This window comes from Nannobrachium achirus (assembly GCF_963921795.1).
Source record: "Nannobrachium achirus genome assembly, chromosome: 2".
NCBI lineage: Eukaryota > Metazoa > Chordata > Actinopteri > Myctophiformes > Myctophidae > Nannobrachium > Nannobrachium achirus.
This window is the reverse complement of record NC_137811.1, coordinates 35,430,880-35,501,390: the sequence shown is the minus strand read 5'-3', so window position 1 is coordinate 35,501,390 and position 70,511 is coordinate 35,430,880. Positions and strand designations below refer to the sequence as shown.

The 70,511-nt window shown below is 41.9% G+C and overlaps 7 protein-coding genes across 13 annotated transcripts in view; 6 read left to right on the top strand and 1 right to left on the bottom strand.

Moving 5' to 3' along the window:
* Positions 1-3,174, top strand: part of LOC308280557 (uncharacterized protein) — a 14,182-nt gene extending 11,008 nt beyond the window's left edge. For both annotated transcript variants that reach the window (XM_080720886.1, XM_080720885.1), the window contains one exon: positions 2,312-3,174. In XM_080720886.1, the coding sequence (XP_080577012.1) occupies positions 2,312-2,416 (105 nt within the window). In that variant the 3' untranslated portion in view covers positions 2,417-3,174. The remainder of the gene's footprint in view (positions 1-2,311) is intronic.
* tektl1 (tektin like 1) lies at positions 2,388-11,158 on the top strand. 2 transcript variants are annotated; one of them, XM_080720902.1, is made up of 9 exons: positions 2,388-2,464; positions 3,515-3,799; positions 4,474-4,758; positions 5,503-5,607; positions 6,284-6,437; positions 7,742-7,908; positions 8,413-8,508; positions 8,809-8,922; positions 10,697-11,158. In XM_080720902.1, the coding sequence occupies exons 1-9, from the start codon at positions 2,456-2,458 to the stop codon at positions 10,892-10,894; spliced, it is 1,413 nt and encodes a 470-aa protein (XP_080577028.1). In that variant the 5' UTR covers positions 2,388-2,455; the 3' UTR covers positions 10,895-11,158. The 2 variants fall into 2 exon arrangements, with proteins under 2 accessions (XP_080577028.1, XP_080577027.1); XM_080720901.1 differs by having other exon boundaries at positions 2,405-2,464; positions 3,480-3,799.
* A 1,002-nt stretch (positions 11,159-12,160) lies between these two features.
* LOC308297966 (sperm acrosome membrane-associated protein 4-like) lies at positions 12,161-14,913 on the top strand (the record flags this gene model as incomplete). The annotated part of the gene is made up of 3 exons (XM_080741530.1): positions 12,161-12,212; positions 12,452-12,571; positions 14,705-14,913. 3 exons carry the CDS (start codon positions 12,161-12,163, stop codon positions 14,911-14,913), a joined length of 381 nt encoding a protein of 126 aa, XP_080597656.1.
* Positions 14,914-22,074: 7,161 nt separating this feature from the next.
* fli1rs (Fli-1 proto-oncogene, ETS transcription factor-related sequence) lies at positions 22,075-40,422 on the bottom strand. Of its 2 annotated transcripts, XM_080751751.1 has the most exons (10): positions 40,262-40,422; positions 31,149-31,354; positions 30,400-30,566; positions 28,289-28,492; positions 25,970-26,047; positions 25,216-25,284; positions 24,663-24,725; positions 24,525-24,572; positions 24,150-24,236; positions 22,075-23,658 (listed from the first exon to the last, which is right to left on the bottom strand). In XM_080751751.1, the coding sequence occupies exons 1-10, from the start codon at positions 40,277-40,279 to the stop codon at positions 23,135-23,137; spliced, it is 1,464 nt and encodes a 487-aa protein (XP_080607877.1). In that variant the 5' UTR covers positions 40,280-40,422; the 3' UTR covers positions 22,075-23,134. The 2 variants fall into 2 exon arrangements, with proteins under 2 accessions (XP_080607877.1, XP_080607878.1); XM_080751752.1 differs by lacking the exon at positions 24,150-24,236.
* Positions 40,423-42,835: 2,413 nt separating this feature from the next.
* On the top strand, positions 42,836-46,626 carry etsrp (ETS1-related protein; the record flags this gene model as incomplete). The annotated part of the gene is made up of 8 exons (XM_080741519.1): positions 42,836-42,903; positions 43,308-43,389; positions 44,470-44,559; positions 44,678-44,752; positions 45,226-45,381; positions 45,535-45,801; positions 46,118-46,236; positions 46,342-46,626. Exons 1-8 carry the CDS (start codon positions 42,838-42,840, stop codon positions 46,624-46,626), a joined length of 1,140 nt encoding a protein of 379 aa, XP_080597645.1. The 5' UTR covers positions 42,836-42,837.
* Positions 46,627-52,813: 6,187 nt separating this feature from the next.
* Positions 52,814-59,600, top strand: pycard (PYD and CARD domain containing). 4 transcript variants are annotated; one of them, XM_080738850.1, is made up of 5 exons: positions 52,814-53,155; positions 53,535-53,567; positions 58,207-58,245; positions 58,334-58,372; positions 58,951-59,600. In XM_080738850.1, the coding sequence occupies exons 1-5, from the start codon at positions 52,894-52,896 to the stop codon at positions 59,211-59,213; spliced, it is 636 nt and encodes a 211-aa protein (XP_080594976.1). In that variant the 5' UTR covers positions 52,814-52,893; the 3' UTR covers positions 59,214-59,600. The 4 variants fall into 4 exon arrangements, with proteins under 4 accessions (XP_080594976.1, XP_080594974.1, XP_080594975.1 ...); XM_080738848.1 differs by having other exon boundaries at positions 53,532-53,567; XM_080738849.1 differs by having other exon boundaries at positions 53,529-53,567; positions 58,337-58,372.
* A 4,091-nt stretch (positions 59,601-63,691) lies between these two features.
* On the top strand, positions 63,692-66,795 carry dnajc28 (DnaJ (Hsp40) homolog, subfamily C, member 28). The gene is made up of 2 exons (XM_080749453.1): positions 63,692-63,783; positions 65,370-66,795. The coding sequence occupies exons 1-2, from the start codon at positions 63,696-63,698 to the stop codon at positions 66,551-66,553; spliced, it is 1,272 nt and encodes a 423-aa protein (XP_080605579.1). The 5' UTR covers positions 63,692-63,695; the 3' UTR covers positions 66,554-66,795.
* Positions 66,796-70,511: the final 3,716 nt, after the last annotated feature.

The window sequence follows — 70,511 nt, the reverse complement described above, 5'->3', positions numbered from 1 at the left end:
AGATAAACCTTAAACCCTCCTCTGAGGTGAATTCAGGTTTAACGTGTCTGCTGTCTCCGTGACTGCTGTTGTGGAGTATGAAGGCAAGCCCGGGATTATGCTTTGTCACACAGCCGTGTTGCGCGGCAAGCAACGGGTCGGCTATGTTCACTGTGTGACCCCGGTCGTATACCGGTAAGTACAATGAAGCATAGGGCATTAACTCAGTCGGTGCCATATTTAAAGTGGGATGACCTCTTATATTGCCGGTTCGCCAACAAAGGGTTAAAAAAATAGTGTGCACGCTGGTGCACACATTCGTGCACAGATCATGCACTATGCATGTGCATGCTTTTCACAGCTTTCAAACAAAAAAATCCGCTTGGAAATCCGTTCAGGCATTCAGGAGAAAGGAGCCCTTATGTTTTCTTCAAATGTAAACAAACATGGCTGCCATGTTTGAAAGATGGGGTTGGTATGGGGGTTAAACATGCAATTTCGCGATCGCGATCATGCCTAGTACACTGTTGGAGGTCCAAATTCTTTTTTTTCAAAAAAAAATTTTTAAAAAAAAATTTTTTTTTTTTAATTATTTAAAAAAAAAAGACGTTCAGAAGACGTCTGGCAGGGAGGTCCATAGTGAAAAAGACGTTTTAAAGACGTTTTTATCATAGAAACTTCTTTTTTGGCAGGGTATGAGTTAATCAGGCTATAAATAAGGAAAATAAAATACTGTGCAGCCTGCTCCTATATATTCTCAGTTTGTCTGGTTCAATGTGGGTTATTGTAACATCTTGCCTCTATTTATGTAAGACATGCAATGTATTACATTTCTGATGTGAAAACATAGCTGTTAAGGGTCGCCCCCCACCAAAGCGTGCACGCAGAATGGTACTCAACATAGATTCACAATGTTGGCAGGTTTGATATAGATGAATGGTTGGATATACAGTATACTGTATATATTATATGTTGCTATGTTAGCCCATGTTAGCCCATTATAACTAGATGGCACTGGGGACACCAAAACGCTCGCCCTGGGGCAAATCCGGCGGTATTCACCAGGTATTCCTAAACGCAGCCTCAGTAAACTATGCCTAAAACTAAAATTAACCTCATTCCTAAACTTAACCTCAGTAAAACTATGACTAACCCTTGACTAACCCTAACTAACATGGTGTCGTTCCTTTCACTTATGTGCATCTATCTATAGGTTCATATTATAGCCTGTATAGAAAGAGGAAGGAGGGTATTGTTGTCATGGCATCGGGTGCAAACAAATCACCCAGCTCCATATATTGGCACAAAAGGGGGCATGCCCATAATGGACATGACTGATGAGATCGCAATATATGGACATAAAGGGAACAAGAACAAAGACAAATACAGAGATCTCCACATAATGGATGGTGTGAGGGCAGCGTAGCGGCCTGAACCTCTATTAGTCAGGGAATTTTAATAAAACCCTGGGAATAAATTCCTTACCAAACTATTTCTTCACCAATGTGTTCGTAAAGGTGTCTAGTAACATATCTAACAAAGACTGAAATTCAACATCCCTAGCAAAATATTTGACAGCTAGGGTAATTCTGGGTCTCATTCACTTACCGTACTATATACACTGTACTATGAGGGAAAAAATCACTCCCAAAAATATGCTTTAAGTAGCATGTTAGGGGTCTAACTAGGTGTTTTTAATTATTCTGAATCCATTGCAAGCATTTGTTTTGTACGAAAATCATTCATTGGGCCAAAATCAGACGCAAAAAAACGATGGTTTAGTGATGAGTCATCACTTTTCACAAGGTGTATGGGGTCCATTTTTGGCCCAAGGAATGTTTTTCGTGCAAAACAAATGCTTGCAATGGATTCAGATTAAAAACACCTAGTTAGACCCCTCACATCCCACTTAAAGCATATTTTTGGGAGTGATTTTTTCCCTTATAGTACAGTGTATAGTAAGTGAATGAGACCGAGAATTACCCTAGCTGTCAAACATTTTGCTAGGGATGTTGAATTTCAATCTTTGTTAGATATGTTACTAGACACCTTTATGAACACATTGGTGAAGAAATTGTTTGGTAAGGAATTTATTCCCAGATTTGACAGATATTCTGCTATTTTTCCCTGACTATATTAGCAGAAAATAGCCGAGATATACAAGCTCATGGCCATGCTATTTTTACCAAATGTTCATACATTTTTGCTGAATGTTTGCTTAGTGTGACATGCCCAGAATTGGGGCATGCCATTAATGGTTAAGAGTGAATCAAGCTTAAACATTTTTCATACCATGAATGATTAATATTGCCTTTATTTTTCTTCAACACAGCAAATCCTCCTAGACTCTGAGGAGCGTGACCATCTCTTCAAAGAGCTGCAGCACAACCTGCTGAACAAATATGAACCCATGACAGCCGTTAAACACACATTGTGATTGAGGGCATTCAGCATACCGTAGCATGAAGAGGAAACAATGCTCATGGTCTGTATAGAGATGTTAGACTAACTTGCACTTTGGCACCACGTTTGCATGGACATGTTTATTGTGGTGTACGTTTGAGACCAAACTTATTTTTCTTCGTCATTGTTGAGGTACAGTAGGTCTGTGTGGAGATACTGGATATGCCTTTACCTAGTCTGGACCAAAGGAAGTTTTTATTTGAGTACTTGACTATTAAATGAGAACTGACATTTCAGCTGTGTAGAGTGGAATATAAGATTATTTATGGCGGGGCAATAGTTTGAAATAGTTTATTGATTTCTTAAAACTGGAGATGCATCACTTAATTTATGCAAATTTAAATTCAAATGTGTTGATTGTTGGATGGTTGTTGATTCATTTCTGAATCGCATGTTTATTGATGAATTCTGTATCTATTTTTTAAATTCTTTAAAGTGCAGTCATACTGTCTTATTTGTGTTTCTTTCATTTTGATGAGCCTTTTTAACTACAAATCTTGCCATTTTTGTTTACAGTAGCTACTTTTACTTAAATTTCAAGACGGGAATACACCTAAGGACCAGAAATGATTAATTTATCCAAAGTAATGTGGCTCAAATGTTTTATTTGGGGAACTAGCTTTAATTCTTTTCCTTCTTTAAGCGTGTTGCTTTACTGACTGTAACTCTTTAAGTGTGATGTCATATTCATTTTCTTTCTTTTTTTTAATTTAAGGAAATAAAACGCTCCAGTCTTTATATCCGGCTACATTTTATTTCATTGATATCGTAGTGTAGCATGTAGGCAATGTAGGCAACATGATATGTGTTGAGCTCATTGACCTGTGGATTTCCCTCTCACATAACGGAACCTAATCTCCAGCTATTAAATTACAATAAAAGCTGACCTCAGGAATGCCCTCCCCAATCCGCACAATGGCCAATCAACAGCCTAGTTCTAAAGTTTCTAGTTACTTGGGGAACTGTTGCTATGGAGCTGATACAAAAGTGTTAGGGTTTGCGATGGTTTACTTTTTTTTATTTGTAATGCATGCAAGGAGCCAACAAGCAACTGTAAATGGTGTTTGAGCAGGGAGGAGGAATGCAGGTGCAGTCCGTTCCACTCGGCTCCGTGACCATCGGGCCGCGCCCGTGGCACAATGCCACGGTGCGTTCCATCCACCATGCCGAACGCCTGCTGAGGCAAACCCATGCGGGACGAGGGTCAGGAACCAGCCGGCCTCTGAGCTGCACTGTCGGCTTCTCTCATAAGGACAGAGACGTACGGACAACAGAAGATGAGAAGGAAGAGAAGGAAATTGGGAATGATTCCATTTGTAAACATCAGCTGGCAAGGCCTTACACCACTGGGACAATGGTAAGAGAAGCAGAGGGCCGGTTTACAGAGGTATAGCCTGTAACGTTACCACAATGGTCATTCTTGTCTACAGACCTGGGCACTAGTATGCATATTATAATAATAGGTCTGCTTTGTATTTAAAAAAATGAACTAAAGATGCAAAAACAATCAGCAGGCTAATTCACAGTTGCAGCAATAGTGTTGGTCATTCTATTGTTTAGAACCAGCAATTAATGTACCCAGTTCACACTGCCTGAGTTTGTCATCCAGATGAGTTTTGTGGCATGCAACCTGCTACGGAATGAATGCAACTAGGGTCACATGCATCTGCAGCGGGTCCACCGTTTAGCCCGCCAATGATGGTGTCCCATTTTGCAACATTATTATTAGGCCTATTGACCTTCACTTTCAAAATTAAACTTTGTTTTTAGGTCTTCTTGCCATTCATTGACCAGAATAGATTTAGCAAAGGTGAATTTCATGTATTTTTCACGGTACAAAATAGTACTTGAAATACAATCTCTGGTAGCTTACAAGTATGTTGTATTTTATTTTAATACAATAGTATTAAAATCATATGTATGTAGCCTATATTTAATAGTGTGTTATTGCAAAGTCATTACACTATAACAGTCAAATTATTTTTTGTTGTCTCCCTCAAAAACAAGTTTGACACTCTTCCTTCTGTTTAGTTTCCTCATGGCAGCCAAACCACAGGTGTGGTGCCGTTCCCCCCTTCCAGTTTGCGTGAGCAGTGTGCGGAGGCCAGCGTTGCGGTGGCTGGTGAGTACATGCGCAGAGTGCGGGAAGTGGAGGGCCAGCTCCGCAGGCAGGCAGGCAGGGTGACACAGGAGGGAACCAAGCTGGAGAGGGAGAGGCGTCACCTGGAGAAGATGATACGCAGCTTGGGGTGCGACCTCCAAGTCAACACCAAGAGTGTGGAGGGCAGAACCCAAAGACCGGCCACTGTTGAGACGGTGAGTGACTTAGAGGCAGTCTGATCGTTTCATTGTTGTTGTTTTTTAGTGTTTTTAAAGATTTATTTTATTTTATGCCTTTATTTATAGCAGTGGTTCTCAACCTGTAGGTCGGGAGTTCTCAGTCAGTTCTGCGTTCTCCCCAGGTTGGCAGAGGGAGACTGGCACCCAGGATTACAGCTTAGCCTTAGGCAACTGGCACTGGATGAAAAATGGGTTACAAAATCGTGGTTATAAAAATGGAGAGAGAGAGATGGGGAGTGACATTAAAAAAAAATAATAATAATTACCTACGTCATCCCACAAGGGAAATTCAGCTTAACCCAGCTGAACCCAGTGCTGCCCACAAGGAGCGCGAGGGGGGAGGGGAGCAGTGATAGCTGGAGCGGGGAATCGTACCTGCGACCTCTGGGACCTCCGGAGTCCTAGGTATGGACACTAACCACTCAGCCATCACTGCTCTAAATGCAGCAAAGGCCTTCAGGATTGGGACTTGAACTTGCGACACGCAGTCAGACTACTAAGTATGGGGAAACAATTACAATACATATAGTGTATTGCCTAATTATATTGCAATATAATGCATTATTCTCCTCACTGACTGTCCTTTGGATGACTGTGTTCAATAAGACAAACAATGTAATGCTGCAGGAAAGGAAAGGTAGACAGGCAGTTTAATCTTTGACCCAGAGTCATCTATGTCAACAAGTTGTGCATGTGATATGATGATGAATACTGTTGCAGGAGAGAGATGGTGCTGATTACTTGCTGGCGTGCGAGAGACAAGAGCTGTCTGATTTGAAACGGGATCTGGAAGGAACCCTGAGAGACACTGTGACCCAGCTACAGGTGACTAAATATCCTCTGGTCCTCTTTATCAGCTGACCCAATTCTATTTAGTGCACCGCAATCACACCCACAGGCTGCCTGCTATCATTCCTGTCCCTGTCACAGCTGTCAAAGCAACCTATCGAATCCAATTGCGTTTTCGGTTCTGCATAATGAATGAATTGGCGCGGACGCTGTAAACTAAAGACTCAATTACCCAGACATCCTTCTCTTCCCATCTCCCACAGACTAGGGATGGGACGATATGAACGTTTCATGTCATGATTATTGTGACCAAAGAAATTGCTCGATAATAATAATCGATAATCAAAATATCCCCAAACATCATATCACATCCATTATCCTGGGGCGGAACATTTGCCCAAAAATAGTCGATCTACAAGCTCACAACTCGTCGCAAGCTTGTAGATCGGCTATTTTTTGGCAAAGAGATTTGGTAGAGATTGAGGGAAAAAAAGACTGTATCAAGTACTTTATTTACAGGTCCTTTTTTACCAAATATAGTGTGTTTAAGCGGTACCGGATTATATGCAGCTCGGCAAATGAAAGGCGAATTGATCCCAGTGCATGACGGAGCACGATTTCACGATAAATTAAATCTCCACGATATGATTATCGTGAGTGTTTTTAATCGCAATAAATGATAATGGCGATTATCATCCCATCCCTCCCACAGACCCTGGGTCAGTGCAGCAGGCAGCTGTTGGGATGTGCCTGTGAGAGGGCTCGTGTCATACAGCTGCTGCCACACAGTGGGTCTCTGTCTTCAGGAGGACGTGGCAGCGCTCCCTCCCAGGCTAAAACGGACCCGGTCAGCCCCTTCACACCAGGTACTACATATTTCACAACAACCATCACGATTAGGAGGGATGGTGGGGGGCTACACTCTGTTACATTTAAATGAACTGCTCCTTTGCTGTAAGTCAGTGGTTACTCAACCTTTTGAGGCTGTGACCCCCAAAATAATCATATTTTAACCGGGGACCGCCCGCCCTGACGAGCACTAAGAGTTGAGGCATTACATTATCTAATAGTCTCTCAAGAACAGACTAACTGAGCTCCAGTTAAATCAGTCAAAAGGAAAGGAACAAAACAGTAGAGGGTGCTGTTTTCCATTTTCTTTAGATGGCTAGCTATAACACGATTCTATTGATGATGGCTATCTATAACACAATTCTATTGTTCTATCTATTTCTGCCTCTAATATTTGACAATTTGGCCAATGTTTAATTTGTCATTTTAGAGGTATTAAAAAGTTTTAAAAGTGCTTAAATTGTCACTTTAGAAATGTGCAGACACCCTCTATACACTTAACACCTTCTAAGCCTGGCCGCACTCCCTCGGACTTCCTACTGGGTCCCCTCAGCCAATCGTCTATTCCCGTACTTCGCCGTAATTTATGAAATTAATCATAATTTTTTGAAAAATACAGTCGCAGGTCGTGCTCTGTCTCTTTAAGAGACGTTGTGCAATCAGATCACGTCAGAAACGTGATGACGTCATCGGCTGGCTCTGCCACTGGCTCCACGAGCGGCCATTACGTTCCCCTTCACTGTGTGTGCTGCAGCCTGGTTTAGCCCATCCCCTCAAGAGTTTCGACCAGACGACAGGCGAAATCAAGGCTTCGGAATGAGTGGAATACATGGAATTAGATCGATGTGCGTGCGACGAGGACGTAATGTACTTTCGAACGCTGTTTTTTCTCGCGGATTACCCCATCTCGCTCCATGCAAATGAACGGCAGAAATACAGCCAGCAGCAGCTTCTAAGTAAGTGGCCGCCCAAACACGTAGTGTGTGCACGTCCTGCTGGCTTGCACTGAACGACCCGCGCGCGTTGTTTATCATTTGGTGTGTTTGTTTTTTAAAATATGTTTATAAATAAACCGCTGATTGCACGGCAGTACCGGGGTTCAGGGGGTTCTGCCGCGGCATGTTGGTTTGTTTACAGTTGAGTGAGAAAACAATGTTGCACATTAAGTTAATCATCTGGGGACCTCCCAAGAAATGTGGGGACCCCCCATGGGGTCCCCACCCACATGTTGAGAACCACTGCTCTAAGTAACGCTGTGCCCGCAAATCAATTGCTCTACAGTTAAAGGTCCAAAGAATGTCCAATGTATGTATGTCCACAGATTGTCAGAGGATTCTGGAGTTGGCTGCCACGGCTGTGAGTCAGTCCCAGCTTCTGAGGGAGAACATTAGACAGATGATAACCAGCGCCATTATCAGGCAGAAAGCCGCCCACCGCTGTGTTAATGATGGCCTGATAAAGAAAATAGCAGAGACCATCACTCATAAGGTAAATAAGGAAAACGCAACAAAGGATATGGACCAAAGTTAAATTCAATATGGAGTTTAAGGTTTAAGGCCTGTCAGGCATCAGAGCCTACAGTATGTGGTATACGCCTGGACCGCTAGGCCATCGGGCTCCCCTTTGTTGCGACCGTCAGGTCCCAGTTACTATGAAAACCTCCACCGGCTGTCTGGTCAGTCCCTCCGTCTGTCCGCCACATCACGTCACACTTTTGGCCCTACTCTTATCTCCGGCACCGTTGCCCCTATCCATGCCAAACTTTGCACACACACTCCTTGGCTGGCAAACCACAACCCCTGGCCCTGATTTCTCACATGCCCTTCTTCTAGCGCCACCATGAGGTTGCTTTTTGCAGACAACATGGACACTGGTCAATTTGTGTAAACATGCGACCTAACGGTCGCTTATCTCCCGATTAGGGAGTCTTACTGGTGTGTAAGATTGACCACTTGTCTACTTCTATGTCACAGCATAATTTCTATTTTTCAGCAAAACTTAACACTGATGTCCACAGCTACCAGGCAGGCCATGTTTCGCAAACAACGGGAAATCAACTGTATTCGCCACAACCACGGTAGAGCACTGGTCAGTATACATGTTTCTTCCTATCGCCAAAATAAAAGTCTGGGTTTTCGAGGCTAGTATACATGTGACAGAGTCGTTCATTTGAGTGCTCTATGTGAGATTTACAGTATATCGTTGTGCTTGTTTCTTTAACATTCATTAAAAAGTATAGCATAAACATAAATAAAACAGAATGATGTGTCTGATTAACTATTCCCTACAATAACCATGTGGTTACGGTGGACTTCTCTAAAATGTCAAGATGTTTACCTACACCTACTGTATAGACAATGTTTCTATTTTACTGTATGTGTTCCCAAGGGCCCAGAATACAGTGGGGATGTATTGTCCAGGGAGAAGCTGAACAGGCCTCTAGTGCAGGTCTACCATAGACACCCTGGGACACAGTTACCTGAGGCTGCTCATCTCATACAGGTAAAACTGCAGCTCAAGTCGGGCACATCTACAATGATGCTTGCTGAATTGCAGTGGTGTAAAGTAACTAAGTACATTTACTCAAGTAGGCTACTGATTGATTGATTGAAGACTTAGAAGTTTGCATAGGAAAAGGTACAGTTTCATGACGGTACAGTTCACTGGTACAAGGTCTACTAAAAGGAGATCCATGAAAAGACTAAGCTTATTTCCACAGGAAACCATTTAAGTATCTCATATAACATTGAATGACAGACGAATAGAACACAGTACTATGCAGTAGATATGTAAAGAAAAGAAAAATGAGAGAACAAAAAAAAAGAGTCTAAACAAACAGTAAGTATATACAAAGAAGGGGCAGGGGAGGGTAGGGTTGGGCTATGTTAGTTTTTTTTTACCAGTTGCGAACGGCTGCTGCCTGTAAGTGGTTTTTCAGGGCAATTTTAAAGGATGCTAGTGATCCACACTCCTTTATGGCCTTCGGTAAGGCTTTCCACATTTTGGTGGTATAGCAGAAATAAGAGTTTGGGTTGAAAGTGATCTGTGGCGCTGCCTCTGGTGTTGTAATTATGGACATCCTTAATGTTTATAAAGTATTTTGACAGGTACTTGGGTATCATAGTGGTGTAGTGTATCTTGTACACCAGGCCCATTGCAAGTTGCTGTACTCTGTCATCTACTCTGAGCCACCCCACTCTTAACTGGTGAGTAGCGGTGAGGTGAGTCTGATAGGGAAGGTTAAGCAGGACCCTAATTAGTTTATTTTGGGCTGTTTGGAGTTTAGTTTTCAGGGCTTGTGGGGCGTCACGATACCATACGTGGAATCCGTAGTCAAAGAGGGGCTGGATTATTGCACTAGCTATGGTCTTCAGTGTGTTGAAATTGACCATTGGGGCGATCCTCTGTAGGAAACGAGTTCGTTGGTTGATTTTATTTATTACTTTAGAAGTCATCTTTTCACTGGAAAGATTCGCTTCAAGGATACATCCTAAGTAAGAGATTTTGTTTTTTCGTGTTATGACCTTGTCACCCACTTTGATTGTGAAGTTATCGACTTTTTTGAGCTTTTTTGAGTGAATTGATAATTTGTTGTCGTTGCCATGTGCAGATCTTACTTAGTTCAGAGTTAAGTGTCTTTTCAACTGTGCTTGAGTGCTTTGAGGTATCTTTTATTTTACTGGAGTATTTAAAAAATGTTTATCTCAGAGGAAAATCCATTACATCTCAGAGGCAAATATATACTTGTACTCCACTACAATTATTTGAAAACCTTAGTTTTCTAGTTACTTTGTAGATAATGATTATTATTAACCACTTCAGCCCTATATCCTATACATTTCAGCCATTTGAAAACTTGTGAAATGGGACATTCTGCATAATGAGTACTTTCTACTTTTGGTACTTTAAGTACATTTTGATACCAATACTTTACTCAAGTAAATTTAGAATTACAGACTTTAACTTGTAACAGAGTATTTCTACTAGTGTTTTCTACATTGCAGTATGAGTACTTTTACCACCACTGCAGCTCAAGTCAAGTCAAGCACATCTACAAGCTGAGGCGAGAGTGTTTTCTGCTGGTGTTTCAGTCAGTGTATCAAAGGGTGCGTTCGGAAATGCGCACTGGGTGTGTGCTCAGTGTAGTGAATGCGCATTTCCGAACGCACCCTTTGATACACTCTGACTGAAACACCAGCAGAAAACACTCTCCCACAAGCTGAGCATGTCTAAAACATGCTGATCAGCTAACCGTGGGGTTATGTGTGCTTCCTAGGGCAGTGCAGTGCTGAGGCACTGTCTGTTGTCCTCTGAGGATGAGCTGGCCAGACTGCAGGGCACCTGCCATCATCTTCTGGACAACTTGCATGGCAAGACGGTGGCAGCCCAGGTGGACTCTGCCATAGTCCGCATGAGGCGCCAGCGTGTGGATAAACGAGCCATGCCCACTGTCTTCCAGCAGGGGGCATACTGAATCAAACCCCTTGTATTGAACAGTCTCACTATGAGAGAAGTGCACGTGTTAAGTGAAGATGCAAGTTAATGTGAAGTAGTGATGTGTGAAAGGGAAGGTTGGATGTTGATGATGGAATAAAAAGAAAACTTGATTAATTACATATCAGCAATAATCTGCACAGTATTGGGATGTTTTAGATACATTTCTTTAATGTATTGCAAGAAACTTGAGTGGAGCTTGTTTTCCTATACCTACAGTATCAACTTTTCAATCCTCAAAATATTGTACAGTTTACAGTTTACAAGGTAAAAACCTCTGAAATCTTTGGTGGTGTAAGATCTTGGATCGTGTATTTGCAAAACGTTAGCTGAGTCTGTATAAAGTAGTATCTTGACTAACCATGTTATTGAAATTTGCCCAAAATAAAACAGAAACATTAACAAATGAGTGCTTTACTGTATTCACATCTAAGCAAACATACTTTTGTTGGAGTCTCCTGGTAATACTCCCCTCCCTGCTTATGCACTGCAAAATTCTGTGTATTAATTCAACTCTGGGAGTGTACAGATGGACCCATACGGTCCATCCTGTACACTTTCAGAGCTGAATTAGCACTCAGGATTATACAGTGTACCACTTATTCAGTTTCCCAGTCATGAGACTGCTGGTCACTTGACAGCCCTCCTACCAAACTTTACGTCTTTCATTAAGAAATAAGGGATTGATTCAATCAACATTACCTTCTGTGTGTGGAAGACTACTTTGCAGTTTGTGAGGTTCAATTTGCTAACTTAAAATTAGTTTAAATCGAGTTTAATCGATTTAAGAGAGAAAATGGTCCTGTCAAGCCACTTTTAGAGTCAACTCCCATGCTTGCATGAAGGAAAGTTTCTCAATAGGCCACCGTAGACCAAACACGGCTTTGCCCGGCACCATGGTAACTTCAGGCTTGTCACTGGACAGCTTACCAAATTGAATCAGATCTGCTAGGGTGGGGAGACTTTTGGCACTAATTAACATAATATCAAGAGAAAGTAGGAGAGGACTGATCAGATCTCAGTAGCTTGGTTGGGTGGAAGGAGAGACAAAACCCGAAAGCAAACAACCTGGGATAATACTGATAAGGACCACCAGGAAATAGGTTTGAGTGGAAAAGAACATATTCTATATCAAATAGCTCCAAGCTAAGATGAGTGCAGCAACATTGATATAGGCAATAGCAAGAAGAATCTAGTGAGTTGTACAGTTTTGTCTTTGTTTGGAGAGAGACAATAACACAAAGTGATGTCGAAGCTCCTTTGTCCTCTGCTTTTCCTGTGTTTATTCCCAGCTGTGGGTAAGTGAATAATATCCCTCTGTGTGTGTGGCGCACATGCACAAGTGCATGCTTGTACAATACAATTTATTTGTACTTTTTCAGTATCCAAATTTCAGGTTTTTCAAATATTGATGAGAATGTCTCGCCACTCAAAGGCTATTCTTTCAGTGTTTCTGATGGTACATCTATGACCTGTCTTTTTTTATTTTTATTTATTTTTTCTTCTTTTTTCTGATGGTAAACAATCTCTGTTTCAGTCCCTCTGTTCTGTTACACCTGTGTGTTCCCTGCGATCTCGCCTCTGGACTGCATCAGGTATCCTATGAAGTGTCCTCCAGGCCAAGTATGTCTGTCCAGCAGAGCTGTGGGCCAAAGAGGTGAGGCGGCCTCAAGTTACTGTGCACCATTTAACCACAACGGTACAGGCAAACAGTTTGCCTATAATGACATGTCCAAATGTCAGGGTTAAAGTTGTTAAATATATTCAACAAAACGAGAAGATCTAAGAAAGCTAGTCATGGTGAGTGTGCGTATGTGTGCTTGCGCGTACACGTGTGTGAGATCACTATACTTGTTGTGCGTGCCAAATCTGATTTCATTTCTTATATACAGACTTGTCAGTGCTGATGGGTTGCTATAGGAAACAGCTTGGGTATAAGTTTATTTCCTGTCAGCTTCTGATATTCACAAACACTGCAACAGGAAATAAACATGGACCCATTTAGAATGTGTGAAAAGAATATAAGGGTTTATATATGCATTGCTAAGCAACACTTAAAATAACAAAAACTAACACACAGCTTTCAGCCAATCAGACTGGTTGATCAAAAGCAAGTGCTGCAGTATAAAATATAACAGTCTTACAGTACCAATGCATTTTTAAGAAAAGCCCATCCCAGTGGAAACATAATTTCAAACCTTGCCAGTGTGTTTAAACACAATGGAAAGTCATACACATCAAATCCTCTAGTTAGGTTATCCATTGTAACACCAAGAGTGTAGAACACCAAATAGACCTGTTATGTTTACACTCTCAAAACTCTCAAAGTCAAATAACAATGAGGATTTCACTGTGTATACAGGACTTGTTATTCCCTGTACAGGACATTCTGGGTCCTCTGCCCTGTCAAGTGGGAGCTCTGGTAGATTTGAGGGTAGAGGTAAATCTGCATGGCCTGAAGTGGCCTTTGTTAGTTTGAGGAGGATATAAAATTAGAACATCCCTCAGTGTATAACTAACACCAACATGTCCACGTGCAAGCCACTTAAACTTAACCCCCGATTGTTCCAGTTTTTCAAGCAGCTCATTGCATGCTCATGGGGGCACAGTGGTGCAGTCTGTAGTGCTGTCACCTCACAGCTAGAAGGTCCTGGGTTCGATTCCTGCCGGGGGCGCTGTGGGTGCTGGGGGCGTGTTCTCTCCGCATCATCAGTGCCCATACCCTAGGTGGGGTTGGCAAAAGGGCCTTTCTGTGTGGAGTTTGCATGTTCTCCCCGTGTCTCCTAATGTTGGTACCCTCACAAAAAACATGCAGTAATCCTGGTCTCTATACTGCCTCCCCCTGGCCAGCCGGGGCGCCTGATAGAGGGCAAGGAACTATTGGAATAACGTGTTCCTTCCAAGCGTTGTTCAACCAGGGGACACTCCCCCCTGTCCCTGTCAGGTGATAAGAAGCAACTTGGACTCCTCGTGCATAGAAGGTCCGAGGCATGAGGTCAGTCCGTTGTCTCCCCAGGTTGGCAGAGGGAGTGTAGCACCCAGGATTACATTATATAATTGGCACTGGGTGAAAAATGGGTTACAAAATCGTGGGATAAAAATTCTGGGGGAAAAAGCAGCTCATTGACCTAAGAGGCTGCAGGCCAGTGGTAGGAGGCACCCTTTTTCAAGGACTCCCAGTTTGATTTGCTTTTGGCCACGATCATAAGATCGGACTTGATCATAAGTCCGACCTCTCAATATTCCGACCAGGTTAGCATTCACCAGCGTCGGCAGGTTAGCATTTCACCAGGTTAGCATTCACCATCGTTAGTTTTACTGAGGTTAGGGTTAAGTTTAGGTTTAGGTGGGTCGGAAGAATGGGAGGTCAAGATGGGGTTGTTCTGGGGGTCAAATATGCATTTCGCGATCGAGATCATACCTAAATTTTTTAATGGAGAAAAGAAAAACACTTGTATAACTCGTCAAACTCGTCATTGGCAGTCTTTAGGCTATTTGTCTCTGCCCAGCACCAGGCCTTTTAACTTTGGATCATGTGCGTGCTCTCTTTATTTGTTTATTTACAATGGCATCCTGTGCTCTCAGGCCTCAAAATATGCTCTGAACTGTTGTGCACTCCAAATGCAAATCACAAATTACATAAATGTGATTAAAAGAATCAGTGGTATGTGCATGCATGCACACACACACACACACACACACACACACACACACACACACACACACACACACAACTATGGTTGTTGTTGTGTCTTCACCACACACTAAACATGAATAATTGTGTTTCCAGGAGACTTCCGCGTGGTTCTGTATGAGAAGAGCTGCGTCCTTCCTGCCCTGTGCGGTCTCAGTGGTGAAAAGTACACCATGGGGCTCAACTTCACCTTCACCAATGAATGCTGCAACACACACCTGTGCAACACAGGCGGAGCTGCTTCTCTCGCCCCCTACTGGACGGGCACACTACTCACACTTCTTATCTCGCACTCTGTGTGGTGATTGTGCACAGCCCTGTGGTTCTCAAAGTAGGGCCCTTTAGGAGGTTCCAGCGGGTCCCCAGCAAAATGAATTCATATTGCATCAAAATCAGTTTAGCCACTTTAAACCTACGTTGGCTATTTAAAGATCACAATGCGTGTGAGCTTGTAAATATGCTATTTTCAAAGAATCTTGAAAAAATTTGAGCAATTTGTAAAATGTTGGAAACATTTTCAGAACGCAAATCTTTTTTGAAGTGGGGTCCCTGGCACAAGTCATATTCAGGTGGGGGGGTCTGCGGCCAAATAGGCCATCATATTAATTTGGGGGTCCGTGACATTAAAGCAGTGGTTTTCAACCAGTGATTCACTGGTCTTTGAGGGGGTTACAGGTGGTCCCCAGCTAAATGATGGAGAGTTGATAAATTGTTACTTTGATCACCGTTAGCCTGTTGTCCCCTATTAGTACCTCATCAAGACAGCATGGAATCATGGACAAAATCTTATCCAACAACAACAAAATATTCTGTTTTGGGTCTGAGAGGCTAAATCTCATCAAATGGTGGTCTGTGGATAAAATACCCAATAAATAATGGACCTTGATATGAAAAGGGTTGAAAATCACTGCATTAAAGTGTTTGAGAACCACTGCAATAAGCCATACTAAAAGAGTGTAAAATGTGATCTGCAAGGGTCCATTTGTACATACATTAATGCTCAAGATTTTGCTGTGTGCACTGTGCACACACTTGTCCAAGTGTTGGAGTAATCAGGGCCGGATTAACCATTGGGCCGGTGGGGCCGTTGCCAGGGGCCTTTGGCTCTCAGGGGCCCTTGGGGCAAATTAAACGTATTTGTTAATTAAAAATCAAATGTGTGGCCCCCTCCTCTGTTGTCTACAGGTGCTTTCTTGTCCCGCAGATGTTGTCTAGGTGCTCTCTTGTCCCACAGATGTTGTCTACAGGTGCTTTCTTGTCCCACCGATGATCATCATGGCTTAAAATCTGAGCTGGATAGTGCGCGTCGGGAGGGAGTTTATGGTAGGGGGTGGGGGGGCCTACAAAATTATAGGCCAGGGGCCCTCGCGATGGTTAATCCGTCCCTGGGAGTAATGGATATCAAGCATTTCTTAATGTAATTGCTTACTTGTAGTATAGCCTATACTACTGACTGCCATCTACTACAATGACTGTAGCCTATACTTTATTTATGCATGCATTATCAACAAAAGCAATTGTACACTATAGCTTGGAGACTTCCTGTCTTAAAAAATAAAATGGTTCTACAGGGCATCCTCAGATTACAGGGGGCTGCAAATTGTTTGTGTGATAGAATGTGTTGTTTTTGTTTCAATTTAAATGTCTGACCAAATTAATTTAACATATAGTACTAGGAAATATAGCCTAATTTGTACAACACTGATAGTGATGTGAAACAAATCTAAGCCATCAAAGCTGCAGCATCACTTGGGAGGCAATTTGGTAGCCTAGAGACCTACTTGAAATAAAAACCTGTGAAATACTTCATGCCGTTTGAAATCTCTTAATAGACATTGATGAAACAAATAGATAATATAGTGATCTAGCTTTGAAACCCACTTCAACCCACCCATCAAGTTGCATGGTAGGATTGTTTATATAATATTATATATATATATTATATATATATATATAATTTAATTTAATTTAAAATCACTTAGCCTACTACTAGGCTACTGCGAATGTCATTCAAATTTGCGCAAAGCCGCAAACTGAATAACACACATTTCAACTTGAAGATCCTTTTACAGTGAGTTAGATAATTATACTGGAGGCATTTTTTTGTTGTTGCCATGCCTAGCCAGTAGAGGCCTAATAGACCCCATTTACACAGGCAGCCAAATCCAACCTCAATCAGATCTGTGTCACATCCGGATTGGAATCTGATTTGTTCCATGTGACCATTTAGACCAATCGGATTCCCATCTGGATATGGCACAGATCTGACTCAGGCTGGATTTGGTTACCAGTGTATAAATGAGGCCTTGGGCCCAGTGTAGTCTCATGTAGCCAGACAACTATTCCACAATCTCTGAATGCAATCCACAAGTTTCAAGTGTCCCATGAGCCGTTGCATGAAAGTTGGGCATCACTTCCTGTTCCTCTTAGCCGTTTCATTCTGACTGGTTGCTGTTGCTGCTGTGGCACCTGAATCTCTGCATGGTGCTTTGTTAAGTGATTTGAATCAGCTGTGTCGAGGAAGTGAAGCCCACATTAACAAACAACCTTTTCTCCAGTAAGTTCCTTGGGAAACCGTGTGGATACGGAAGCATTTGCAAATTGTGGGAGGCAACAGTCTGGCCACGCAAGACTAGGCCCTGTGGCACCTGACCATGTGTTACCACCTAAATGTTTTTGGAGAGGTTTGACATTTGAATCTATATATAATTGCTGATTAAGTGACAACTTTTAGCAATGGGCTGCTTAGCTCTGATCAACTATAGTATCGTGACGGTGTTGGCTTCTTCGCTGGTGACCATAGTATGTGGTTCTGTGGTGAAGAAGTCAAAGGCCTCTGGGAACAACAAGCTGTCCACGCACCGTCTACAACTACCGCTCATGATACATTCGAGACTCCCACTCATCGAAAAAGAACATTTCTCTCCCACCACCGGGACTGGACGTGAGCAGATACCAGATAGCATAAGGGATGTGCTCATTCTGGCGCTACCTCCCAATGTGAGACCGCCGGGCATTCCTGATGACGATGAGTGTCCTGCTGTCACGGCTCGGTGCAACTCCAGTAAGATCCTTGTGCAGGTTCGGAGGAGCTCTCTGGGTGCTGCTGGAGGCTCACCTTCCCAACTCACACTGGGCACATGCCAAGCCAGTAAAATCACAGCGGAACTCGTTTACTTTGACTATGACATTGGGCTCTGCGGAGACAAGCCAACCGTGAGTTTATTTTATTAATGAATAAATTAAAGGACAACTTACTTCACCAACTTTCAACCTGTCATATAATCGGTCCTCACTAAATCATGATAAAATGGCACCTTTAATTTCTACTCTTTCTCAGAGGATGTGGGCAGTTCAGAAACCCACGTACCAGTGACATCATTAGGCAGATACATTTTTTTAAACCAGATTTAAAGAAATATATATTTGGATGTATTATTATCATGAGAACAATGGCTTCCATTAGGCCTATAGCATGTAAGGAATACAAGCCTGCCGTTCTGTATTAATGAGCATTAGTGAGGAGTGAGGACCAATTATATTTGAAGATGGGTTGAAAATGGGTGAAGTTGTCCTTTAAGCGAAATAATTCCATTAATTTAAACAAATCTTAAAGTTCAGGAAGATCTTAGTAGGTCCACGTGCTTTACATAACAGATAATCAACAACCGTTTGGTGTACACAAACATTCTACGGTATGATCCACCGACACCTACTGGACCAATAAGGCGAACTGCACCATTCAGCTTGTCCATCGCCTGTCACTACAACAGGTGAGGCTGAAATTGTTGCAGCTTTAGGGCCCTATTATGACCCAGGTCTTATGCCTTATGGCTTAACTTCTTTGCCTTTTTTTACTATTTTGTTTTTGTTTTTTAAATATTTCAAATAGCAGATCTGCAAGTTCACAACGTGCAGATGTAGATCAGCATTTGAAGTATTTAAAAATGTTTTTCAAAATAGTGAAAAAAAGGTAAAGAAGTTAAGGCATAAGGCATAAGACCTGGATCATAATAGGGTCCTTATTGTATTTTACCCCTTAGTCTGAAAGATGAACATTACACTCATTCTTTTCAGATACATGTATAACTATAAAATTGGCTACACACCGAAGATGGAGATGCACAAGGTATTCAAGCCAATGAAGAACAGGGTCAAATTTGGTCTCACGGCACGAAATGGTAAGAATTTTATGTGCCTGCTATCAAAAATAAATAAATGGACCTAGTTGGTGGGTCCTGTCCCACAACTGTTCTAAATGTGACCATTCATCTCTGATAGCTCAGTGGGAAAGACTTTCCCTAGTGGAAACGTATGTGCTTGGCAAGCGCATGTACTTTCAGATTGAGGCTCCATCCATGAGCATAAATGAGAGGTTATATGTCCAGTCCTGTCATGCAACCCACCAGAGGTCCCACACTGCAAAGCCCCAGTATCCAGTCATAGAGAACTCTGGGTAAAGTAATGTCTCATTCACTAATAGACTGAACCGTTTTACTTGCTTATGCTCAGCCCACCTCACATGGTAGAGCACAACATAACGCCCATGTTATCTGGTTGTCCTGGTACAGGTGCATGGTTGAGAGCAAGGAGGGGCATTCCAGTTTCATCCCGTACCAAAATAATGCTGTGAGGTTCGCTGTGGATGCATTCTTGCTTAAAGGAATGACAGGGAAAGTAAGTAACTGGGCTGCTAGATTGCATTATGAATTTAAACTCACATTTAATTGTATTTTGCCCAAGGGCCTACTATGGTATGGGTTGTACAATGCAACAGTCCATTAAATATGGACTGTTGCATTATTATCACAGGCTGGATAAAAGGGAGGGTATATTACAGACAAGTTGGTCTATAAAATCAAAGCACACATTTCTGTTCCACAGGTAATGTTCATGCACTGTGCAGTATCGGTGGAGAGTTCTGTCCCCACTTCCACAGCCAAGTCGTGTAATTACAACGCAACAGCTGGAAGGTGAGCTCTGGATATATGTAGGCCTAATTTTTTGATTAACAAAACTATTGACATAAATAAGTAAAATGAAATATTTATTTTTAAATTGTCTTTATCTGTTTTGGGTTTAAAAAAATCATCATCAAATCTGTTTCATCCCATCAGATGGGAGGAACTGTATGGTCCAGCCTCTGTGTGCTCCTGCTGTAAATCCAAATGTAGCTCTACTGCCTCTGCTGGTAAGAAATATCAATATACTGTATGTAGTATGTACAATATTTAACATTGCTAGTTATTTGTTTCTATCAACTGAACATTTAGAGTCAGGTAGGATATCATTCAATTAAAACCTTTTGCTTTCCAGAGACCAAGATGGTTAGGAGCAAAGCGTGGTGGATTGAGCGTAAAGTGGAGCCCACCGCAGCACCAATGAGGAAGACAACCACATCAACACTGACAGCCACAATGGCAAGAAAGAGGAAGACGACCTCAACAACTATGACGACAACAGAGATGACGACTACAACCAGAAATGCGCTAGCCATAACAAAGAAAACTGCCATGGTTGATGAGGAGTTGGAATGGCTGTATGGGGTTGGGGGGGTGAGATGGAAGGAGGCAGAAGGAATTGACAGACGAGTGAAGGGCTCCGCTGTTGTGGAGGAGGTCACCAAACCACGCAGGATATTTGAAGATATCTTTGGTCTCAACAAATAAATACTTAAACAGGAACACATACTGGTGTGCTTTTCATGAGTTTTGACACCTCTTTCTTTTTTTGAGTAGGCACATAAAACTCTTGAAATATATATAGATTGTTAACTTTTTCCTCTATTGACTTCAGTTCATGACATAACTCTGTCCAAGTGTATTTATGACGTATCCATGGCGCTTTCACATTATGTCCAGTTTCAGCCCTTGAAACAAACACAAACTGCTTAAGACCACACAGGACCACATAGGCCTATGTGAACCACTAGTCTAGGCCTAGACTAGAGGTTCACATAGGCCTATGTGCGGTCCTGAGGGCATTCTCAAAGTGGGGATCTTGGGGGTGTTGCAGGTGGTCCCCAGCAGATGTGTTAATACAATCATTTTAACCACTTGATGCATTTATACGTTGGCTATTCAAAAATAGCAGATGCACAAGCTCACAGCGTGTCATTTTGTGCCGTGCTGGCAGCTTGTACATCTGCTATTTTGGAACATTTTTGAAAACTGTTGGAAGTGTTTGAAAAATCTTTGAGTAATTTGACATTTCCTCTTCTGAGGTCTGTGGCACAAAACATTTTCGGATGGGGTCCATGGCCAAATATATCAATTTGGGGGTCCTTGGCATGAATCATTTAGAACTACTGCCCTAGGGGGTCCCCAGAGTTACTACAGGGAGGTAGGCAAATCTTTGTGTGATGGGAACTTTTTTCTTTTTCATTTAATCACCGTCACCATTGTCAGCATGACACTGTGAGCTTTTAGATCTGCTTTAAAAAAAAAAAGATTGGGGACTTTTATTGATAGTACAGTAGATACGGATAACGGGGAGAGAGATGGGGAGTGACATGCAGCAAAGGAGGTCAGGATTGGGACTCAAGCCCGTGACGCGCTGTCAGGGTATGTGGTATGCGCCTGGACCGCTAGGCCAGCGAGCGCCCGAGATTGAAGACTTTCTGCTAGTTTTGTCGAAGAGGTTTGGTATAGAGGGTGAAAAGAGCAAACCAAGTACAGTACAAAGTATTGAGGGTTTAAAGGTAGGCTAGTGATATTCTTTGGCTAAAACGTTTTTTTGTTTTTTTGTTAAAAGGTTAAAACACTATTCTGATGGTAATCATTGCTATTGAGTGTTTGTTCAGTAACATGTTAAGTCTGCCCATCTCTCTTGCTCTTGAATAAACAAAAAATAGATTTTCAGGTGGATTGAAAAATTTCAGCCCATTTATCAGTTTCATTTTTAGTGTTCCAGTTCGATTTTGTCTACTATTTTCTTTGTAATTTCTTCCATATTCACTAACCTGTATCCTGTCTGAGTTCTCTAACCTGATTGGATAAAATTAGTATGACCTGAAAATGCATTTTCTGTAAAAATAAAGAGCTGGCGAGACATGGAGACTCCTGTTCTACTCTGAATGAATACTATCTCAATATAGAGCTACCGTATTTACACTTATTTTAACCAAATAATCTATTTATGAAACTCACATTAACATGAATCCAACATTGAAAACAATATTTACAAAACGCTGATGATCGTGCTGTCAAACAAGTCTTATGACGTGATCTATGAAAAAGTATTTTTCTGTTCTTGGTCCACTTGAAGAGGACTCAGTTTGGTTAGTTTTAAACAGGGCATTATGTGAAAGCACCCTGTCATGGAAGAAAATGGTGGTGTTCAGCAATAAAAGACCTACTGATCAAGCATTTCAAACCTTACAAATCACTGCATGAGTCAATTTTCAAGTATAAGCGTTTATTAGCTTAAATGTCTTATTGCTACATGGTGTCAAAGATTCTGTACAATTTAACTTTTACAAATGTCAGGTCAATGATTATAAAAAAAATGACCTTTAAGATATAATAAAAAAGCGGTGAGAATGCTACTTACAGATTAACCATTTGGCTGTTGCCTTCACAACCACTACTATCAAACCAGCTACTTGGCTTTTTAATAAACTGAATCACATTAGATAATCCACCCCGTTCAGGAATGACCACTGACGTAGTAGAATATGGCTTATTACATTTAACATTACTTTTCCTTTGTACATTATACAACTAGGGATGGGACGATATGAAAATGTCATGTCACGATTATTATTTACGATATTATCGCGATAATCCAAATATCCCTAACATCCATCATCCTGGGGCGGAACATTTACCAAAAAATAGATCAACAAGAGATCGGCAATCTTTTGGCAAAGAGATTTGGTAGAGAGTGGAGAAAATGTTCAAGAGTGGAAAAAAAAGGTTCAAGAGTGATTTCCAGGTCCGTTTTACCAATTATAGAGGGCTTAAAAGGTACCGGATATGCAGCTCGGCAAATAAAAGGTGAATTAGCCCTATTCACGGCCTGCCCACTCAGCAACTTCCTGGTGTGACGTCAATTTAGAAGGGGAAATTAGCTGGACTTAAAGCCAATAAATCATTATTTCGAACGGTAAAGTAAATTATAATGCTTTGTGCCTTTTACTATCTTGTGCTAGCTGTATTTTATACTTTACTATTCGGAAATTGCATTAAATTTGCTATTTCTGTGTTAACTCTATGGGCTTAACAGGGTTTTACCCCTTCAAAACGTGACTTCAGCAACAGGGGGATGCTGAGTGGGCGGGCCGTGAATAGGGCTTATTGATCCAAGTGCATGACGGAGGGTAATTTCACAATAAATTTAAATGAATATAAGTGTTTTTTAACACTTACATAAAACGATAACGATTATCGTCCCATCCCTATATACAACACCCCTTTAAACAGACTACAGTATAGCATCATATCACCTTCATTTCGACAAGACCATGTCTTGCAGCGTGTCTGGGTTCTTCTGCCAACTTTCACTGTGACACGAGATGCCTTGTCCTCAGTAGTATGAACTAAGATGGGAATGGGCTGCAGGGTGTCGAGGCATGGTTGACCCAGGGTAGATGGGGCTGTTGGGTGAGTTCCAGTATGTTGTGGGGGGGCCGAAAAAGTTCCCAGGGGACACGGACATAGGAGCCGGGTGCCCTCCCATGAAGTTCATTTTGGGCTGGTGGCTGTGGTAGGGCTGGACGTAGGGCACCTCAGTCTGGTACTTCACAATCCCCCCCTCGGCCGAGTGATTCTGATGTGCCTGCGAGATGCCCTGGAAGTCAAATTTGTAGGCGTAGCGCTTGCCGTGCACTTTGGTCATGATGTTCTTGTCGTAGTAGTAGCGCAGAGCGCGGCTCAGCTTGTCGTAGTTCATGTTGGGTTTGCTCTTGCGTTCCCCCCAGCGCTTTGCCACCTCGTCCGGGTCCGTCATCTTGAACTCCCCGTTGGTGCCTTCCCAGGTGATAATGCTGGCGTTGTTGCTGTCAGACAGGAGCTCCAGCAGGAACTGCCACAGCTGGATCTGCCCTGAACCTTGGGGGTAAAAGGGGTAGGAAAGTATAGTATAAGGGCTTTGTCATGACATCATACGACGTTCATGAAAATGCTAATAAGACTCTTGGGGTAGTGCAACAATCATGTTTAATTTCAAATGAACTTGCTTGTACAAAACATCATTACATCTAATCGAATTAAAGTGAAGCTTACTATTGACTTATTGAAGACTACGGCTGTTTCCTATGCTTAGCCCTTTCCCATATTTGTTCGTTTTTAATGTGTGTGTGTGTGTGTGTGTGTGTGTGTGGGTGGGTGTGGGTGTGGGTGTGGGTGTGTGGATGTGTGCGCGCACACGCATCCATTAATTTGATAACTAAGGACAGCATCCCACATTTACCATGGCTACCTATCACATGTCTTTCACAGCTCTAGAAATACATTTAAGATGAGAGCCTATGTTTCACCAAATGTGACCTTTTCACTGTGTGCCATGGAGGAAGTAAGGGCATGAGCGGCAAGTAACCTACCCACAGGCCTGTGAGCGCTGGGGTCAGGGAGCCTGTTTGAACTTTGTTTGCCTGTTCGGTTCTTGGAGGAGTTGAGGGCTTGGCCTTCTGTGAGGAAAACAGTAGGGCAAATAGTCACTTGGATGAGAGGGAGGCAACTCAAACGTTTGGGCCTGATTTGTGCATATTGGGGAGTAAACGAGGCAATTTATTGTTGCTTTGACGTTCACTCCAATCCCAGAATGTACTGTAGGAGCTTACATTCTGTGTATAAGCCATGTCTCAGCCCTGGCCTGCTCTCTTCAACTCACTCAAAAAACCAGAGCAGACAGTGTAAAGGCCTCATTTGCTCCGGTCTCAGTTATATTTGTGTTGAATGCATGCTTTCATGCTTACCTGGGTTAGCTAGTCGACTGCTTAAGGGCCCTAATGCTTGGTATGGGTCTGTGAGGAAGAAATAATCACATAATTAATGTTCTCATATTATTTTCCCTTTCAAACATTGATGTGTATAGGAATGATTGGAATTCACACCTTGCACAATTCTTGGCGCAGGTTCTGTGACTCTATTATTGTGTTGGTGCTCCATGGAAGAACCTAAAAACAGGGAAATTAAAAACATTTTCATAAAGCTGCATTGTGTGATATAATTTGATTGTCACGACAAATACGATTAACTGTATGAGGTTGAGATGTAACGCTACAGACAAATGTGTGCATGTCAACCATCAATGTTGTCCCCCCCATCCTTTATAAGGCATGTTGTCAAAATCTGGCCTGTCGCTAAGATCTATTGACATAAAACCTAGGCTTTCCCGAGCTATTAACACACTTTGGCAGTGACCTCACTCACAAAATGACCAATAGTAGTTACGTTTGTTTTGTTTGCTGTGCATCTGTTGGCTATGTGTGAAGGGGGGGGGGGCTGACTTGTTTTGACATGCAGTGACGTAATTCCCAAGGCTTATTGCTAGGGCTGCATATCGTTGTGGTTTAATTTACTCAAATGTGAATCTGTAAAGAACAGTTTTCTGAGCTAAACAATTCGTTCAACTATCATTCATGCATACAGCTCATAATGCCATACCTTTTGGTACTGTAGCCATGGTGTTTGCTGGCCAACTGCTCCTGCGACTGATCTCATCATAGGTATTCTCTAGATAAACAAGAACCAAAGATGAGACTAGACAAGGACAGGAAGAGGGCTCAAAAAGGCCTTTGAAGTAGACAGTGCCACTACTGGGAAGGAAGCCCATAAATGGAGGCCAAGGAGGAATGATATGAGTTTGACAACAGACTTGGGAGAGCTGAAGATGACCCACAGTTTCTTAGGGTGACTGTTCTTTTGTTAAGGCCACCCATGTCACCACAAGATTGTCAATTGTGTCCCAAAGTGGGACCCATAGTCCCCATTTCCTGTGCCGGTGCAGCTGTTTCCTCTCTGAAACTGGCTGTTGAGTTGTGGACCCGACATGCTCCTCATCGAAGGCCACCGCTGTGCCAAGAAACCTTTGCACTCTTGAAACTATGTAATATGGTATTGAAACTCTAACACATTATTTTTGCATCCCTAAATCATTCAAGCAGTTCTCTCTGCTGTACTTTTGTGATAGGATCACGATTGCGATCTCAAATTCTCCGGGACGATTCACACCCAATTTTTTTCGGCTCTCAGACGGACTATATTATTATGTCTGCCGGGTCGTGACTCGTGACACCCACATACGTGTTATGCTCTTGAAAGATTCGTGGCTTTGAGAATGAAATTCATTTCCAGTAATTCATTTCCTGTACAATCAAGTGTTTGATGGAGAGTCTAGAGTGTGAGAAGTCTGTCTTACCCGCTTTGACCTGTAGTCTTGGCTGTTGTGGCGTGGTGTTGGTGGGAGTTGTCGTGGGGTAGGAGAACGTTGGGCTACCTATAGAATAGATGGAATAGAAATATTAGAGAAATAATAATAAAGAACCAATAAAATATTTAACTAAATATAATTGAGTCAAATTGGCTCATTGCGTACTTAAAGGACAACAACTTTGTTTTTTGTATCTGTTGGTGTGAATGTGAGCCATGCCAATGAATGCAATATTGTGGCGTGATTCCAACAATGACTTTACAAATTCCCAGACTAGTGTACGCCAGGTGACAACAGCATATAACCTGAACTACAGAGTTTTACTTCTTTCACTCCATAAATATAAGCCAGATTACACTTCAAAAGAAAAACAGCCGCAAGAGACATAAATAAAGAATTAGTTTTTCAGTGATCTGCCTGATTGAATAAAGGTTAAAAAGGTTTACAAATTATAAAAAAAATATGTTATTCGTTATGTGAAAGTCCTATGATGTCTATGACATCTGACATCATACCCTTTAATGCCCATACATGGAGATCCCTGTCTGTAGAACCAGCCACACAGATATGGGCTGTCTTCGTTATGTGAAAGTCCTATGATGTCTATGACATCTGACATCATACCCTTTAATGCCCATACATGGAGATCCCTGTCTGTAGAACCAGCCACACGGATATGGGCTGTCTTGGCCATCTGTCTTGGCCATATGTGGATTCTTTAGCATGGTATGTGGCCGATGTGGCCTCCATATATGGGCATTCCCATATGAAGTCCTGTTAGATATGGGCTTAATATTGATGACATCAGGGAACTCCATATATGGGCATAAAAGGAATTCTGTTAGAGTGCCATCACAGTTAAGCCAGAGTGTGATGTCAGAGCGGCAAACCTATTCTGTTAAGAGTGGATCTCCTGACATCACAGCTGTGATGTCACAGTGATGTGTCAGGGGAACCACCGTGTTAGGCGTGACCTACAGAGATACGTGGATAGCCGGATACGTGGACAAGATGTGCCGGTTTTCATAGTTAACTGCGACCTACAGTATGGTCACAATCAGCTATTTTGTAGAAGATTGTTATTTATCATCACATGCAAAGTATATAGTGCTCTCCCTGTCTCTCTCTCTCTTTAGTAAAAAGAAAAGATAATTTCATGTTGTGATACTAATTTCATCCAATCAGGAGAGAGAACTCATACAGGATAAAGGAGTGAAATTGAGAGAAGAAAATTGCTAATAAAATTCAAATGAAATTTGGAACTGGAACTTAAAATTTACAATTTAGGCATTTAGCAGACACTCTTAATCATGAGAGACTTACAATAAGCAAGTTAGTGCATCAATATCAATACATTGAAATATTAAGTATTAACTCATTCCCTGCCAGGCCCGATAGTCCCGAGATTATTCCAATGTCTTTCCCCGCCAGGCCCGATAGTCCCGAGAATTAAAAAAAAAAAAAAAATCAAAACAATTTTTTTTTCAAAAAAATTTTTTGACCCCAAAAAATGGATTAGGCATGATAGCAATCGCGAAATTGCATGTTTAACCCCCATAGCAACCCCATCTTTCAAGCATGGCAGCCATTTTGGCAGCCATCTTTGTTAAACATAGTGGCTGTTATCTCATGAATGCCTGAACGGATTTCCATTCTGATTTTTTTGTTTGAAAGCTGTGAGCAATGTGGACACACGTGGTGCATTATCTAGGCATAGGTGTGCATGATCCGTGCACACCCAATTACATGGAAGTCTATGGAGACGAATGGCAGGTGGGAGTACGGAGGTATGTTAAAATGGCGGTCAATGTGTTAATATTAATTATTAAGAAATAGTAATCTAAGAAAAAGCGTAGGTAGACCAAGCACATATTCAGTAAAATAAAATAAAAAATAAAATAACTTTATATAAATCAATATATACATAACAATGCTAGCTAAATTACATGTGTGGTCATTGAGGGTAGGCAAGTGCTACAGTAAACGCTATGGGCTGCGGTGGAGTTCGAAGAGGTGAGTCTTCAGACCACGGCAGAAGCTATGGAGTGAGTCTGCCGTTCTAAGTGCAATGGGGAGTTCATTCCACAGTTTGGGGGCATTAGTTGATACATTATCTCTTTCTCCTGATTGGTTGAAATTGGTGTGTCACAAAAAAAGGTATTTTCTTTTTACTGAAGAGCCGGAGAAACGCACTATAGTAATGATTACTATCAGAAAATAGGGCTTAGAGATAGCACATAGTCGACACAGAACCACATACAACGCTATCAGCCAGCATTTGGTTATGAGCATAAGGGCGAGCCTTACTCTGTCTGAGGTATGCGAGGTGTGAGAACAGGATGTCTGCATTATAAGCGGACGTGAGACGCATCATGTCCTCCTTGGTCATCTTGCAGAGCGCCTTGCCGTCCAGCGTGTGGAACAGTATGACATCCACCTCCTCCAGGACATACTCCTTGATGGCCCAGTCCAGCCACTGGCGCACGTGGTCCTGTGTCCATACCTCAGGGTCTAGATAGGAACACATGGGGACGTGAAGAGAATGTTAAAGAGGCAGGGGCTGACATTTCTAAAAGGGCCTTTTGGTGAAAATATTGAAATTAGCAGACCTCCAAGCTCGTTGTGAGCTTGGAGGTCGGCTATTTTCTGTACTTATTCATGGAGAGGGCACAGTAAAAGGGCAGGGGCTCAAGCCCTCTTTGATGTCTACTGTATGTGTGTACGTGCCTGGGATCACATGTTAAACAGAAACAGAGAAAGAATCACATGTCAGTGTTGTGTAATTGATTTATTTTAATAACCTACATTACTTAAACTAATATTATTTCATTTGTAATTGTTTGTCATTAATTGATAGTATGAATACAATTATTAACATTTTGTGCCAACCAACTCTTGACCGTTTTGCTACTTCAGTATTACCACTGATTACACAAACTGGTATCGGAAGATTTTATGATACCTTCCCCATTATGCTGGCTATTTTAATGCTTCTGACTAATATTATTGTTGGTCTTATCGAGGTATGTGAAGTTTGTGAACACAGTTAATTTCCAGTAGCAACCTATAATATTCCTACATGAGCAGAGTTTGAGAGACTTGTACAGAAGACGCCACACCCTTGGGTTCTGATTGTCCTTGTTTAACACATCAGTGATGTAACATCCGTGTATTATTATGTAGCAGGTTAGCTTGAATGACTCACTGGCTAATTATCTGCGTCCACTTACTACATTTAAGGGAACCCCTACACCCAGGGGTGTCGCACCAAATTCTGGGCCCTGGGTACAAGGATTCAGTGCGGGCCCCCCATTAATGTTCTTCATAGGGGAGGGAGTTTAAAACATTTAGACTGGGAACACATTATTTTGTGCTTTAACTACTGGAAAATAGCAGATCTACAAGCTCGCAGCGTGGCACCATGAGCTTGTAGTTTTTGAATATTTCAAATCCTTCTATGTTTTTTTTTTTTTTAAACCTATGTTTCTATGTCAGTGGTGCTCAAACTTTTTCATGTGAAGGACCCCCAAAAGGACATGTATTTGGCCACGGACCCCCATCTCAAAATATTTAAGCAGAATTTGAGTTACAAATGTTCGCTTAAAAAATACATACAGCTGTATATTCAAAGATTTGCACACATTTTCACGACTTTTCAAAAACATCAGATCTACAAGCTCACAGCGAGCTGTGAGCTTTTAGATCTGCTATTTTAAAGCCACCTTGGGCCCTAGTAACTCAGTCCCACTGCCCCCCCCCCCCCCCCCCTTGTGACGCCCCTGGGTGTTGCTTAAAGCACCACCAACGTAATACAGAGCATAACTCTTGAGAAGACTCACTTACTCATAGTTGAGTGCAGTAGACAAAACATAACCTACAATAAGTGAACATAACTATGTGATTTCTGTGATTAATTTACAAATACACCAAAGGACTTTTTGACAGACAGGAAACCTGATTGGGGTTTATACAAAAAATAACCTTTGATAATTTGTGGTTGAAACATAGATGAAGTGAGATGGTTAAACAGGAAATAGACTGCATCCGCAAATTACACTCTACTTACATGTTTGCTCTGTCATCGACACAAATAAGCGATAAAATAACTTTTTATTTCTATATATTTATGATAATGTAATTAAGACCACACTGTACGTATTCATTCCCATCTCTTGATTGACTTTGCACAAGACAATTATGTGCCAATTCTTGTGAAACACAAACTAGCTTATCATGTGACAAATATGATGCTGCACAGTAATCCTCTGTGTTTATTTAGGCTAACTCAGGGTGTAAAATTGGACCCAAATGTATTGATTTTATGCTGTCAGACTTTAAATGAATTTGAGGATTTGAGGAATATTGAGGATTTTAAATTGGAGAAATGAAAGTACAAGTGTACAAGTGACTCAACTCACCTGCAGGCACAATGACCCTCTTCTCATCTGTGGTGGTGATGGGTGGGCTGCTGGCCTGGGGACTGGCACGGGCCTCTGTGTAGGTGGCCTGGTATGCCATCTGGGCCCCGTCGTTACTCATGTGTCTGGACCGCTTGGTGACACTACAGTCCACTGGGGACTCACGACTACAAACGACAAACAAGAGAGCATGTAAATTATATAAAAAATGTCATTGATGATTTTCTATATCTTGTAAGGTTTGGGAAATATCAGTAATTCCAATCGAAACCTATATGCAAAGAAATGAAATGGAAACAAACACTACTACTCTACTATACTTGGGGCAGCAGTTGCTCAGGAGGTATAGTGGAGGGTAGAGTTCAATCCAGGGCTCCCCCAGAGTTGGTGTCGAAGTGTCCTTGTGCAAGACACTGAACCCCTAATTGCTCCTGATGAGCAGGTTGGTGCCTTGCATTGCATCGGTGTATGAATGTGTGTGTGAATGGGTGAATGAAATGCACAATAATTGTAAAGCGCTATATAAATGCACCATTTACCATTTACACTAGCATAAACTTCAATTCTGGCTAATTACAGTCCAAAGAAATACCATAATGTTGAAATGTAGAGCATGTGGGAACCCTGTTGGCGCCAATGACGTGACCGACAAATGAATGCCACTCTTCCTGATAGAGCGTCATCAAGCATTGAGTGTGACACGTCCATCATAAGCTTTTCGGAATGTGATTCATCATGGCCTTCCTCACCTGGTTCCATTGACATGCTCGCCTCTTTTCCCGGAGTTCTGCGTTCCTTGCCCCACCCAGTCAGGCTCAGGGGGATCAGGACTCTGCTTCGAGGCCTGGCTGAATCCCCCAGCAGACGTCATCTCCGTCTTCATGAGCATGGCGGGGGCTGTGCTGTAGGGCGGCTCGAACATGGACGGGTCCTCGCTCACCACGGACAGCGCTTCCTGTTCACAAGAGGCCAGAACATAGTCAGCCATTACGGTAAGACGGGGTCACAACAGTGTTGAGTGCAGGGAAACTGACATTGTCACTATACAATGTGTGTTCACGCAACAGGTGCCACATCATTCACAATAGGCAAATCAAAGGTGAATATGACTCATGGAAATGGGCAGAGTGAATATCAAAAGCTTTCCCAATCCTTGAGTATTAACCTCTTTAAACCTGCATGGCATCCCTTTTTTCAACATTACTTTTTATTTCATTATATTTCTAAAATAAAAAATAGCTTTACAAGCTCACAGCCCACATTGTGAGCTTGTGGCTCTGCTATTTCCACAATTTTGTTATGTTTTATATTTGTGTAAAAGGTCTTTGGTTAGGATTTTCATCTACCATGCTAGAATCTAGAGCCTGTGGCTGTTGCTGTGTTGCCTGGATGGATCTGAAAGCATGTATTTGAAATATTATTTCCAAATGATCTTCATAGATAGTGCTGGTAACATCACATCACATCTGAACATGGAATTTCAGACTCATCTTTGGAAAAGCCCTCACATCTGAAAATGTAATCGAATCCTCGTCTCTGGAAAAGTAATAGCATTCAATTTCCTGGAGCAGTACTTTGCCATGACATCACAGATTGGGAGGCAAGACAAAAGAGAAAGTCTGCCCTTTTTATGTCTGATATGTTCATGAATCAAAACTGAAAATTACAAGGGCAATATGGATTATGGATATGCAAAATAGTAGATTACAAAGTGCTTTGCAAGATAAAATATCTGTAAGGCTGTAAAACTGCAAAAGTTAATAAAAACAAAGAAATAAATAAAAATAAAATAATGAATTAAGAATAAAATGGTAAAAGAAAAATGTTTTTTATATACTTTTTTATAAAAATCTGATTTCCTCAGATACTGTAAGTCATTTCAAAGTTATGATATTGGAAGCTTCAGTAGTGAACTATGTGCAAACTTTCAGATTAGGAGATGATACAGTAGTTGCTATGCTATCTCCAATCACTCCATTTTATGCTTGAATTCGTTAGGATTGAGGTTGGTGGAGCTTAGCACAGGGTGGAGTCTGTTCAAGATTTGAGTCTCTCTTTGCGCTGCTTCCTGTGTTTAGCACCGAGAAAGGCCTCAAACACCGCAACTACCGTGTGTGTGTGTGTGTGTGTGTGTGTGTGTGTGTGTGTGTGTGTGTGTGTGTGTGTGTGTGTGTGTGTGTGTGTGTGTGTGTGTGTGTGTGTGTGTGTGTGTGTGTGTGTGTGTGTGTGTGTGTGTGTGTGTGTGTGTGTGTGTGTGTCTGTAAGGTGGATAAAGCATTAAGGACAAGACCTGTTGTTCTGACTGTTTGAGTGAGTTGTGTGCATGTGCAAGGCAGTCTAAGTGTGTGTAAGTGCATGTTTGTTTAGAGGAGTTGAGTATTGTCTTTGGTCCTTGTACGTCAGTGCCGTGCTTTTTCAGTGGCTCACAGGAAACCTGGCCCCCATGTGCAGAGAAACCTTTTGGCACAGGCCAAGGGAGAGGAAACAGGGCGGGGGGGTACTGTGTAAAAAAAATGTGGGTCATTTTAAAAGTGGAAAACAACTCTTGCACCCATGGTCAGGGTAGAAAGGATAGAGCAATGGAATTCATTGGACAGCAAGGAGTCTTGATTGAAGTTCTAAGTGTGGTGGCTCTATTGTGCGTGAGTGTGTGTGTGTGCACATGTGTGCGTGCCTGTGCCATGTCTTGGGTTTTTTTCAGCTCAATTGTATTGTTAGGGTACCCTCATACACCAAAGTTTAATTCTATCTCTGAGGGCGGATTCTACCCTCATTTTCTCAATGGGATTGGAGTGGTTTCTTGCCATTCGAGGATTTTTGCAAAATGAATTAAACTTTGGTGTGCTGTACCCTAAAACAAATCTTAATGCATGGTGCAGAAAGATGGTGCTATAATCTGTTATTGTTTTGAAACTAGAAATAATAAATAGTTTGACATCTTGTTCTTAATTTAATTACAAAAGAGCAAACTTTTTGTTCTCTAAATCATAATATTTTGTAGGTCAAAACCACACTCTTGACCTACCTTGAGTCATTTGGTGCCAATTTATAATTGCTTAATATCTAAAGATCACAAATAAATCCTCTATGCACAAGTTCTATGTACATTCATCTCATTTTGGAACAAAGCTCTTCACTCTAAAAACAAAAGCTTTACAGAAGAATCCTAGGTCTTTCTTTAATTCAGACCACAAAAGTCTAAACAAAATTATATCATAACACGTCAGCTTCGAGATCTGTTCTGCATCATTTTCTTTGACTGTTCTTTGTATTAATACTGACTATCTCGTCTGCTGCCCTCTTTACCCCAGTCCACTGCTTTCTCAACCTGCTTCATGGTGTGTCTGTGTGTCTTTCTGAGGCCCTGAGTCAGTGCAGAAGTGAAACAGTTGGCTGTCACAGCACATATATTAAAGAGGCTTTGCATGGGCAGCAAATTGTCATGAGAACAAATAGAACAGAACACTGTAACTATGTTTTTCAAAATGTATTACCCTTTTCAACACGATTCACTCGACAAATATTGTGTATTTACAAATGGAAAAGACTCCATTCTTATTGAAATCTTCTGACATTGTCTCCTCAGGCTCAGCTAACTTTGTTATAATGAGTCCCTTTGGTTACATTTGTCCACTCTCTGGTGTACACGCCAGGGACGTGCAGAGAATGTTAGAGAGGCAGGGGCTGACATTTCTAAAAGGGCCTTTTGGTGAAAATATTGAAAATAACAGACCTCTAAGCTCACAACGCGGCGTTGTGAGCTTGGAGATCGGCTATTTTCGTTACTCTATACCACACTAAACTAAGCATAAAAAAGGCAATACTGGAGATGTGGCGTATAGCATGGATTTCTACACAGAGAGGGCAATTCTTTCAACATAAGATGCTAGATTCAAGTTCAGGAGAGTTTGGACAAAGGCATTTCTCTTGAATGCTGCCTTCAGGTATGGCATGGAAAGGAGGCATTTGCATTTCTTTCACCATAGTGAAAACGGCATTCATGGTCTGGAGAGGGCACTTTTTACAGACTGTTAAATGTCTATGTGTGCATGTGCCTGGTACACGCTCAATGCAACCACAGTCACAAGCACATTCTCCCGCTCTTCAGTCTTTGCCTCCCCTTCTTTGCTCTCTCTACCTCCTCTTCGTGCTCTCCTTCTACCCTGCACGCTGATACAAATATACTCAAATGTGGCCTGACCGCCAAAGCCACAACTGACTTCCTGTTCAATGTTTCTCTTTCTTAGCAAGACCTGTTGCACAGTGACACAAAACAACGTTGCAAACATCGCCTGGACAGGTTACACTGCGTGCAGACTTGATGAGCAATTATACTCCTCAGCTTAAATACTGTTAAATAATATGATGGTGAACTAGAAGCAGTGCTCTTCCGAGCACAGGTCTCCGCCAGGTCAGGTAGGTTATTGTGGCCTCCTGGTGGCGCTATAATAGGCCAATGTGAAAAGGGTGCCATGTCTACTTCTGCCTGTAATTGGGTGACCATATTTTCAGCCGCTCAAACGGGGATACGAACCACTGTTGCCTAAAACCGGGACCCTAAAAGCAATGCGCACGTTACCGCGCATGCGCGTGCCCATTCTCTAACGTTCGTGCATGCACACATACGCAGGGTTGCATACAGGCAGTGAGTGATTGACAAAACCCTCAGCATTGAATTCAGACACGCAATGAATTTGTTCATGTTTTCTGATTGGTTAGGTGAGCATGTTTTCAGGAAAAAAGCATGATAAATGTCTATGCAACTGAAAACAGCTACTATATTCTATTACTATATTTGTCGCCGGGAAACGCAGCTTGAAAACGGGACAGTCCCGGGACATCTGGTCACTCTTGCCTGTAACGGCGATCGGACACTGCATTCATGATTTGAGGCATTTTGTTCCAAAAATATGTTTGCAAAGTTTGACCTGCTGGTGGCGCTATAACAGGCCAATGTGAAAAGTGTGGCATTTGTTCCTCATGAATGTGTGTGCAAAATGTCATGGAAATAGCATGTTGCGCTCATGATTTGAGGCATTTTGTTCAAAATGGACCAATCCTGTAAACTTTCGAGGCCAATGTTAGCCAATTAGATCCGTCTTGATCACATGACTATTAGAGATACTGTGTAGTTGTGTACTGATCTGCGTGATTTTTTTGACAAAATCTGTAGGAGTAGACCTACAAAAATGAGTTTTGCAAAAATCAGCCTCATGATGGTGCTAGAACAGGCCCATGTGAAAAATGGGGCAGAGGTTCTGAAGTGGCATCCAGGGAGTGTGTGCACAGTTTGGCTGTGACCAGGCAAACGGTGCCGGAGATTAGCTGGTAATAGACGGACGCACAGACGGACGGACGCACGGACAGACAGGGTGCAAAACATAGTCTCCCCATGCCTTTCGGCTTGCTTGGCAGACCTCTCTTCTCTGATAGTGATCAGCTCAAGCTGAGTGGGTGCCTGTCAGCAGCTTGCATACAGATTGCATCATGTAGTCTTGCCCAAGCTATCAGCTTCATGAAGCATGCATCACCTGCTTGTCACTGATTAGTGGCTGCTGCTTAATTTGTTACAACATGTCTCATTACTACTGTAACCAAGTCTGACAGCACTTGGTCAACTATCTTGTTTTAAAATGTGCTTTATAAATAAAGTGGGACTGGATTGGATTGGAAGACAGCATGCAGTCATACGATTATATAGTAACCTTATTTTACTTTAATTATGTTATAAATCTGAAAAATACAGTGAGATTTGTAGCTACTTTTTGAAAATTGTACTTGCATTGTGCAGTAATAATACATCAGGGAAACTTTCTTTCATATGAGTACCTAAGCCTATTATTGTGTAATATTTCGTTATAAATCAATACCAGCCAGGGTATATTTGTAACAGCTATTAAGTCAGTGTTTCTCAACCACTGTGCCTGGGGATCTTTGGTGTGCCCCTGACTGAGAATGGTCAAGTGTGCCCCTTGAAACTGCTTGAAAGCCATATTGTATTTATCATTTTAAAATTGATTTAATCTATAGTGAAAACAGCTGATCTACAAGCACACAACGCCTCGGTGCAAGGCGTTGTGTGCTTGTAGATCTGCTGTTTTCACTACTGTTGTGCGACGGCCTTGTATGATGAAGCAGGGCTTTGCTTCGCGAAGAAACGTACAAATCTGAAACTTGGAAATACACGGTTTCGTCTCGAGTCCCGACAGTGACGATATTTACACCCCCGTATTATGTTTGTGTGCCCATGGATTCTTGGGACATGAAAAGTGTGCCCATGCAGAAAAAGGTTGAGAAACACTGATTTAAGTCACAAAGTCATGTCTATTTATGGTTCTGTTTGTTTGTTTTTTCATGTTGTTTGTAACTGTTTGTTTGTTTCTGTTTTTCTCCTATGTTATATTTGTACTTATATGTATTATTCATTATATTATACTGCTGCCCTTTTTCTATATTGTATGTTATAATTGTGAAATTATACCTTGGTATGCCCAAAACTCCAATAAAAATAAACAAAAATCACAAAGTCAACTCATTAGTCACAGAGCAGACCTTTTCCAGCTAATTGAACATATTCACACAGCATCCATGTTGCCCCTCCTCTTGGTTTGGAAACCCCACTCTGTCTGGTTGATTATGGAGGCACATGATCCATGGACTGCAATGATGACTTTTGGTGCTATCAATGAAATACACCATTGCCTCCTTCCTAAATACCTTGAGGAGATGTTCCCCATGTTTTATTCAAATAGAGATATTATATATATATATATATATATATATATATATATATATATATATATATATATATATATATATATATATATTTTTTTTTTTTTTTTGTTTATAGCTGCCCACTCCCCAACACATGAGAGCTGGTGTTGCTCAATGGAGGTACAGTGACTGTGACATTTCAATCCTTGTTGTGACAAACAGATATTATTTCCATTTCAACATTATAAATGTCTGTTTTTTTTTTTATATAATTATTGCCATTAAAAAACGTTAGCATATGTATTGTATTACCAGATGCTGTTTTCCTGTTGCCATTTTTAGATGTCTTCTTATAGCCTATCAATGAACTAAGTAAAGATGACAATGGGCCTTTAGCTCTGGTTTTCTAATCATGTCCATCATGTGATCAGGGTCACGGTGGGTGTATGTTTAATGTTTGTTTATGATTGAACACACTGAACTCTTTTTAGTTTTTTACCAAAACCTGCTTCCAAACTACTCAATTACCTGCTAGAACTTGGCAAACTGGTGTCACAATTTGTGATCTAGGCTATATTGTATATACACTTTATTCATGCTGCTTTAAAAAACACAAAACAAACTGTGTTGTGCCACGCTGGTGAGCATGTTAACAAAATGTACAAAGCAACAACAGTGTCCCTCTCCTGTTTGAGACAGAGGCAGAAGAAAGCAGAAGTAAAAGTTCAGTCGAGCTGATTTTGCAAAGGCGTGAGCAGCTGCCTCTTCAAACACGATGTGGTTTTCACAACTTTGAGCTTTGGCAAGTTTGGCAACATCACGACCTCTGAGAGGGAGCACGAAAAAAACTGTAGGCCTGCAACCAGTGGTGGAAAAGTATCACTACTGCAATGTAGAAATACTCTTTTACAAGTAAAAGTCTCAAATTCAAAATATACTTGACTAAAAGAACGAAAATACTGGCATCAAAATGTACTTAAAGTACCCAAATTAAAAGTACAAAATGTTTGAAAATAGCAAATCTACAAGCTCACAACACGTTGCTTGTGAGCTTGTAGATCTGTATAAAATAGGGCTAAAGTGGTTTATGTATGTGTATAGTATTATAATTTATATCTGCAAAGTAACTAGTAACTAAAGTTTTCGAATAAGTGGAGTAAAAAGTACAATATTTAGATCCGAGATAGTGGAGCAGAAGTAAAAGTAGGCCTATTGAAAATTAGTAAAGTAGCCTACAAATACCTCAACATTGTACTTACCTGAGTAAAAAAAACTGCAAGTGTACCTTTAAGTAACTGTATTTAGAAGTTACTTTACACCACAGGCCAGGGCATACAATAGGGTAGGCCTCATGCGAACGAAGCGAGGCACATTTCGTTCAGGGATTGGTTTCGCAGAATTCGCACACTGCATGCCTGAATCAAATGTAAAACAATGCCTTGACTCAGTTTATCCGCTGAATTTTATTTGGCAAGCCTTTGTTGGGTTTTTCTTTTTTCTTTTTTTTCCTCGTCCAGGGAGCGGAAATGTGTGCGGAAAGTCTGAGGTTTGAGACAGGAAGCCTGCTCGGTTCAGATAACGACACCTGACAACAAGCACTCCCGTTTGCAACTATAAATTATTCTTTAAATAACCTTATTTTAAAAAAACAACATCAACTTAACACAAGAGAGCACACCACCAGAACATGTATCTGAACAGCATAAATGTTGCAGGGGGGGGGGGAGAACACCAATTTAAACAAGCCTAATAGCTTTCTCATGGTCTTTTATCCTTTTAGTTGACCGTGTATCAGTGAACTACCTTTTCCCAAACTTCTAATAAAGTATTCAATCAATCAATCAATCAATTGAAAATGTACAAAGCTGTGTGTGTGCACGTGTCATGGCCACGCAAGGGAGGCAATGACACATCTTCTCTGTCAATCGTTTATAAAATGGCCTGATTGAAACCCAATTATGGAATAATGTTGTTTAAATGCAGTACAATTGCAGTCTATTTTAAATTCGGTTAAATGTCCATTTAGTTCTTATAGCATAGGCTAAATGTCTATTTTAAGAACAAATAGTCTATATTATAGGCCTAGTTTCGTTTGATTTCGTTCTCTCTCCGTTTTAATAAGCTAGTTTAATAAGTTAAACAGTCTTTCATTCAAGCTGGATGGAGAAAAACGTAATTTGTGTTTTATATAAACTTAGATGTAGCCTACAGTAAGCTATATGAGGCCAAGCGGTAGGCAACTGCATCGAAAAGCTACACATTTTGCGCCCCCAAAAGTGAAAGGATTATGTAGGCAATATTTCATACCCTCAAATGATTAAAAAGATAAGCCTACGCACAATAGGCCTTGCATTCTTGTGTAGGCTACATACTCGGTGCAGAAATGCCCCAAATCGATTAATAAAGTAGCTCCTTTGCGTTGTACCATTAGAGGAATGTTAAACATTTAATTCAAATTTCCTTTCCGAATTGGCCCCATATGTTTTGCCTCCACTTAAATTAAATAATGTATCAATATTAAGAGATACGATGTATTGTTCTTTTATGTTATTTTTCTATATTATTGCGACATAACGAATAAGAAAAGTATGTAAGTGTAAATAATCAGTCACCTCATGGAATGTATAAATGTGATCCTTCGTCTCTTTGGAGATTTATCTCATTGTGTCCAACTGGGTCCATGGCGCCATCAGACACCTGCAGCAGCGCACCATAATGTCCTTGCTATTCCCAATTAAATCGAGTTTGCAACAGATGTTTACAGTGTGCACAAAAAAATAAAATAAACAGAAAGTAAAAATTAAAAAAATATATATATTTCGTCCTGTCTTTTTTGTCCTCCTATATAAAGTAGATCACCCTGATCGAATGAAGCGATTAAAAACGCGTGTTTTTTTGGGAAATCCGTCCTTTTTACACGTATAGGCCTACGAGTCACCAATTAGTTTGTATGTGAGTGTAAAGAAGATGTAGTGGTTACTTGTGTTATTATAGAGCCGACATACAACCACGAACGGGAAGGAAGAGGAAATTTTGTACAAGAAGGAAAGAGTGGGGACCTCATCGCATCACCGCCTATTGCCTCTCTCTCACTCAGCAAACAGAGAACTGATGTGGGTGGAATGTTAAAACCAGATCAAACACCTACCTTTATCGTACAGTCCATTGCAGAAACCTCTCAGTCTTTGTCATTTAGTCGTTTTGGAAACGTTGACGCTATATCTCGATCCTTTTTGAACGTCTGCTTATTAATCGCATCAATTCATGGAGGGGAGCATTTACTCTTTGGCGCAAACCATTGCAGTAGCAATTTTCTCTCAGAGACCATAACCGGATGACACGTTCTTTTTTTTTTTTCTCTCTCTCGCTCGCTCTCTAAATTGGGAAGTGAAGTCACTGTGAAGAACAGTGCCTTGAAGCTCACACTGAAACTAGAACACTGCTGTTGTTGGCACAGGCCTTGTATTAGTAGCATATCACCAATTACTTATTGTGTAATCACTAAAGTGCAATAGGCCCTAAGCCCCTAACATTGAAAAGCAATAAACATAAGGCAGTGGTTCTTAAACTTTTTCATGCATCAAGGACCCCCAAATTGACACTTATTAGCCCCGCGGACCCCCATTTGAAAAGATATGCCAGGGACCCCCATAAGAGAATATTTTTTTTACGGCTCTATAACCATTTTAATTTCAAGGACTCCCAGGCATTTCTATCTCTGAGACCCCCATTTATATTTGGTAATGTAACTCTGAGAGTGTACACTGTCTGAGTTACGAGTTACATACCTGTCCATTTGGTTCCTATAACTATCATTTAGCTGGGGACCGCACTGGAGCTCCCTCAAGGACACCTGGGGGTCCCAGGACCCCACTTTGAGAACCAATGTACCAAACAATGGGTCTGGTTGTTGACACAGGCCTATTAGTATTACCAATAACTTTTGTGCCATCACAAAATGCAATATAGGACTAACATTGGAAAACAAACAGTCATGCATAATCATTTTGGGGGAGACCTCATGAAATTGGGAAGGAGCTGGCTCGAGGCCTCAAGCTATTATCTGATTGACTTAATTGATTTATGGGTCGTCACTCATCACACAGATACAGATTTAACCATGTGAAGATGTGGTGCTTTAAAGGCCATGCACTGGAAAACATAAACTTGCTGTGCCCTTAATTGCATTAACAATAATACTATGATTGACTCAGTGGATGAAAGCAGGCTATATGGTCCTGTGAATCGATTTGGTTGGCGAATTCGAATTTCCATGGGATTTTTTTTTCCTTTTTCCTTTTTTTTAATGGACAACACAAAAGTTACAGCCTAGTACAACTCCTGTTGTCTCATAACCACCAATAACAATTTAGGTTCTGGCTATATGTAATGTTTTCACTGACATTTTTTTATTTTCGATTAATTTGACCTATACATCTCAATAATAGGCCTACTTACCCCACATTCGATTGTATCGATCAACCAACCCTAATATATATTATTAGATTAGATTTTACTTTAGACATAATAAAAGTGTTTTCTGTGGTTCTTCCTTTTAGTTTCTTCACTTTCTTGCCAAATGTTTTTATTTTCCTCCCCGCTGTTCTAATCATCTCATCAGAGGAGGGCCAAGGTTGTGTAACTGGAGTCCCGTTGTGTCCTTGTCTTGATGATGGGAGTCCCAAGCAATCACGACTCGTGTCTCCCACATCGCGCACGATCTCCATCTCGCCGCTCACTTTTCCAGATGTAGGCTATTTTTTTCTTGCCAGAGGAGAATGGCTAGAGATGTTTGTTTATACAAGGCCCTTGGGTCGGCCTTATCTGCTCAGGCCACTCACGCCGTGATTTCAGACTTCTTCAGCAAGTCGTTTTTACGGGCCATTGTTCTGTCGAATGGCTTCTAAAGATATGCTCATGGCCTCCCACCTCATTAGAGCCGCAAAAACTCGCAAGTTCTGATTTTTTTTTTTTCAAAAGCCCCACTTCAACTCCACCCAGGTTATGACTGGGTGTTTGGTCAAGGATGTCAGGGTATTAATATGACAAAATACTTATAGCCGATTGCATTGTGTAACCTGCCTTATAGCCTACTTATCTGTTATCTATATCTTGTTATGGTAATGCCCTTTATCTTAGTTTTAATGCAGGCCCAGGCTGTTTCCCAATTTTTCCTCATCAGTAGGCCTGGCTAGCCTCATTCATTCTTATTATTTTTTATTTTATAATAATGAGTGTGTCTAGCTATGTAGAAATATTACAGAATATTTAGCCTATGCCTATTTGGTCTGAAAATTATATCCGCCAAAGAACAAATATAGTCTATTAAAAAAATAACAGGCCAGCCTAATTAAGCCAGGCCAATCTGGCTTGTTTCTCTTATTTAGCCTCATCAATATCCAATAACCAATCACTATATTGTAAACTCATTTGGGTGATTGATGGGGTGATAATAATGGGAGTCTTTTGTGAATGAATGTTTGGCTGCCAAATCTGTGTTCGTGAGTCGTGGCTGACGTCACGCTCCATTAAAGCGCAGTTTTTTGGACACGGTGGTCACGACGCAAAGAGGAGGAGGCGTTCCTCCACTGCTGCCACAGTGCCACGCCCCCTGGCCTGGACCCCCTTTATAACGGGACATGGCTGGCCATTGATTGACCACTCTGTTGTGGACGAGATCTTGCTAGTGGAAGAGGATTTTTTTGCCTGGAAAAAGTAAATATTATGTACTGGGACTCTTTCATAAAACCAGGCGACAGAAACACAGACAGCAAAGACGCAAAAATAAAGGTAGGATTTACATTTTATGATTTCTGACGTGAACGGGGTTGTTTTTGTCAGTCTGTTTCATAAAAAAGGGAAGAAAAATAAGTGTCTGCATGTAGTGTCATGCATCAGTTAGGGAAAAGGATCTCAATTTAAATAAGTCTAGTGCTTACTTGAGCTTAACCTTTTATTTGACCTTGTAGCCTACCAGTGAACTGTACTGTCATGAAACTGTACCCTTTTCTATGCAAACTTCTAATACATTATTCAATCAATCAATCAATCAATCAATCAATCAAAAAGCTACAACATAGTTATTACAGAACAATTTACCCACTCAGGTAGCGTAATTGAGTATTAGGTAAACAATATCATATATTCTGCCACGCATGGCATCAGGGGTGACTGAAACATTTTGTTTCTTGCAGATGGAGATCTACCAGTCTGGGTATTACACAGAGGACTTCAGAACCCAGGAAGTACCAGCTGGCTTTGACTTTGCGTCATATGGTAAGTCTGATGTTATGGTGTGATCACATGAGGGCCAGCAAACACAGTTAACTGTAACTTCATCCATCACACAAGACTACGTTATTTGATACTTTAAGTTCAGTTGGATTTTGTACCCACTTGGTACTGCTACAATCATCACAGCATGGAGGCCTAATACTATTGGCATTTCTGGACATTCAAATATTTGTGTGATTAACCGCCCGACTCTGTTTCCGCTGAGCATGCTTATGTTGAAGGCCAGAGGAAATGTTTTGAAGCCCAGTATCATCACTCCTGTCAAAATGCACTGAATGAGACCTTGGACAAACCGTGTGTGTGTGTGTGTGTGTGTGTGTGTGTGTGTGTGTGTGTGTGTGTGTGTGTGTGTGTGTGTGTGTGTGTGTGTGTGTGTGTGTGTGTGTGTGTGTGTGTGTGTGTGTGTGTCACTGTGCGTGCGTGCGTGCGTGCGTGTGAAGAATATCTGAATGGGCTGAGAGAGAGAGAGAGAGAGAGAGAGAGAGAGAGAGAGAGAGAGGGTGGTCAGGTTATAGATACTCCCTGCATTTGCCTGCCTCCCTCCCTTCCCTAATCCTTTCCTCCAGACTTCCTCCTCCAACAGATTTAGGGCCCCCCCACCCTCCATCACTAGTCTGTCACCAACCCCCCCCCCCCCCCCCCCACCCCCCACCCCCCCAGCCAGCCACTCACCCACCCACACACACATTCCCCCAAACTCCCCCCATGCATTTCCTCATCTCTTCCCCCCTGTTTCCTCCACTCCCTCCATTGAGCAAAAAAAAAAGAAAAAAAAAAAGCTAGTGGATCTGAGTGTTGCTGATTCGGCAGTATACACAAATACAGTCTTTCCCCCCGAAAAACATTATTCTGCTAGAAATTCACACTGTTATGTTGTGCATGAGACCCCATGTTTTCCTTGTATGAGCTTTTCCATCTAGACTTAAGTTATTTAACCTCCTATACTAGAACCCAACATTTTGTTCCTATTCTTGGCTTCATGCACACTGACCTCAAGTCATGTGTATCTATGTTGTATGTAACCTCCAGACTACGGTGGTGAAGACCTGTCTTTTTTGTTAGACAGTAAAGGACCTGGACAACAACAACAGTACCCAGCAGAGAGCTACGCAGAGCCACTGAAGACCACTCGCCTCTCGTATGACACCAAAGGTAAGCACAGCCACAATATATTCAGTGTGTGCTCACTTACTGTTATGTTTACTGTTATCAATGTATATCTGATCTGCCTGTTGATCCAATTTTAATGTTTTCTTTTCTTGTCTCACAGTTACTTCCAACGACCCAGTCCTCTTCAACCTGGACTCATACCCAGAGTTCAACTTTTGGGCCTCATATCCAAATGGTGAGCATCTCCCAATTTTCTGATTTGAATTTTGTGATTTATCACTTGGCATGTTTTACCACTTTAAAGAGTAATGAAACAACACTAAATCATGTTTTACAAAATATATATAAAATGTGTAAATGTTATCAATCCTAGTCATATTTTCACCAAGACTAAAACACAGGGTTAAAGTGTTGTCTGTGCTGCCATCTACAGGCTGAACCTGTAGATGTCACCCTGTTGCCTCAATAAAAAACAGAACATAGGCCTACACTTATTTTGGAAACAGATGTTGTGTGTCACACTAGTTTTGTCGGTGGTGAAAAAAAATAAAAAAATAAAATAAAACCACTTCTACGGGTCTTATGCTCTTAGCTGCAGTTTAGATTAAATTAGTAGGCGGAGAAGGCCCAAACCGTGTTTCATACTCATGCTGATCATCGCTTAAAAGTCGGATTTGAATTAATGTTTGGTTACCTGTTTTCATGTAGATGGGCTTATATTGGACCAGTCACAAGCAGGCTTCCAGGAGTCCACCCAGACATACCAAAGTCTAGTGCCCCAAAATGGACAGTTCAGCCCAGCAGGCATGGGGGATGACAGCAGCTCCTTCCTCCCTGCAAAAGGAGTCAACAACACAATACAGAGTAAGGAGTTTAATGCATGGATATAAAAATATGTCTGTCTCTTACATTTTCTCGTCAATAGCATTTATTGTAGTAAGTCTTTAGTGTATTTTTTATTATTTGTAATCCCACATATGTGTCTTACCAGTAAATTAACACGTGGCTTTGTTGCAGGTGAGACAGACCAGACCTACACATGTCACTCGGCAGAACTGTACGACTCCGATGCACAGAGACGGACATCGTCCTTCTGGCCTGACTATCCGTCTCCAGGCAGCTACACAGCACCCCTACCTCACCCACCTCCAGCCTCCTGCCCCTCGAACCCTGGGCCTCAGTCCACCACAGGCCAGTACTGCCCCCGTGTGGTCAAAAGGAAAAACACACACTCCCAGAGGCCAGACAGGGAAGGCCAGATGACAGGAATGTCAGCTTATCCAGGTGAGAGTCAGATCATGATGAGATTAGATTCTTGAGTTTGCATTGTAGTTTTTTAAATAATTTGTCAGTATATTACTAATAATGGTTGATGGAAAATAAAATATTGCTTCACTAGACACATGCAAAATGATCGCCAAGGGCCCTCACGGGATTAATCCGTCCCTGGGCATCAGCTCTGATATAAAAGCTCTCCTAATTATTTCCAGTCTGGGTTTTACAGAAAAAATCACAACATACCATGGAATCATACATAAATCATAATTGGTTATTACATGCATGGTTTCAGTCATTAAATCAGTGTGATTCATTTGTTTAGGATCTGGACCCATCCAGCTGTGGCAATTCTTGCTGGAACTGCTTTTGGACTCTTCCTGTCGTCACTTCATTTGCTGGACAGGAGACGGCTGGGAGTTCAAGATGTCTGACCCCACAGAGGTGAGGCCATTTCCCTTGAGAGTTTGCTTTGAATTATGTGTAGGTCTACTAGGGATATATTCCCAGCTGTGCACCTTCCTATTTTAACTGTTGTTTGCCCTACAGGTGGCCAAGCGCTGGGGCCAATGCAAGAACAAACCCAAGATGAACTACGAGAAGCTGAGTCGTGGCCTGCGATACTACTACCATAAGAACATCATCCACAAGACAGCGGGCAAGCGCTACGTGTATCGCTTTGTCTGTGACGTGCAGGGCATGCTGGGAAAGACCGCGCAGGAAGTGCTGGCCAGCCTGAACGTCGTGTCGCCGCCGAGCACAGAGTCGTGGCAGTGTCCTGCTGGGCCTTCCTCCTTGTCAGAGCAGAGCAGTGAAACATGGTCACCACAGTAGGAACTGCATGTCGTCGTTGTCGGGTGGATGTCCAAAACTCGTAGTTTTGCATTTATCATTTTAAAAATGATTTAAACTAGTGAAAACAGCCGATCTACATGCACACAACGCCTCACACCGCGAGCCGCAAGGCGTTGTGTGCTTGTAGATCTGCTGTTTTCACTACTTTTGTGCGACAGCCTTGTCTGATGAAGCAGAGCTTTACTTTGCAAAAAAAAAAGTACAAATTTGAAACTTGGAGATACAAGGACGATATGCCAGGACTGTTGGTGTTTGTGGTGCTGCCTACTGGCTAACAGGTCAATAGTGCAATGGCTATGAGGCCAATAGATTTACCCTGCCCAGTGAGCACTGGCCCTGAAACCAGTTGGCTGAAAATCACTGGAGTCATGGAGTCATGATTCCAGTTGGGGGGAGGTTAGGGTGTAAGCCAATTTGAGGTACATCATTCCATTTCTGTAAATATAAGTTTGGTCTGTTATTGTGTGATATATTGTCAACGTGAGGCATATATCGTTATTTGACAGCATCTGTTAAATATTTATGCAATGATTTTTGTAACGGTAGATTTTACCTTTTTTAAAGGTTCAGTAACTCATTTAATGCTCTTCAACATGAAACATAAAACTGTAATTTCTTTTAGACAGATGATTTGAGCACTGTAAACAAATTGCTTTAATATAGGCTAATTTAGTGCATGCATCACTTTGTAAATAATGTTAATAGTTTTCATATTTTGAGGTTTTGCATTTATTTGTTTGTAGATTATTTTTTTATACAAAACTTTCATGTCTACCTCTTTTTCTAATCAGAATAAAAACAAACCCGGGATTCACACCTTACTAATGTGAACATTTCTGTATGTGACAATCGTTTTAATAAACTGTAAATAATGAGGTTATGTACCATGTCTCATTGAGTTTATTGCTGGGGGAAATGTCATGTCAAGTCAAATGTGGCTAAATTACACATTAAGCCTACATAATTTGGGGAAACAAAAAGTGGAGCACAAATCAACATTTTCAACAAATTATTCTACTCCTCAAAAGTAGCATATCTCTGCTGTCGGGTCCGAAACCTCCTAAATCCAAAATGTAAATTTTCAGGAAAATGAGCTCAAGTGGAGTTAGGAGGTTTTGACCGAAGGGCTTTTTACTACTTTTCATTGGTTAAATATTATTTTAACCAACACTCAGATGTAGAGGGTGTTTAATAGCCTTGAGTTATGCCAAAAAAAATCAAAAACCTCAAAAATGGAGTTAAGAGGTTTTGGCCAGACAGTGACGTATGAGATGCAGGTTATCAAGCAATACTTAACTGTGCCATTCGATGTGTGCTAGGCCAACTTCAAAGTATATAGCCTTTATATTTTTGATAAAGACCGTCAAGCAAAAATATTTGGGCTAGGCCTATACTTTGGCGTTGTGAGCTGCTATTTTAGGCTAAACTTGGTTAATATAAAAAAGGAGAAAAAAAGATTTTATCACACAAAGATTTAGAGGACCCCCTGTTGTAACTCTGAGGACCCCCTAGGGGTCCCAGACCCCCTGTTGAAGACCCTTGTGTTATAAGTTCATTTTACTTTGATTGAGCATTTCAATTTTTTTGATAGGCTATACTTCTGTATAGCCTACTCCAATATCAGAGGGAAATGTTGTAGCCTATAGCCTAACTCCACTACAATTATTAGAAGCTCGGCCGGCCGAGCGTCTAGGTTGGAGACCAGCATACTCGGGAACAATGTAAATAGGGAATAATGCAAACCCCATTATACTTGTTGTCATAGGACCCATTTTGACCATCTGTTTGCCTGTGTCCATTTATGCCCATATATGGAGATATCTGTATCTGTCTGTCTGCATCCATTTTATGCCCATATATGGAGATCTCTGTATCTGTCTATCTGTGTCCCTTTATGCCCATTATGGAGATCTCTGTATCTCTCTGTTGCAGACACAACAGTGCCGGTTCCGGAAAACCCTGATGTCAGACATCAGCTCCGTATACGGAGATTCAGAAACTTTCGCGCCGGTTCCGGAGAACCACGTATCGGGTCAGTCGAGGCCAGGCACTGGACTACCCGCTGCGGCGGGGAATGCGCGTGCTGGTTCCGAAAAACTGCTTATCGGGTCGGATCGAGGCCGGGCACTGCACTCCTCGCTGCGGCGGGGAACGCGAGCGGCGAAGTCTGTGTTGACTCATATGGCGTACATGATGTCAGAGCCTTTTGTGCCGGTTCCGGAACACCCTGATGTCAGACATCAGCTCAGATGTCAGAATGAGTCAGCAGAAGTGATGTCACAATGAGTCAGCGCTTGTGCCAGTTTCCGGAACAGCGATGTCAGACATCTTCCCATTTGTTGGCAAATGCTCGTTTACTTAAATTTTTTCACATAGTCATTAACACCCACACAGTACACACCTACATTTTTGAGCGGTGGTAGACCACTCCATAGGCTGTGTGTGTATGTGGGTCTGTAGCCTGTGTATCCGTGTATGTATGTATGTGTGTGGGTCTGTAGCCTGAGGCATATGTAGGCTGAGTACCACTGAGTGACCAAAGAGGGTGCTGTTGAGTCTAGCCTGAGACACACACACACACACACACACACACACACACACACACACACACACACACACACACACACACACACCGGCTTCGACTGCTCTCTTCGCATTCAATCCGACTTTTTCACCATTTCTCAGACGTTTGAATGCAGAGAGTATGCACTGGGTATCCACGGAGGAGTATCCACGGTATCCTGTTCTCCGTGCACTTTGAAGTACGCATGCGCCGATATCTCTCGCCTTGAATATTATTCCCCTCAGGGGAATCGAACCCAAACCGTGGGTTTGTTGCATCCGTGCTCTACTGACTGAGCTAATGAACGGATGATGTGACTCCTTTTTTGTGCATTTATCTTTGACGTGGATAGTGGGGTAGGCGTGGATAGTGAGGGACTGAATATTTACTATTCTGTCCATAACGGCACATAACTCGGTAACGCGGCTGAGTGGGATTGGGCGCCGTTCCCACCGCTCGTCGCGGCAACTCGGCTCGCTAGCGCTCGCCTCGGTGGCGACTCACGGGGGTCATCGGCGCCCAATACCGCGCCGCTCCGTCGGGGTCTGTGGCGTGGGGCGTTACAGAGGGGAACAGAGCATACTTGGCATCTGGTTCGAGGCTGGGATTCACCTCAGGTTTTATTTTTGCGCTCCTCTGAGGTTGACCACTAGATGTCGACATTTTACTACTAATATCTCTGCATTTGGATACTGGATATCCAAGTATCCTGGATACTTTCTGCATTGAAGAGTCTGAAAGCACGTGAATATTTCGCATTAAGTGCGTTGATATCATTCGAACCAGGTCCACACACACAAGAATATAACTAGCTGTTCAGAAATTCATACACATTTTACTCGTGCAGCGAGTGACGGACTTATCACTTTTCCACTACTTAAGTCTATTTCTATGAAGAGGGCTGCTTTTTATAGATCAATTATGCTATGGAATAGTTTTCCAAATGAACTTCGTAACACCAGAGAAAAAGCCTGTTTTAAAAGGAAACTTCGTCTTCTTATGCATACTTAATACATAAAATAGCTAATTTTCTTACTTTTTAAATTTGTTGTATACATGTTATTTTATTTTCAGGTGATACTTTGTACAATGTATTTTTGCTGTTTATGTATTTCTTTGTAATACTTTGTGATATTTTATATATTTGTAATGTATTTTAATTTCTTGGACCCCAGAAAGACTAGCTGACGTAATGGCGTCAGCTATAATGGGGATCCAATCAGCTCCGCATAAGGAGATTCCGAACCTTTCGTGCAGGTTCCGGAAAACCGCGTATATCGGGTCGGGTCGAGGCCTAACTAAGAACGTAGGCAAAGATCTGAGCTACCTGCGTGCGAAAGTTGGAGTCTGTAGAGCCAACCATGCATGTGCTGTGAGGCCTCTTTCATGCGATTCGGGCCAATTCAGCCTCGGCTTCAATTAGTAGTCAGGAGCTTTCCTGCAGGTTCCGGAAAACCGCGTATCGGTCGGGTCAAGGCCTAGCTAAGAACGTAGGCAAAGATCTGAGCTATCCGCATGCGAAAGTTGGAGTCTGTAGAACCAACCATGTGCTGAGTGTGAGGCCTCTTTCATGGATTCGGGGCAATTCCGCCTCGGCTTCAATTAGTAGTCAGGATGGTGTCAGGCATTTTCGCCTATGTTTTTTTCGCCTAGATGGATTAGGTATTTTCGCTTGGCACTTTCGCCGTGGAGGAGAGTGTTTTCACCCACCCTGTCTGATATAGCTATAGGCTAATGGCTAATGAACGGGGCTTTTTTAAAACTTTGGAGACGATCTTGTGCATCTGATCTTGTGGCTCCAGTCTGACAACTCAGTGCTGTGTGGATGTTGCATGTTGTTCTTGTTGTGGTGCGACGATAGGAAGGAAGGAAACAGCTAGTTGTATGTCATGACGTTTGAATAAAGATGTATTAAAAAAAAAAAAAAAAACATTGTTCAGGCAGCTCCACGTCTCCATCTCGTGGCGAAATAAAGTCCTTGCGGGTTAAGATAAATACATGATTTATTGATGGCCTGAGTTTCTGGGTGGCTGTGTTGATTTGATAATGCATCTCTTGATACCCTTGATACATTGGGGTCCCCAGGGAATAACTGTGAGATATTCTTCCGTATGAAATGCATATGATTCCCATATGGTAGGCTACGTATCAATTAATTCATTATTTGGACACACCTGATTCCAATAACTATATATCTGTATTGATGTGATTACTATGGAGTGCATAGCCGTGGTAATGGTCACCGTTTGACAGGTACGTTTGACAGGTAACACCACTGTCACAATCACTATAGTATAGCCTAATATTTAAAGGGATAATATGCAAACATGGACAGTCTGACAGCAGAATTGAGCGTAGACATACAGATTAGAGCTTTGGAATCAGGTGCGTCCAAATAATAATTAATTAATTGATGCACTGCGCAAATAGGTCATGAGTCATGATGTCCCGATCACAGCATTTGATTTGGAAGATTATCATAGGCCTACTGCTGCTATGCTTTATGGTGAAGAAGGTTTGTAAAATAAATAGGATAGCCTATGCAGCAAAATTATTCTGGTGGAAGGCGCGGAGATCAACCCTGCAAGCATAAACTTTCTGTGTCTGGTTCTGGTGCGCTCTCCTCTGCTCTGTGCCAAATTCTGTCTGTCTGTAGCCTACCTGTGCATCGCATCGTCATTGTTGCCTAGTTAAAGACACTCGACTTAACATTTTAAGCCAGGCAAAATGGATAAAAAAGTCGGACCCTTGAACATTTAGGCGAAATGGCTCTTCAACGGTGGTGAAAAGACTCTCCTCCACGGCGAAAAAGCCAGGCGAAAAGACCAAATGTGTTGAGGCGAATATGTTATAGGCGACCGTCAGGGTCACACATAGCCTAATTAAAATCAGCACCACATTTACCAGCAGCAACATTAAAGGGATGAACACATTAATTAGTGCATTAGCCCTAGGCTATAATAATATGATCATAAAAATCAATGGATTTCATAATGATTGGCTACTTTTACGTTTGGTAGATAGGTGGAACAATAGTAGCAGGGGGCGAAAACACAAAAACACACATGAGCTTTAGTTATGACACTTCCTCTGCAAGTGCTCAGAGTGTTGGTAACAATTTTGTGTAGCAATTTACCCCAACTGTTAGGCCAACAGTTATCTCGCAACAACATTCTGACTGTGAAAGCACGGAAATTGTATTATCAATTAGGGCATAAAGCCTAATATGTTGATTGATTGACTGGTAGCCGGCTACAAGGTCAACTAAGGATAAAGCCCACTGTTGGCTTGTTCATGCATTGGGGCCCCTTTGTAGGCCTACAGGTAGGCTACTAAATGTATAGGCCAAATATATTTGTAATACATTTTTACCAATATAAAAAATTACTATAGTAGACTAGACTAGACTTGCTTATAGCATAATAAAGAAATGAACAGCATACTTCTCCCACCACTGTATGATGCCTCCTCCTACTCTATGTATGCCTGGTAACGCCGCCTACCTGCCTAGATATGTCTATATGTTTTTGCGGCGTTCAGTAGTGCAGAACAGACGAGATAAGAGGCAGAGAGCAATCAAAGAGCATTGGCGCGTGTCGCGTGGACCCTATTGATCGAAAGCGCTTCCGAGCACTTATTGGCCTACTTTTTGGCAAAAGTTGACTTAACCGACATATTTGGACATGGCCAAAGTAAAAAAAGCAATCAACGACGCTCTTACTGATCTGACCAAGGAAAAGCTGGAGCAGTTCTGCAGCTTTTTGGTCGCTCGCAAAGAGGAACCGCGCATTCGCCGCGGCCAAATCGAGGATAAAAGCAGAATTCATATTACAGATAAAATAGTTTCGGCTTACACCGAGGACCATGCCATCGATGTTGTTGTGCAGATTCTCAGACAAATCGATGAAAACGATGTTGCAAAGGAGCTGGAACAGAGCTGGTCGAGTAAGTAGGGTAGGTTATAGTTATAGCCTACTACCGGATCGATCACTATGCTTGATTAAAATGTATGCATGAATAGGCAAAATATAGGCTAGGCAATATATGCTATTTAATATGTGCTTAATCTTTGCCTAATTTATAAAATAGGCCCGCTGGAATTTATATATTTTCTATGGCTATGTGGCACAGGAAAATAGGCTACTTTCACTTTCACTTAGTTTGAGGAAAAGTTTTAGTTTTAGTTTTAGTTTGACTGCAACGGCCAGTCAGTGATAAATTAGTCTAGCCTACTTAAATTAACAGTTAACGACTAGGCCTATTAGCTATAGCTCATGTATTCATGTTTTAATTTTAACATTGTATTTATGTCTTGAAGGAGCAGCAGGACAATCCGGGGGGACGACTGCATCTGTCCGTGAGTGCTGCTGAGTGTTTTGAATTAGAAATAGAATAGGCCTACTGTGGTCACTTTGCCAAAAATCCAACTCGCCAAATCTTTGTCAAGTCCCACCCCATGTCATTCTGTTACTAGGTGGGACAACAAAGCCAGGGAAGAATATTTTTATAATGGAAGTGAAAGGGAAAAAAGTCCCACCCCATGTCGTTTTCATAGCCTCATTATTAGTATTTAAAGTACCAAAAGTAAAACATCTACGTGATATTAATACAAAAGGAACACAAAAGTACAGTAGATACATTGCAAAACAGGGGTTTTCCCCCGAAAATACATATGTTTTAATTAGTTTAATCTTAATTCTGAAACAGGCAGAGGACAGAGAAAGAGAGAGAGCGCAGTGCATCTTGGGTGACTCGCAATGACCAGGAAGTTGTGGAACTATAATCTCGCCCGCAACATAAAATGTATTTTAATTGTAATTCTGCCCTTTTAAAATATATGTACCCATCGAATCTCTTAGTTACATCGATATCGTTCATGTGAACTAGTTTGTTGAAGCTTATTCACCAGTAAGACTCCCTAATCGGGAGATAAGCGACCGTAGGTGGCTTATCTCCACAAATAGGGCAAAAATGTGTTTTTCCCAAATCTACCTGATCCATGTTGATGACATGAGTGTAGACATGCGGTGTAGTGATATTCGTGATTTTAGGGCAGAAACTGTAGGAGCAGTGTCCAAAAATGTGTTTTAAAAATCGGCCTGAAGGTGGCGCTAGAATAGGGCCATGTGAGAAATGAGGGGTGGGGTCTCTGCGTTGCCTTGGCGGACGAATAGGTACCGGCCCCGGCTCTCCCGGACGCTCCTAGCCCGAGTTACGGCATTATATGTGCGCTGCAGTGGCAGGGGGTCCTCCACTGGGGGCGCCACCACTTTTGCATCCGTTCTGGAGCACCAGGAGTCGGTGGTCCCCGGGAATTCCCCGTGAGCAGCCCCGTTGGGGTGGTCATTTGGTCATTTTTGCACATTTGGTCATTTTTTACATCTGGGGGTCCCCCAGGGACCTGGGGGTCCCTGGGGCTCCGGGGGTCCTTGGAGGTTGTAGTTTGGCAGTCAAGGAGTGTGTGTGCAAAATTTGGCATGGATGGGGGCAACGGTTGTGGAGATATGAGCAGGGCAAAAGTGTGACTGACTGACTGACGCACAGACAGCCCGTGGAGGTTTTGGTAGTAAATGCGACCTACGGTCGCAATTATACTCATCGAAATCGCTATGACCGCGCCGCACCACATCGTGGCCGTACCGTGCATCACCGCACAATGCAGTGTCTAGCAGGAAACGTCTATGCAAGACTAGTAATCCATATAGAGCATCGCAGAGGAAATGGATTCCTGGGGTCACTTAATATTCCCCATTCATTTTCGCCATAGACTTTTACAAAAATATTTATAACAATTATGTTAAGCCTCGAACCAAGCCATCCAGGATGGAGGTGAATCATGACCATATAACCTTTTTTTCTATGAAAAGAACACTTTGAAAATCGCTAAACAAAGGGTAGTTATTAAATGTAGTATATCAAATAATGTAATATTAAAATATGTTCTCACATAGGATCAAAGGTTATATGATCATGATTCACCTCCATCCTGGATGGCTTGGTTCGAGGCTTTAATAGTGTTAGAGTAAAGTCGTGAGCAATTAAAAAAAAGAAAAAAATGTTTCTTGCAGCCTTCATCAGATCATTATTCCCAGTTTAGGCTATCAGTTACAGTTAATTATGCAGTCATTGCGAGGGGAGCAACTTCCAAAGTTTGCAGGATTGCTCAGTTTTTGAACAAAATGCCTCAAATCATCAATGCAGCTTGCGATTACCGTGAAATCTGCCACACATATTCCCACTAGGTCAAGGAACAAATGCTACCTTTTTCAAAACAAATTTTTGGAACACTCAAATCATGCATGCAGCGTCCGATTGCCATGAAAGATCTAATGTGAAGAACATATACTACCCTTTTTACATTGGCCTATTATACAGTAGCACCACCAGGACGCCTGGCCTGGTGGAGACCTGTGCTCGGAAGAGCACTGCTTCTAGTTTTTATTTATTTATTCCAAGAAAGTTATAAAAATAGAAATGTAACTAGAAGCAGTGCTCTTCCGAGCACAGGTCTCCACCAGGCCAGGCGTCCTGGTGGTGCTACTGTATAATAGGCCAGTGTAAAAAGGGTGGCATATGTTCTTCACCTTAGACCTTTCATGGCAATCGGACGCTGCATGCATGATTTGAAGCATTGTGTTCAAAAATGTGTTTTGCTAAAGTCTACCTGCTGGTGGTGCTATAACAGGCCAATGTGAAAAGGGTAGCATTTGTTCCTTCACATAGTGGGAATATGTGTGGCAAATTTCACGGTAATTGCAAGCTGCGTTGATGATTTGAGGCATTTTGTTCAAAAACTGAGCAATCCTACAAACTTTGGAAGCTAATATTAGCCAATCAGGATGGAATATGAAATATCAGACGGATCAGACTTGATCATATGACTATAGAGATACTGTGTACTGATTTGTGTTATTTGTGGAGAAAATCTGAAGGCATAAAATGTGTTTTACACAAGTCGGCCCAAAAGGCTGATGTGAAAAATGCAGAGAAATGGTTTTTCCTTGGCCTCTAGGGAGTGCGCTTACAAAGTTTGAAACTGATCGGTGGAGTTATAGGTAAAACCACAAATAGGCCTGTTATAGCGCCACCATGAGGCTGATTTCAAAAATTTGAAGTGGCATTTCTTCCTCGACCTAGTGGGAACGTGTATGCGCGATTTCATGATAATTGCACTTTGCGTTTGTGATTTGAGGCATTTTGTTCAAAACGGCTCAATCCTACAAACTTTGGAAGCCAATCTTAGCCAATCAGGATGGAATATGCAAAATCGGACAGATCTGTGTCGATCACATGACTGTCGAGATACTGCCTAGCGATTTGTAGGATTTTTGGACAAAATCTGTAAGAGTAGTGCACAGAAATGTGTTTTGCAAACATCGGCCACTAGGTGGCGCTAGAAAAGGCCCATTTGAAAAAATTAGGGCAGAGGTTCTAGATTGGCATCCAGGGAATGTGTGTGCTCACTTTGGCAGCGACCGGGCCAACGGCGACTGAGATTAGGTGCACACAAACTGTGAGGACGCACGGACGCACGGACGGACGCACGGACGGACGGACGGAGGGGAAAACATACTCTCCCCCATGCCTTCGGCTGGTGGAGACAATAATAATTCTACAAACACGTAAAGCATGCTGCCGACACTAGCTCCCAATGCTGAGATGCAGGTGCCACCTGCAAAGGTAGGCTGCCAAGATGCCCATGTTCTGGTTGAGGCCATCTTCCATCGCCTTCCATGTCAGTCGTCACATCATAGTTGCCTGGTCAAGTGCTCCGGTGGTGCAGTGGTAAAATCCCTGCCAACCACCGAAGAGGTTGTGGGTTTGAGTCCGGCTTTGGTGATCACCTGTCCTACACAAACACAGTTGGAGGGAAGCCAGTCGGGGAGGGTGATATTTGTGACTGTACGTAATCATACAGGCTGGGGTGGCACCTACATTGGAGTGAAAAATAAATAATGGCCAGGTCATCTGCATATGATGTTGGATGTTGTTGCCAGTAAGTCATCATAGATGTAGGACAGGTGTTGAACAATATCGGTTTGACAGCATCTCCATGATGAAGTTCATCATATGGCGATCTGGGATAGTCCTCAGCAGATTCAGATGAAGTCCACACGGTGCCAGGCGGTGTCGACATAGGCAGCTGTCAGGTCCAGCAACACTACCATGTTTCGCTTAAGCGTGTTACCTGGTCCACTGGTGACCTGCCCGAAGGAGACCAGCCTGTTCCCGTGGGAAGTTGTGGGTCCACCACTGGCTCAATGCATCTATGGATCATCCTCTCCAGAATCTTGAAAGGGATGCAGAACAGTGAGATGGGTCGGTATCAGGGGCATAGTTCCGCCGATTTAAAATGATTCCAATACAGAACTAAAACTTCCTATGATTGAACGCTAGTTGCGCTGTTTCCCCCCCCCGGCCGATCGCAAAAAGAATTGTTCTCCATTGGACCCCATTCACGTGACCGTTGGCAGCCAATAGCCTCCTCTGGTCGCATTTCAATCTATGATGGCGACACCCATGCCAAGGACCCAAAATACTTCAGTTGCGCTGCATAGAAACCAATGGCTTCGCACTGTCCATATATTTTACGGTCTATGGTCGGTATAGGACATAGGTTCGTCTGCAGGTTTGTTTGGTTTCGTCAGGGCTATCATAGATATTGTCTAGTAGTCATGCACTACTAGACAATATCAGTCATCAGAATCAGGATGTATGTTTTCAATGAATTTAAGTTCATTGTAAGTTTAAAATTACAATGCGTTTATATCGGAAGGAGGCGTGTCTGAGTGATAAAATCGATATCTAATTTTCTAAATATTGAATCAAGCCCTAACTTAAAAACTGTCTGGGGTGCATACAAAAGCCTGAATGCTAAAATGGTGTTTTAAAGTTAAATACCCATTTAAAATTAACAGTTTGTTTTCAACGTTATAGTCCATATTTATGTGATTGTGTTCACCTTTTGAATCTGAACGCTTTTTTATTTCTTGCAGTAGTACCCAAAGACCCGGCTCCATCTGTCCCACTCTCAGGTTGGTGCTTTTGAAAGTTATTTGACTCTAAAATATTTATGTGATTGTGTTCACCATTTGAATCTGAACGCTTTTTTATTTCTTGCAGTAGTAACCAAAGACCCGGCTCCATCTGTCCCACTCTCAGGTTGGTGCTTTTGAAAGTTATTTGACTCTAAAAATGGAGACATTTCCTTTAGGCCTCTACTTGCATTACTTTCACATTGTATTCATTGTAGTCTCCATCACAGTCCTTTGGATTTTGATACATTTATAAACTGTGTTGTTGTTGCTTATTTATATATACGTTAATTATGCACATTTCGAGGCGCCAAAGGCCTAGTGGCACATACCACCTACAGGCTCTAATGCCAGTCACAGGTTCGATTCTCACGTCTGAAGGCCTTTGGTGCGTGTCGTTCCCTGTCGTGCTCTCCCTGTTTCCTGTCCTACTGCACTGTACCAAAGGCAGAAAAGACCTCAAAATATCTTAAAAAATAAATAAATAATAATAATAAATATTTCTCACACTGCTTCATCCACTGATTGGGACCCAATTAGACCTGATTCAAAACAGGGCCTTATTTCCTGTGTGGCATATTAATATAGATCTGAAGTTGCAATAGGCTATTCAGTTACATCATTACTGGAAGTCTTGTTGGCTATTACTGTATGTATTTTGACCAGAGAGTCTCACACACACAACTACATTTTCCTTTCCCTTAGATTCAGGGATTGCCTTTGTCAAACAACACCGGACTAGGCTGATTGAGAGAGTGACATCGATCGCAAGTATCCTGGATATCCTCCTTGAGAATGGTGCCATCAACCATGAGGCCTACGTTATGGTGAGGTCTAAGCCCACCAACCCGGAGAAGATGAGGGAACTCTATGGATACCTGCTGACTGACAAAGCCAGACACATTTTCTACGAAGCCCTTACGGTACACGAGGTGTTTGTTCTTGAGGAGCTGCGGTCTGGCAAATAAAATGTTATGCCAAACGACGTACAAGAGAATACCTTTTTGGGAGTTGGGACCATGATGCATTCAGTCTTCTCATATTTGTTCTTTTTTTTCCAAGAGTTCCACACTTTGATCCCAATGTATTCCTATTTCTTACGAATAACATTTCGTTTTTTGTTTGTTTTTTTTATCAAAGTTTTTATTGATTACTGTATACAATTAAGTTTGGTGAATTTAAAATATATCATGGCAGGGATTAATGTATTTTCATGTTGTTATTGAGGTGCTAACTTTACAAGGTGATTTTCAAGAGACAAACATTTTCCATTCTTATTACTACTTTGTCTTCTTTAATAAATAAAAATTAAACAAACATAGTTTTGTCTACTTGATAATCTTTGAATTTTCAATAAGTTAAGTGGGTTTCTTACAAATGTTTTTTCCTAAAGTCTTCTCATTGCCAGTGAGGCTTGTTTTGACTTTTTTTTAATTGTATCTATTTTTATTTTTTTAACATTGTCTAATTTTTTTCAAAATAAAAACGTTCATTCATTCATTCATTCTAGAGCAATATATGATATCATTGATGTCGTGCAGAAACTTCTTATCTCCATATTTTGACTTTTAAAGTTTTGTCGTAGATTAACGGCCTACTTCATCATACAAGAGTGTCACACAAAATTAGGGATAATAGAGGCTATTTTCACTATTTTAGTCCTGATCTCTCTTGTTTAAATAAAGAGTTATTAAGATTTAAAGTTATGCATTATAATAGCTATAAACGATGTACTGTACAATGTGCATTTATTTGTACACTATAAGGCATGTAAGACGGTGGGGTTTCAGTTTGCTTCACGCTTCTTTTGTTTATTGGGAAAAAATATGCATAGAAAATAAGGAGACTTGACTTTGGCCTATTATATCTCCCCTTTAATAATGGCTATTGGTAGTGTGTTTTATATAATTTGTATTGCTGATTACGTGATTAGTCACCTTTCCAACGTGGTACTCGTGGAATGAGCAACACAGCCAAATGTGTGGGTAGCGCCCAGGGCTGGATTAACCATTGGGCCGGCGGGGCCGTTGCCAGGGGCCCTTGGAGGAACTGGGCCACGTGGCCATTAACAATTTACTAAAATTAAATGTATACGTTAATTAAAAATCAAATGTGTGGGCCCCTCCTTTGTTGTCTACAGGTGCTTTCCTGGCCCACAGATGATCATCATGGATTAAAATCTGAGCTGGGTAGTGCATGTCGGGAGGGAGGGGGGCCCCCTCGTGGGGGTTAATCCGTCCCTGGTAGCGCCGACCAAAACCTTGCCAAAATAAATGGCCTGTAACACTGTTCTGCTGGCATTCACTCTCAAGTGCTGTCAGGTGTGCCAGTCACAGGTGTGTGCCTAGCACCTGAGCATTGCTGCCAGAATTTGGGACCTAATGCTATCCTCCCTCCAGGAGTGGAGAGGATGGAATGGCCTGTCGCGAGTCCAGAACTCAACCCAATTGAACACTTGTGGGATCAGCTTGGGCGAGCTGTACGTGCTAGAGTGACCAACAGAACCACATTGACTGACTTCTGGCTGACTCCTGGTTGAGGAATGAGATGCCATCCCACAGCAAAATGTGGCTAGGTTGGTGACCAGAATGAGGAGGAGGTGCCAAGCTGTGGCACCAATCCAGGCTGTATGGATCTTCCACATGATACTGAGGTTGTCAGTAAAATGATGTCAGAATATGCCCATATATGGTGTTCTGTGTCCAAGCCAGTCTGTGATGTCAGTACTATGACGTCAGAGTAATGTAGACAGAGGGCTTACGACGGTGAACAAACATTCTGTCAATTAATAGTTATTATCTATCTATAAATGCGAGAAGTCTCTGCGTGTGTGTCTGCGTGTGTGTCTGTCTGTAATCCGCGTATCTCGAGAACCGTTCGTCCCACCGGCTTCAGATTCGGCACGCGCGTTCCCCGCCACGGCACGGAGTGCAGTGCCGGGCCTCGACCCGACCCGACGCGCGGTTTTCCCTAACCGGCGCGAAACGTTCGGAATCTCCTTATGCGGAAATCGGCGCAAAATCGGCGCAAGCGCTGAGTCATTGTGACATCACTGCAGTGCCGGGCGCAAGCGCTGAGTCATTGTGACATCACTGCAACTCCATATATGGGCATATGGGCAGATACAGAGATCTCCATATATGGGAATATGGGCATAAAGGATGGACACAGATAGAGTATATGGAGACATCTAGCTGCTGACATCAGCCCACCGGCTTCAGATTCGGCGCTCCCCGCCGCAACTCCATATATGGGCATATGAGATCTCCATATGGGCATAAGACTGAGAACTCCATATATGGGCATATGGGCAGATACAGAGATATCCATGGGCATATAGGCAGATACAGAGATCTCCATATGGGCATAAGACTGAGAACTCCATATATGGCCATATGGGCAGATACAGAGATCTCCATGGGCATATGGGCATGTGGGCATATGGGCAGATACACTCAAAATACATGAAGAAACAGTGCTTTTTGTGGGCAACATGGCTTGGAGCAGTTGTGCGTGTGCGTGTGCATGTGAGCACGCGAAGCGTGCGAACACTAGGATTCGCCCGCCGAAGGCGGGCGATATTCTAGTATTAATATAATAATAGCAACTAGCCTACAGCCCCTTGGTGTGAAGCAGACAGACTGTGATGTTGCTCTCTCTGGAACTGCCCCCTCCCCCTCACTCCATCTCTGCTTGCAGGCAGTTGGGACTGGGAGTGCGCTGCTTGTTGACGCCCATTTGTGATGTAAATCGCATCACAGGACAGCCGCCTACAGGCCAAAATTTGGGAAAATATTTTAAACATTTGGGGATTATGAGAAGTAGAGACACATCTGAAGGTGATAATGTTGATGTTGGGCAAGGTACATGCATTATTGATTTTTGTATTATGTTTTTTAGACAATTGAACAACTGCTGAACGTGGAGTTACAGATGGAAACACACACACACAAACACACTATTTTTTGGGGCGATTCTAATTAAGGTTGTGGGATATATAATGTACCCTATAGGTTGTATAGTGCAGAGAAGCTAATATGGGACAAATATTATCTCAGAGTTGGTTCTGTGGCAGTTTTCATTTTTTCAGCTGCTGCAGGAAGAATCCTCTGCTGGTTCCTCTTCAATGGTTGGTTCCTCTGCTGGTTCCTAATCCTCTTGGCTGGTTCCTCAATCCTCATCCTGTGACATTACGTTCAGGGGGTCCCCAGCAAAGGTACTCAACACAGCATCACAATCATCTTAACTACTTAGCAAAAGTTGTTAAGATGTAGCATCTCAATCATTTTAATGACTTTATCCATTTATATGTTGGCTATTTAAAAGATAGCAGATCTACAAGCTCATGCACAGCATGCGACCTTGTGCATGAGCATCTGCTAGTTTTGAATACTGAAAAGAAAAAGTTTGAACATTTGGATTTTCTTTTATTTATTTATTTTTACTTAAAACTTCTCTTCTGGGGCTTCCTGGTAAAACTAGATGGGTGGTCCTTGGCCAAATGGTTGCAAGTAATTTACATTTAAATGTCTTGCAGAAGGTGCAGTTGAATGAAATGTGGGTAGCTTTAGCTTAAAAATGACTATATTCAGAAGCGGAATTCCCTGTCCTCAAAAATAGTTTACAATTTGATTATCTCAGGTTAAAAAGGGAAAGATAATAAACTCTTGTTGCTGGGCTTCTAAATGGGCTACCATAGAACTACATTACCCATCATTCTTAGAACCAGGAAGCTAATAACAACAAGCTGTATGTGGGGGAGAGAGTGTTTTTTACTGGGATGGTGTTTTTTACTGGTGTTTCAGTCCGAGTGTGGGGAAAGGGTGCGTTCGGAAATGCGCACCGGACTGCGCGGGCGTTTATCGTGGGCTTGCCCAGGCCTTACGGCCTGGGCATAAATATAACGATTGCATTCACCACGGCTTCGTAACTCGCGCGGCGCTCCGCCGGCCGCGCGGCCCTGGCCCGCTCTTCGCGGCCACTCGCGCCTGCGGCGCTCGGGGGCGAAGAGCAGGACCAAGGTCCGCTGGCCTTCGCGCCGCTTGCAATGTCGTGGACAATAAAACGAGCGCACCCTTTCATACACTCTGACTGAATCACCAGTAAAAAACGGGATGGTGTTTTTTACTGGTGTTTCAGTCCGAGTGTGGGGAAAGGGTGCGTTCGGAAATGCGCACCGGACTGCGCGGGCGTTTATCGTGGGCTTGCCCAGGCCTTACGGCCTGGGCATAAATATAACGATTGCATTCACCACGGCTTCGTAACTCGCGCGGCCCTGGCCCGCTCTTCGCGGCCACTCGCGCCTGCGGCGCTCGGGGGCGAAGAGCAGGACCAAGGTCCGCTGGCCTTCGCGCCGCTTGCAATGTCGTGGACAATAAAACGAGCGCACCCTTTCATACACTCTGACTGAATCACCAGTAAAAAACACTCTCTCGCTGTATGTGTACCTTATGTTATGTCTCCTTGAACAGCTGATATGCTTTTGGGAAGATCGAAATAAAATAGAAGTGCCAAGATTCCCAACCGTGTGCCAAACAGGTCTGTGTTCATACAATTTAATGAATGCTGAAGAAATGCGGGTGTAGAATATAACGCGCAAGTAACGTTTAACTGCGAGTCTGCGACTGTATGGCTTGCATAACTAGCCTTGACTTTTGATTGAATACTTTATTAACAGTTTGCACACAAAAAAAACAACATAAAAACACGGGGGCACAGATATTCAAAAGAATGCTGAAGCTGAAAGGATAACCCATTTAAGTCCTCAGGGCTTGTTTCCATTAAGGTCCTGTATATTCAATTCATCGAAACATTTAAACAACAATAATATAATTCTGCTGGAAAATGTTATCTACTTAACTAGAATAGGTCATATTCCTAATTCCATACATTTCAGTCTCCCCCCCCCCCCCCCCCCAAAAAAAATAGCCTAACTGCCACTGCCCACTCTTCTGAAAGAAAGTGGTGCCCAAACCTCTACTGAATTGCTACGCCTAGTGGTCAGCTCTCGTAATATCAAATCTATTTGAAAGATTTGGTAGAAAACACATATTTAGTAATAGATCACTTTTCTATTACATTCACTTCACACAGACCACATTCTCCATGTACGCGATAGCATGGCATTCACAGGAGCACTAGTAAACACATGAAAACTTCCTGTAAATTAGGTAGCCTGAATGTCCCCAATAATGTTCTATGGCTGTGTTGGATCTTCTTTTCCTTTCGGCTTTTCCCTTCAGGCGTCGCCACAGTGAATCATCTACCTCCATCTTACCCTGTCCTCTGTTCTGCCACCTCTTTTCACACCAACTACCTTCATGTCCTGTTTCACTACATCCATAAATCTCCTCTTTATCTTCCTCGAGGCCTCATGTACTCCTATCCATCTTTGTTACTCCCAGAGAGAACCTCATCATCATTTTTTTAGTCTCTGCTGCCTCCAGCTCCGCTTCCTGTCTTTCCCTCAGTGCTACTGTCTCTAAAGTCTAAACCAGGGGTGGGCAACTTTAGGCACGGGTGCCAACATTGGCACAGGGGAGGGTGATCACTGGAACACTGGCAGAAATGTGAGAGAGAAGATTTATATTCTAAAATCTAAATCAAATATTGTTTTAAACGTGGTCAATTACATTAAGTCACCCAATTTGCAGCAAATTACATGATGCATACAATTCTACATTCATTAAAAATCTGAACTTTGACTAGGGCGGGAGTCGGGGAGATAGGCGGGTTATTGCTCTGAGTCTAATGATCGTTATAACAAGGTCCTGACAATCAAAATATGTCTGAATTTTGATGGGGTGTCGGTTTATGGCATGATTATGTTGCTCTATAAGTGTATCTATTTTTCTTAGTTGATGCTGTTGTTGTTTGTTATGTGGATCCACTAAACAACATTTTGTATGTTTCATACAGTGACAAATACACATCTTATCTTATCTAATATGAACTATCTGCATTTCTACTAGGGCTGCTTGCCATTGTGTGAATTTATTCAGCCACGCTGACCTGGTTATGGAAATGTTGACACAGTCCACCAAACCTGGCACAAGGCTTTTCACTGCTCAAAATGTAAAGGTTATGTTGATTGACCTTTAGAGTGTACTGTCCCTCTCTAACAGATCATTATGATGTTTCCTCTGCAGGAACCTCTGCTCAGCTTGCAGATATGAGTTACACCTTCCAGCTGTGTGTCGCCCGAAGTGACTTCCATCATGGCCGTTGTCTGTTCCTCTTCCCACGATGGAACTTGCAGTTCCGACTGCTCAGCTCCAGCTCCAGGATTAGTCACAGCCTGAAGGAGAGCTACAGACTGCTGCAGCTGCCCGGGGAGGGCAAGAGCAGCCCTGCCCAGGTGAGAGAGGCATACCTCCAAATGGCCAAACTGTACCACCCTGACTCTGGGGCTGCAACAGCAGATGCCGTCCTTTTTGCTCAGGTAGAACAGGCCTACCGCGCCATACTGGCACACCAGAGCCAGGTGAAGAAGAACAATGGTGCTGGGGAAGAGGACGATGACGAGAAGCCGAAAGGTGTGGCACCTCAGCACAGACATTACCTCAGCTACGAGGGCAGAGGTTCAGGTACGCCCAGCCAAAGAGAACGGCAGTACCGTCAGTTCCGTGTGGACCGGGCAACCGAGGAGGTTATGAACTACCGACAGAAGGTACACGAGCAGGCGGCTGCCGCAGAGGGGGCTCTGGTGGACCGGGATTTGCGTCAGCGCAGCCACAAGATCAAGATCACTCAGGCTGTGGAAAGGCTGGTGGAGGACCTCATCCAAGAGTCAATGGCCCGCGGAGACTTTAAGAATCTGAGTGGATCTGGAAAGCCACTGGACAAGTTTCAGCACAACCCATATGCCGACCCTATGACCCACAATCTTAATCGCATTCTCATTGACAATGGCTACCAGCCACCCTGGATAGTCACACAGCGAGACATCCGTGAGACAACCGGTCAGATTCGGAGTAGGCTGCTGGAGGGTAGGGCCAGGTTGGGTGACCCCATGACCCCAAGGGAATGTGCTCAATGGGAGCAGCTATGTGCATCTGTGGAAGAGGACCTGTCCAAACTCAATAAGATGGTGGATGATTTTAACCTCATCGCGCCAATGCTCAACATGCAAAGGGTTCACTTCAGTTTGGCACGGGAGGTTGACCGCGCTGAGAAAGGAGCACGGCAGCTCAGACAGGACAGAGAGAAGGAGAAGGAGAGGGAGCACATGAATGAGAGAGCTGCTGCATCTAGACCTAAAGACACTAAACAAGGTCTGATATCCTGGATGCAGAGTTTACTGAAATGAAAATACTGAACATTCGATTCAAGAGACAGCAATGTCATTTGAAATTAAAGTTTTTATTCTTTTTTATTACAATACACCACAAATACAAGGACATATGAAATCATGGATTTAATATTAAATCTAATTTTCAGGTCACTAATCATTGATGCAACATAAATACAGTTCTGCAATCTAGCTTTCCCCTAATATATTATTTAATTGTTTTATTTTTTGGTTTTCTGGACAATTTGATAAAGATACATTAAGAAATGTATTGTACAAGCAACATTTTTGTTAGAGGAACTTAGAGGAACTGGAATGGTATAAGAGCAGGTTATTAATTCTAACACACTAATATTGTAATGTTTTGTTGCCATGTAACATTAACAATATTTGTACATTTCTTCAAATGTGTATGTTCAAATCTGAACCGCAATAAAAAGTATTAATCACAAAAAGAAAAGTAAATTAATTAAAAAAGAATGCAATGTAGTATGTTTCAAACATAAATCATATTACGATTTCTTAGCCATTTGCTGTATAATTGTCTTCATCTAGCCTTCTAATTGCTCCAGTGTTGCAGCAGGGTTGCAGATGATGGTAGATTCTTTGTCACTGGTTCTATTACCTGCAGCTGTGCCATGCATTGCGTGTACAACAACTCTAGAAGGGGCTTTCACCGTGGCCCAGTCATAGGCAATGTATTGGTGATAGGGATCATTGGAGTTTTCCAGCTTTTTGGAGCGGATGTAGCTAAGCATGATGCCAAATGTGAAGAAACTGAACATGCCCACAACCAGCAGAATATACATAATTCCCTGTGACTGAGCTTGAGCCCTTGCCCCGCCTAGCTGGAGCAGAGCCTGCTGGGTGCTGTAGTTTTGAGGTGGCACTGGCACTTGTATGCCTGTTCCATTCAGGCAGTGCTGCAGAAAGGCAAGCAGGACAGACTGTAGCTCCGTGCTGTTGATGTGTAACATTCTTCACGTCTGATGTCTGTTCAGTGGGAAGGCAACGGGGACACCTATGGTCGGAGAGCAGGCGTTGAAAACAATGTTTGCTCAGTTTCACACAATTGATATCACAAAGAATCAGGAATTATTGTCTGAGCTTCCTTACATGTAACAATAAGTCAGGAGATGTGTTCTACTTCTTGTTGAGGGAGCACCTGCTTTTCACCCTTGGGCTCTGGTTTTGTTGACCTTTGTAAAAGAGAAATTTGGCATATTTTAAGTGTATGTCAGAGTACATACTTGAACGTTACTGCACACATTTCTGAATATTTGAATGGAAGAAAGATATTAAAAATGCAAACAAAAAAAACACAAACTTACCTTTTAAAGGATTGGTAATTAGTGCATGTTACCAAAAAGCTTTCCATAAAGTTGATTATTACTGTTATTCCCAATGTTTTGGTATACTGTAAGTCTCATATGCGCGTCTCTGCAGTCTGTATAATCCAAATACACCTACACTCACGATGCACATCTACCCACTCTCGGCCACAAACTGTGCCCTCCTACTTCTAGCTCGTATGTACACACATGATAGTCACAGACCATGTTCAACATGTCAACACATTTAATGAAATGAGGAGGTCACAGGACAAGGTCAGATCCTCAGTAATGGGGTGATTCGCCTTCTTAAATCACAACAACAGGACATGCTTTTCTTTGTGGATGATACAAATGCTTTAGTTGGCATAGTTTTGGTGTTGGGGTATAATTTTTTTTTTTTTTGGAAGCGGTTAAGTGCCTGTGGATTTTATAAATATTGAACCAATGAAAAGTATTAACAATAGCTTATTACTAAATAATTACTACATTGGATCGATTGGAAAACACTTTATTCTTTTTTAATTTTACATGTTCTTAAAAGTAACCGTTTTGAACATACAAGCCAAGGTTTCCACCCGACAGCGTTGATATGTCCTGTCTGTACAAGTGTTGTCATGGTGCATTAGGATGGCGCTGGGCAGTAGCAGAACAAAGCTGCTTTCAGACAGCGGAGAGACCACATCCATACTCAGACAAGATTAAGTTACAGCACAATCACCTCCAAATGTCCTTCTCTACCGACTGTGCAGATCCTGTGTGTTTGTTCACCAAAAGTCTATGGTAGGTAGAAGGCTATTAAAGTTAGGAACTGCAATGCCAAGTATAAAGAAAGATTCACTTTAAAATACATTAGTAAATAAATAGGGGTAATAGTTATCCAGTTTTAATAGAGATTTTTTTCTGCCAATCCCATCCATGGAAAATGGACAGTTAGTGCGTTTTTTAGTCTGTTTTACCCAATCGATGAGCGCTATCAATAACATCAGCTCCGTTAAGACTATGATTACAACAACAAGACAGAGTTCAGACAAATGCATTAAGACATAATAATGATTAATAATTAATAATGATAATGATAATAATCCAGTGCAATCACAGCAAGCTTAGACAGCTGTACAGTTTTACCTAATAACATGCAGGCACATACATCACTGCGGCTCTAAGATGCCAAGACATTAGTTGGTAAACACTGTCCCATGACAACAATCACATGCAGGTTCACCAGTGTAAAATCTCCTGCTGACTACCATGCTCTGACACCTCTGGGTGAAATGCATGGCTATTTATAATGTAGTACATCTGACATGGGTGCAACAGTTAATTCAAACTAATCGATTATATATATATATATATATATATATATATATATGGGAAAAAAAGATAAGAAAATAGCTAGTAGCTAGTTTTCACTATTTTGGCACACTAAGTATAAAGTGGTTAATTGATTCATTTACATAATTCGTACAAATATATATAAAAAAACTGCTTATACATAATCCATAGAATGATCGCTAATAAAATAATCGATAGTGCAGCCCTAGTATCTGATTAGAAAACATTTGCTAATAATTATGCTATGCGATGATCTTAAAAGGTCTAAAACATTCTTAAGTATATGTTGCACCTGCCAAGATTATCACAATTTGGACATGCGACATCTATATTTCCCTAAATCAAACAGGTTGCATTACTTTACTACAGTATTGTAAGTGTTCATTAACTCATTCCCTGCCAGGCCCGATAGTCCCGAGATTATTCCAATGTCTTTCCCCGCCAGGCCCGATAGTCCCGAGAATTAAAAAAAAAAAAAAAAAAAAAAAATTCAAAAATTTTTTTTTTCAAATTTTTTTTTTGACCCCCAAAAATGGAGTAGGCATGATAGCAATCGCGAAATTGCATGTTTAACCCCCATAGCAACCCCATCTTTCAAGCATGGCAGCCATTTTGGCAGCCATCTTTGTTAAACATAGTGGCTGTTATCTCATGAATGCCTGAACGGATTTCCATTCGGATTTTTTTGTTTGAAAGCTGTGAGCAATGTGGACACACGTGGTGCATTATCTAGGCATGGGTGTGCATGATCCGTGCACACCCAATTACATGGAAGTCTATGGAGACGAATGGCAGGTGGGAGTACGGAGGTATGTTAAAATGGCGGTCAATGTGTTAAGGGATTAAAAGCCAAGATGTAAGATGAATATCTTCTTCAGTCTCATAGTGTTGTAATCCCAGTTGACAACTGTAGAGTGTGCTAGATGTTCTCTTCACCTGGTGGATAAAAATAAAAAAGTAAAAATGGTCCTCAAATGTCCAGCTGCCAAAGAAAGGCCATTGCTTGCCATTGCTATTATGACATTAACTACAACATACTTTGCTAAATCATATTTTCACTAATTATGATTTAAAGCTACAATTCTCATCCTTTTTCATTTCAACCCCCAATTTAATAAATGTTATGTTGTGTTTATTAGCCTATTTGAAGTTGAGAAACTTTAACTTACCAGGGTTCTCTGGCTGCACGCCATCACAGCTCTCTTTTGATTCTACAGGTCTGGAAACAAAACAGTTCTACAATTATACAGAATTATAATATGATTACCAATAGAGTTCGAATTGTTCTGTATTTCATATGACCTTTGTCC

Excerpts from the sequence above, each read along its gene's own strand:
- tektl1 (XM_080720901.1), top strand. The coding sequence starts at position 3,500 with ATGGTGTTTGAGCAGGGAGGAGGAATGCAGGTGCAGTCCGTTCCACTC. Across the intron at positions 5,608-6,283 it reads ACACTGTGACCCAGCTACAG|ACCCTGGGTCAGTGCAGCAG; the intron begins GTGACTAAATAT and ends TCCCTCCCACAG. Across the intron at positions 8,923-10,696 it reads AGGCTGCTCATCTCATACAG|GGCAGTGCAGTGCTGAGGCA; the intron begins GTAAAACTGCAG and ends TGTGCTTCCTAG.
- fli1rs (XM_080751751.1), bottom strand. Across the intron at positions 26,048-28,288 it reads CCTCGCATACCTCAGACAGA|GTAGCCCAACGTTCTCCTAC; the intron begins GTAAGGCTCGCC and ends TCTATTCTATAG. Across the intron at positions 24,573-24,662 it reads TGCGCCAAGAATTGTGCAAG|ACCCATACCAAGCATTAGGG; the intron begins GTGTGAATTCCA and ends TCTTCCTCACAG.
- pycard (XM_080738847.1), top strand. The coding sequence starts at position 52,894 with ATGGCCAAAGTAAAAAAAGCAATCAACGACGCTCTTACTGATCTGACC. Across the intron at positions 53,156-53,528 it reads GCTGGAACAGAGCTGGTCGA|GAGCAGCAGGACAATCCGGG; the intron begins GTAAGTAGGGTA and ends TATGTCTTGAAG. Across the intron at positions 58,246-58,333 it reads TCCATCTGTCCCACTCTCAG|TAGTAACCAAAGACCCGGCT; the intron begins GTTGGTGCTTTT and ends TATTTCTTGCAG.
- dnajc28 (XM_080749453.1), top strand. The coding sequence starts at position 63,696 with ATGTTATGTCTCCTTGAACAGCTGATATGCTTTTGGGAAGATCGAAAT. Across the intron at positions 63,784-65,369 it reads CCCAACCGTGTGCCAAACAG|ATCATTATGATGTTTCCTCT; the intron begins GTCTGTGTTCAT and ends CCTCTCTAACAG.